Raw genomic sequence first — 72089 nt, 5'->3', positions numbered from 1 at the left:
TTGTGCTCATGAAGATGATTAATGTCAATGCAAGAGAGTAGAACATGCTTCCACTTTAGCACCCAATGTTGGCATCACAGGGACAGGAGTAGGCCATTCAGCCCCTCAAGCCTGTTCCGCCATTCAGTTAGATCATGACGGATCGATATCTTATCTCCATTTACTCACCATGTTTCCATATTCCTTGATACCCTTATCTAACAAAAATCTATCAATCTCAGTCTTGAAATTTTCAATTGATCCAGCACCCACAGCCTTTTGGGGGGGGGGTGGGTGGGGGGGAAGAGAGTTCCAGATTTCCACTACCCCTTTTGTGTGGAAAAAGTGCTGCTTTATTTCACTCTTAAATTGCCTGGCTCTAATAAGAATGTACTTCCTTGTTCTGGATTCCCACACCAGAGGAAATAATTTATCTGTATCTATCCTATCGAAACTCTATCATTTCAAACACCTCAATTCGATTCATCAGCCTTCTAAATTAAAGGGAATACGAGCTATGTTTATGCAACCTGCCCTCATAATTTAACCCTTTTAAATCCTGGTGTCATTCTGGTGAATCTGTGCTGTATCCAAGCCAAGACCAATATATCCTTCCTGAGGTATGGTGCCCAAAACTGAACTTAGTACACCAGATGGGATCTGACCAAAACTGCACAAGTTGCACCTGTTCACCGTTCTATTAGATCATGGCTGATCTGTACCTCAACTCCATTTACCTGCCTTTTCTCCACAACCCTTAATATCCTTACCTAACAAAAATCACCTAATAGACCAGACCTCTGAGTGCATCATACTGAAATGCAGCGCAGTTTCCTCCACTGATTTCACAAATGCTGGTCATGCTTCATTATCTCTCCCAAATGGCCAATTTTCACCTGGATTTCTAAACATTGAGCATAACTAGCTATTCGTCAATCAAGGAAACCACAGCTGGGTCCCTTCAATTGATTTCTACACATGCACATTTTCAAGTAAGAGTCGCTGGATAGTGACCAAGAATGAGAATTCTGCCTAATTTCACCTCTTGCCCAGCCTAACCCAACCCAGAGTGCTGAGAAATTACAGTTCCATCCCGGATGAGACCAGCTAACAATGTAAACTGGGGGTGGCACCTAGGGCCTTCCTGGTTTGTTTCGCTCCGTTCCACACCAGGAAGTGCATTTATTGACTCTGGCACGGGGGAGGGGGTGGCTACCTGATGTCCAGTTTAATGCAATTACCTGAAAATGGGCTAAAGTGCCCAAAAAAGATTGATGTGAGAAAAGCAGGAACGAGTGAAGAATATCTTGACATTGTCTCTAAGTCTTTGTTGAAAATTCATTACAGACTCCATTGTGGTCCAATTTCTTGAAATGTGCTTTGCAGAGTACCCACTCTCAGTGAGCTTGTTTAAAGCAGGATACAGTCATTCAAATTTCTTGGAGCACTGTAGTTTTTTATTTCAGCGAACAACTGGATATTTGGAGACAACAAATATCTTTTAAAAATTGATATTTCCTACTCCTGTTAGGTGGTGAACGACAAGCTGTTAAATTAACAACAAGTTGCAATTATACATAATCATAGAATGGTTGCAGGACAGAAGGAGGCCATTCGGCCCATCAAGCCCATGCCAGCTCTTTGTAAGAGCAATACAGTTAGTCCCATTCCCCCGCTCTTTCTCCGAAGCCCTTCAAATTTTTTCCCTTCAAGTATTTATCCAATTCTTTTTTGAAAGCTACAATTGAATCTGCTTCCACCAGCCTTTCAGGCAGCACATTCCAGATCATAACTACTCGCTCTGTAAAAAAACGTTTTTCCTCATGTCACCTTTGATTCTTTTGCCAATCACCTTTAAATCTGTGTCCTCTGGTTCTTGACCCTTCCGCCAATGGGAGCAATTTCTCTTTGTTTACTTGTTCAAAATCATGACCGATTTAGATAACTTCTATCAAATCTCCTCTCAACCTCCTCTGCTCTAAGGAGAACAACCCCAGCTTCTCCCGTCTTCCACTTAACTGAAATCCATCTTCCCTGGGACCATTCTAATAAATCTTATCTGCACCCTCTCTAAGGCCTTCACATCCTTCCCAAAGTGCTGTGCCCAGAATTGGACACACTACTCCAGTTGTGGCTGAACCAGTGTTTTATAAAGGGTCAACATAACTTCCCTGCTTTTATACTATTTATAAAGTCCAGGATCTCGTATGCCTTTTTAACCACTTTCTCAACCTGTCCTACCACCTTCAAACATTTGTGCACATTTACCCCCAGGTGTCTCTCTGATCCTGCACCCCCTTTAGAATTGTATCCTTTAGTTTATATTGCCTCTTCTCATTCTTCCTACCAAAATGTATCACTTTGCACTTCTGTGTTAAATTTCATCTGCCACATGTCTGCGTGTTCCACCAGCCTGTCTATATCCTCTTGAAGTCTAATGCTATCCTCCTCACTGTTTACTGCACTTCCAAGTTTTGTGGCATCTGCAAATTTTGAAATTGTGTTCTGTACACCCAAATCCAAGTCATTAATATATTATCAAAAAAAGCAGTGGTCCTAGTACTGACCACTGGGGAATACCTTCCTCCAGACAGAAAAACAACCATTCACCACTACTCTCTGTTTCCTGTCACTTAGCCAATTTCATATCCATGCTGCCACTGCCCCTTTTTATTCCATGGACTTCAATTTTGCTGACAAGCCCAATATGTGGCACTTTATCAAACGCCTTTTGAAAGTCCATATACACTAGATCAACCGCATTGCCCTCATCAAAAACCTCAATCAAATTAGTCAAACATGATTTGCCTTTAACATCCTTGCTGGCTTTCCTTTATTAATCCACAATTGTCCAAGTGACTATTAATTTTGTCCTGGATTATCATTTCTGAAAGCTTCCCTACCACTGAGGTTAAACTGACTGGCCTGTAGTTACCAGGTTTATCCTTGCACCCTTTTTTGAACAAGGGTGTAATATTTTCAATTCTGCAGTCCTCTGGTGCCACCCCCATATCAAAAGAGGATTGGAAGATTATGGCCAGCACCAGCAATCTAGGATGCATCCCATCTGGACCGGGTGACTTTTATCTACTTTAAGTAAGTCAGCCTTTCGAGTACTTCCTCTATCAAGTTTTAGCCCATCCAATATCTCAACTACCTCCTCTTTTGCTGTGACTTTGGCAGCATCTTCTTCCTTGGTAAAGACAGATGCAAAATACTCATTTACTACCTCAGCCATGCCCTCTGCCTCCATTGCGTAGATCTCCTTTTTGTAGTAAACTGCCCCAAGGCGCTTCACAGGACTGTGCAGGTAGGGCATTGTGGTTAGAGACTTTGAAACCATGTAATTTTAAGTGACTGGCAAGGTATGGTGTACATGGAAGAAATAAACTTAGAGGGAGATAGCTGGCTGACTTGAGAGAGAAAGGGCTAGGAGGTGTGTTTGGTAGGCAGAGTGAGTGAAGGTACAAACAAGAAGCCAATTCAATGGGAACAGAGTTGAACTTTTAGTTCTACAAGTGTTTTTCTTGCCCGATTACCTCTCCCAGGAAATAAAATTTGGCTATTGCAGCCATTCCGCAGGAATGTGGAAAAAGGAGTATGTACTTATGGGGCAGCCATAGAACCATGTTCTATCAGTTGGATATTCAAGACCACCGAGGCAGGCTGTTGATATTTTGCTTCTTTAGTGCACTTAAGTTTTGCTTTGAATTGTTGCGGTTCTCAACCTTGCCAGGCTACTAGCTTTTGTGCTATTGCTTAGGGTTGACACGTTTTGCAAAGTCCAGGACCACCTGGGGCAGGACATGGCATGTTGGTTCTAATGTTGACACAAATCTATTGAAAACCTTAAATAAATACCTTAAATAAATAACCTTTCTGTTTCACAAGGCATAGAAACTAAGTGAGGAAAATGTAGACTTGTATTTCATAAAATAGATTTTTCCAGTTGATGACGTTTAATTTCTGAACAGCCCACTCAGAACCAGAAGGTTACAACTGCAATCTGGTATTCATTGTACAACATTTACGGAAGTAATTCATAAGTCCCATGTGCCATTATGGGACAATTCTGTAACATTACTCTGCTTGCCAAATCCCCCCTGTATATCCAAAATCCAGATCCAAAATTGTAAAGTGAACATCAAATTTTTTTTTAAAAGGACATGCATTTATATACGTCTTGTTCCTCATGTATGCTGACTGCACCCAGCTCTACCTCACCGCCACTCTTTTGACCCTCCACTGCCTCTGATTTGTCACACTGCTTGTCCAACATCCAGTATTGGATGAACAGAAATTTCCTCCAATTAAATATCAGCCCCCACCACAAACTCCATTCCCTGGCCACTGTCTGAGGCTGAACCACACCATTAGCAACCCTGGTATCCTATTTGACCCTGAGCTGAGCTGAGCTTCTGACCCCCATAATCCTCCATCACCAACACCACCTATTTCCTCCGTAGCATCGCCCATCTTTGCCCCTGCCTCAGCTCATCTACTGTTGAAACCCTCAACCATGCCTTTGTTACTTCTAGACTTGACTACTCCAATGCTCTCCTGGCCGGCCCCCCATCTTGCTCTCTCCCTAAATTGAGCGCATCCAAAAATCTGCCATAAATGCAAGTTGTTGTTGTTGTTTGTTGTTGTTATTATTGCTATATCTTAACTCGCACCAAGTCCCATTCACCCATCACCCTGTGTGCTCGCTGACCTACATTGGCACCCGGTCTGGCAAAGCCTCGTTTTTAAAAAAAATTTCATCGTTGTTTTCAAGTCCCTCCATGGCCTCGCCCTCCCTATCTCTGTAACCTCCTCCAGCCCTACAACCCTCCAAGATCATTGCGCTTCTCCAATTCTGGCCTCTTGCGCATCCCCGATTTTCATCGCTCCACCATTGGTGGCCGTGCCTTCAGCTGCCTGGGTCCTAAACTCTAGAATCCCCTCCCCGTGCCTTTCTGCTACTCTCTCCTCCTTTTTAATACACTCTTTAATACCTACCTCTTTGGCCAAGCTTTTGGTCACCTGTCCTAATGTCTCCTTATGTGGCTCTCCTAATGTTCCTGTGAAGTTATATAAATGTAAGTTGTTGGTTTAGCACTTTTCACGACCTAAGGATATCCCAAAGAGCTTTACAGCTAATTAAATATTTTTGAAGTGTAGTCACTGTTGTAATGTAGAAAACGCGTCAGACAATTTACAAGGCCCCATGGACCGCAATGAGATAAATGACCAGATATTCTATTTTTAGTGATGTTGGTTGAGGGATAAAGTCAAAATAGAAGTTTATTTTCTTTCACCTTGCTTCTATATCCTATGAATTTAAGTAAGTAGCTTCTCGCTTCCTTTTTGGCCACTCTGCTTTTTGAAGGCTTGTCCTTTTCCTCCATCGATACTTTATTGTGTCCCCGAGTCACTTTCCCCTCTCGTTCTCGCCCCTATGTTTACCTTTCCTGCTGCTCCTTCCCTGCTAGCTGTTCTGTGACCTTATGTTTTAAATGTTTCATTGCCCATCACTAGTTGCCCTTGAGAAGATGGTGGTGGGCAGCCTTCTTGAACGACTGCATTTCATGTGGTGAAGTGTTGTTAGGTAGGGAGTCCCAGGATTTTGTCCCAGCAACGATGAAGGATATATATCCAAGTCAGGATTGGTGTGTGACTTGGAGAGGATCTTGGAGGTGATGTTCCCATGCACCCGCTGCCCTTGTCCTAGGTGATAGAGGTCACTGCTCCTTGATCCACCGATACAGTCACAGCATTTGTTCCAACCGGGGTTCTCATTCGTCAGAGCACAGACTGATACCATCGTGCTGTACACGGGCCTACCAACATTTGGGTTTGTCAGGAATGTCGTGCCCCCGTCTGAGGATCACAATCCCGCGTGCACAGACAGTACCGATAATTCACAGCATTTTTATTGCATCATCTCACTGGTCGGTAAACGCTCTGTTGGTGGGTCTACTCTAGCATCCTCCGAGATAGCAGAAACTTCCTATTAAAGCTGTGGCCTATAGCTTCAGCTTTCATTACCACTGGATGCTGGGACAGGCCATGCCTCTTGCTTGCGCTCTCTTTCCAGAGAGAGACAAATCTCACAACCAGGTGTGCTGTGAAAAGCAGGCAAAATACAGAAAAATAAAGAATAAGTGAAAGAGGAGAAGCGAACAAGAGATCAGAGGAATACCCCCTGTGATGCATGCAACACTCCATATTTAGCACCTTTTGATTCTGGTGCATCAGTATCTGAAGTATGCAGGTTGCAACTGAGTATCTCACAGCCAGGATTTGTCCACTGTTGACAGCCCTCACTGTAAATAGCTTTTTCCCAACTTCAGCCTTTTCCCACTCCATCCCTAACTTCCTAAACAAGGAACCAGCTTGAGTCCTTGCACCAGTGAGAGAGAGAAAGTGTGTATGTGCGTGCTTTGTTTATTTTATATAAAAAAGATGGATGCTAAATTATGGGCAGAGGAGATTAAGGCTGAATAGACAGAAGCTTGCTCGCTGCAGTCTGCTGAATAGGCAAACTATTTCTTTTCCTACAGAAATCTCACATGCTGGACATGCCTTTATTTATTTTTAATCAGCTCAGACTAGCTAATTTACGCTCTCCTATTGAGTTCTTTCCCTGGATCCTGCCCAAATTCCCAAAACATACCACCCACTTCATAATCATTTAGCACCATTACTGACAGTCTAGCTAGCTTAGACAGAGACTTTTGGGGTGGGACTGGATTTGTACTAATATTTGAATTCAGTTGAAATGAGCCATGCTGCAGACCAATGCTGCTCTTTTATTAATGATCACTTTGCTTGTGGAGTGTTTATTTCAGTTGGGTAGCTGTCAGTGGTTCTTTTAGCATCCATTGCTATCTTGAACGCTCAACAGCATTTTGGTTGGGTTCCCCCAATGACTGAGCTGGTTAAGGTAGTGAGTTGCTGAGCCCTATAGACTAGGAAGAGCCCAGGTTCGATTCCTGTTCGGTGCTGAATTAGCTGCTCCCAGCCAAGGCAATAAGAGGTGAGCTTCAATTGGCCTCCGTGTTAGGGAGCAGCAAATCGACCAGAAGTCCTGCTCCTTTTTCAATGATATCTGCAGGAGCTTCACGTGTGGCTGTTGGGCGAGGAGAGGGTCAGGCATGGCTGTAATGCCCCAGGATGGTTGAATTGCACATACTGTCTAAGCTCAAATATGAAGAATGGGCACTTGGGCATAGTTCACGAGAGTACTCGGTGCCCATGGAGTGATAACCCTGTGAGGAGTCAACAACTTCAGGTAAAGGGAAGGTGGAGGCATTTGTTGGATAAACGAAACAAGTATTTTGGTGATTTTTTTTATAAAGGCAGGGTAAAGCGTCCGTTAGCTTTCTACCCTGACAATGTGCCTCAAAACCAACAAGCACATTGTGCCACTTAGGTTTCCGACGCCTGTTTTGCTTGCAGCTGCTCTAATTGAATCTGCCAATTAATGCTGAGTTCTGGGCAGTGTTGCGATGTGGACATGTGCCCACTAAGACTGGCCCAAATGTTTTTATAAGTTTTGATGCAGCCCTCTTAATTTGCTTGCTGATACTTGAATAGAGCTGCACCAGGAATTAATAGTTCAGTTATGGAGGATTGAGATGAGCATTTTTATTACATAGCATCAATCAGGCTGTCAATGTGGGGCACTTAAGAGGTAGGCTCGTGTGTTTTAAGCTTGTTGTCTTGTGCTGTGGACTGTGGGCCTCTGTATCAGGAGGCTGAGTTAGGTCAGGAAGCTGTGGGCAGATTTCAGGTCAGCAAATGTTTGTTTTTGAGTTCAGATTAAATTTAGCGCACTCAACGTTGGCAAAATTTTCGGAATGAGATTTATGCTCCTAAAAGAGTGAGACATAACAAACCTATTTAAAGAAATTCAGGCCATCCATTCGCTGATGGTCAGTAGGCATTCAGGGTATAGCTCCTGGTTTTGGTTCCTAGTCAGGCACATTACAATTGCTCTTTTTAAAAAAAAAAACCACGCATAAATTAACAGCCCAGTTCCCAGTGAACACTGGGCTGAGACACATGGATTGAGCGGTGGGAGCTTTACTTTCTATCTAACCTTGCAATGCCTGACCTGGGAGTGCTTGATGCTGGCATCATTACATTCCCCAGTGCCAATATCCCTCGCTTCAAAGAGCACAAAATTTACAGAAGGAAAAATTACCATTGACTTTAAAAGCTCTTGTTATTTTGTTTCCATCTTTCTATTGAGATGGATTTTTGAATAAAGTGTGTGCTGACAACATCATAGCGAAATTGATTCAGTGGACCTACTGTGTCTGCCACTGTGAAGGAGCTGTATTATTATGCATGGTTGAAGCAGAAGAACTGCTAGGTTAACAACTGCATGTCTGCTGATATTAACTTAGCTCTTGTCACTCTGTTGGACTCTAACTCCTTCAAGGTGGTACATCCTCTCTCTATTGGTGCTGAATGTTTTAAATCACAAAATCACCTGAAATAAATATTTGAAGAAAGATGTTACAGCTGATGGTCACTGTAGGTGTTATTTTTTTTGAACATATTAACAATAATACTTTTTATCTCCATTCATAAAATACAGAAGTGGGCACAGAAGAGATGTAGAAATCACCTTGTTGTGGAAGTCCTTTCTCTTTTCATTCTGAGCATTAACCCTCACGCATCAGCTGCAAATTCATTTTGATTCCGTGTACACTTTGGAAAAACTGTCACTGAAATCATTTAAAAAAATTTTTTAAAGTTGTTTCAAATGATTAATTTGCTTGAAGAACTGGACCTGTGAAAGCCAAAACAGATCTAATTTCCTATTTGCTAATACCAGAGAGATAGAAACAATATTTCCTCATTTATAACTCGATGTTTTTTTTAAAAAACACGCCCAAATTAAATTGAATTAAAGCCTTTTTGAAGGAAATAACTGGGAAGGGAGGATAAGCGGGGAAAATAGGTTGAGGGTCAGGAGGGCTCTGACCTCTAGTCACTGGGGTAGGGGGGATGTAGTAAGTGGGAGGAATGGATGGATGGTTAAGGGTAAGGTGAGTAAAGCAGCGTGAGTGAGACGGAAAGAGAGATTTAGCAAGTCGTTCATAGAGAAAGATGTAGGGCTGGGTGTGTGTTGCATGGTGGTAGGAAGAGGAATGGATAGCGGGAAGGTCAAGGGGTAGGGACACGATGGGAGTGAGGGGTGGAAGGGAAGCATGAGTAAGTGATGGGAAGGGAATTGCTATGGGCCACATTTTTCCTAAAACAGCCACCTCAAATGTAGTCTGCAGTCAATGATGACTACACTATGCCACCCACCACCTCTCAGCCAAAAGGAAAAAGAAAAGAAAGAGAGTAAGAAAAGTTGGGGTGAGAAGCAGGAGAGAAGAAAAAGACAGAGAAAGAAATAGCAACACTAAGACAACAGAGACTGGTAGAAAGAGATCGTATTATCTAATGTATGCAATGCCACAGGCCATTGACTAATAATATATGAAAAATCTTGCATTTCTGCTTATTTTCTGCCTTCAAACCTTAGATGTGTGTAAATCAATGGCACGGTAAATATGCACATGCATTGTGATCTTCAGAGTGGAAGATGTGAGATTACGATCCTTAGCTTATGCAGGTGAGTTGTTGGGCAAGTTTGTTGCTTCACAACTTTCAAATACTTTGCACGTGAATGGTATTGTGAAGACTTGTTGTTTATAAGTCCTTCCTGGCCTCTGCTTCTGTGCATCAATAGACAAACCCACCCACCGGGATACTATCTTTACTTTGAAATGCTGCCTTGTTATTTTTATTTAATTGTATTCCAAATGGTTATATTAGCTGTATATCTCTTAATTCGGAGAGCTCAAAACAATCAGAAAAAAGAGTAATCCTGGTGAGGCTTAACATTATTAAATGTGGTGGGATAAAATTCTGAATTAAATGTGCATTTAAGCAGAACCTTCTAGTAACACCAACTGCTATTACAAGGATATGTGGGAAAGTAAGATGCAAATTAGTTTATTTTCTTCAGTTTTATATTTTTCATTTTCGCTATAAAAATTTGTACTTTAAACATGTACAAGAGTGTGTCTATGTAAGGTAAGCAGCTGATTTCCCCCTCCTCTAATATGTGAACAGATTTATTTATTTACATATTTGTGGTATACAAGGGGAATAATTTTGTTTAGTTATCTACCCGCAGTAGGTTAGGAAAACCTTGTTTCTGGAAAATAATCAAAAATCACCTATCTCTGAGCAGATCTTGTCCAGACTTCTTTCCAAATCCTTTCAGTAGACGTGTACACTCCTTCCCTTTTGAAACTGTTGAACCTCTAACGTACCTTCAACAATGCCACAGGAGATTTTTATTATTTGTTCTTATGATGTGGGCACACTGGCAAGGCAGCATTCATTCCTCATCCATAATTGCCCTGAGGGCATTGAGTCAACCAAATAGTGTGGGATTGGAGTCATGTGTCAGCCAGACCAGACCAGATAGGAGTGGGAGGCTCCATTCCCTGAAGGGCATTAGTGAACCAGTTGGGTTTTTATGATCTGGAAGCTTTCATGGTTACCAAAGCCCACAAATTACCAGCTTTATTCAATTCAACTTCACAACTTAGCATGATGAGATTTGAATTCTAGTACCTTAATCACTGGGCTAACACATGCAAAATCTACTTGTAAAAATGTTTTAAACCAATCCTTTTGTCAGTGATCCAACAGAGGAAGTATGGAAACTTTGAGTTGAGAGAGCTTTGTGATAGGTAGACAGGATACAGAAGGCCATACATGAAAAAATATAATTTTAAGATCTAGTTTATAACTTCTGCAGGAAAAACAGCAAGTACAAGTAGAACATTGAGAAAAGGTAAGATGCCCCATAGAAGTTCATCCTTTTATAACATGAGTTCTCCCATTGTGGCATCGAATTGTATTTTGAATAATCCCAGTGTTTTTGTTTCTCTTGACTTGCTTGGTAGATAATTCTAATCATTTGAAACTCTAAGTAAAGAGGTTTTTCCTGATGTCTGTTCTAAATGTACTTTCTACTAAATATCTATTTATGACCCTGGCACTTCTTCCTTGATGTACTTTGAATTAATAACCTGGATTTATCTAACCTATACTATGAAATGTAAAAAAATATTAAAATCAGGTCTCTAGACTAAAGCTCAAACTTCTCCAATCTTTCCTGATACCTCAATCGCCTTTACACTAGTTGCTAATTTGTGATTTAAAAACATCTCACACCTGAGATAATTATGCTAATAATCAGAGGGCACACTGGCCCATTGGCTTCAGCACCTATGCTTTAAGCAGCACACACAGGAGGCTACCACAATCTTCCACCATAGTGTTTTGAATATTTTAAAGTGATTTTTTTTCTTTATCTCCCTTTAAAGTATTGGGCTGGAAATTGCTTGTAAAATAACAGTGAGACTAACAGCGCTCACCGTTATTCATGGGCAAATGGAAGAGCAAGTTCCAGTGACTGCACAAGCGCAGTCAAATGTGGAAATCTGGAACTTGCTCTTCCTGATTCACCAGTGATCTGAAAGCTTTGTGTTAAAGGGTCCTCGCTGGCTGCAATCAATGGACCAGTGCGAACTTGCTCTCCTGCCCATCTGGAAACTAACTAATCTCGTCACAAAAAAGGTACACTTTTTTTAGGTCTAAATTAACTTTTAATGGTGTGGTAAGTATTAATGACCGCCAAACAACCCCTCTGGCACTGAAAATTAACTTTTAAAAATGTGGGCTCTTATTACTCACGATTTTAATAGTTTTGGTCATTTTAAAATTTTTAAACTTTTTTTTACTGTTTCTTTCTATCTCTTCTATTTTAGTCTTTTATTCTTAGCCTTTTTGCTTTTTCTTTCTGTCTCTCTTTTATCTCAGTCTTTTAATCTTACCCTCTCTTTTTATTTCACTTTCTCTTTCTGATTTAATCGTACATTTACTAATCTTATCTGCCACTTCCTGGTTTTTAGTCTGTGCAGTTTGTCAATGAGTTTCACTTCCTGGTTCGTGCAGTGTGGCTTGCTTCAAGCTGATTGGTTGAGGGGACATCGAGCTCCTTTCACCACTCACACAGCCCGGGAAAGAGTGCTAAAGTTTTTTGAAGTCACATTTCAAGGAAGTTGCCGCCAAAAAGAACGCCATAAACTTAGCAGTTGAATTTAAATCTCATGAGCAGCGAGCACTGTTGTTTCACCGCTCAGAGCAATTTACAGACCAATGTTTCTTTAGGTTTCACTGCATGAAACGCCACCTCGCAACGAAGAGAGTAGCCAGTCCACCCGCTGCTCTATTTGGTTTTCAATTAAGTTTTGAGATACAGCTCCAGAGCCTCCAATAATAAATCAAAGCACATGTTTTAACCTTTGTATAACAACAACTGGTATTATGTAGTACCTTTAACATAACAAAAATGTCCCAAGGTGCTTCACAGGAGTAAGGAGATATTAGGACAGGTGACCAAAGGCTTAGTCAAAGAGATAGATTTTTTAAGGAGTGTCTTAAACCCCTCTCTCTTCCTTTTAAGAAGGGAATTTCAGAGCTTAAGGGCCTAGGCAGTTGAAGGCACAGCCGCAAATGGTAGAGCGATTAAAATCTGGGATGCTCAAGAGGCCAGAATTGGAGGAGCGCAGTTATTTCTGAGGTTTGGAAGAGTTTATAGAGATAGGGAGGGGTAAGGCCATAGAGGGATTTGAAAACAAGGATGAGAATTTTAAAATCGCGGCATAGCCAGACCGGGAGCCAATGTTGGTCAGTGAGCACGGGTGATGGATGAATGGGACTCATTAGAGAACTGTGTGCAATTTTGGGTACCTCAACTTTAAAAAAAATATTAGGCAGAGGAGAACAGAGGGCAACAACTAGGATTATTCCAAAACTTCCTATTGGGGGAGATAAGACACTGGGCTTTTATCTAGTTTGAATCCAGGCCAGACTGATAAGATATCTATTGCTGTAAGTAACTTGTATAAACTGAGTTTTGGAAGTCTCAATCATCATCTTGATTGGCATTTTGTTTATTTGGCACTAAATTGGCCATCTCACTCAGAGCACAGGGTGGCTGCTTGGGAAATGTGGAGAAATGTGACTCTTGAGGCTGGGACAGAGATACATTGTGAAGGTACATTGTTGGGGCAATGTTTCAGGAGTCCTGTAATCTTGCTCCTAACTGGTCAGGGAATCCAGACTTTTTCTTCCAATTGTTCCTGAGCTACAAGTCAGTCATACATTGTTAATGTAGTGTACTGTGTATGTGGTTCAGTGTACATAAAATTCATACAAAATGATAGGGAATAAATCTTACATAGCGGTTCCAGAGATTGATCTTGGTGAGTGGTATTCTGCCATGGCTCTGTTACAGCAATGCCCATCAGATCTCTTTGATTGTGTCACCCTAGCTTTGCAAATTTGGTTAGGTAGGTTGGCACTCGTCCCTCTCATGATGTCTGGCCTGCTTGGGGTGGGGGGTGGGGGGTGGGGGGAGGAGTAACAGGTGTGCCAGTAGACCAAGAATGGGAACTGGAGAATTTCTCAGATTCAGCCTCTGTTTACTATTTTGTCAGAATATTAATAATGCAGTGCGGATAAAAAGAGAATGGAATCTCAAAGGTCTTTGATCATTCTGGTCTAAACTATCACCTCACTTGTAATTAGAAATGAAAAAGTTAGCCATTTCAAAATTTCTGTTATTTAAACATTTCACGATTAAATGAATACAAGTCTCTGATGTGATTCTTGGCTTCGTTTTAATTTGCCGTTTCTTGTATAAAAATGATGTGGCCCGTGACAGGTTATGATTACAACAGTAACCTAACAATTGTCACAGTATCTCACTGCAAAGTAGTGGTTTGACTTAATTGAGTTCCACTGTCAAACTGAACAAATAGTGAAGAATTATAGCTCTCGTGCGTTTTGAGACCCAAAGACGTGTGTACATGGACAGAGAGGAGCATGCAACTTTTTATACTGACTGTTGATAATCTCTGCAATTTTCAACAGGGACTATGAGGCCTTGCCTTTACGTGTTCATGGTGAGGGCTGTTAGTGTTGGGGAATGAAACACTTTTCCGTTTGAGGCACTAGTCAGTGTCCAGTACTTTTGGGTCAAGTACAGTGTGGTTAGCTGCAAGATAAAGATAAATTAGGAGCAGTTTTGAGCTGTATAATCATACAACAACTTGCATTTATATGGCGTGTTTAATTGGAGAAGGTTACAGAGAAAGGGAAGGACGAGGTCATGGAGGGATTTGAACATGAGGATGGGAATTTTAAATTTGAGGCGTTGGTGGACCTGGAGCCAATATTATCTTACTAAACTCAGTTCACATAAGACCCTTGCAGCCAGAAGATAGAAGAGACCTCCAGCCATCTGCCTAGGCTTGATTTGAACCCAGGTCGATGTCTTTCAGTCCAAGGGCACAAGGCATTCTTTAGAAAAAAAGTCTCCACACTAGATGTTTACTGTTGTTGGCAGTTGATTTGTGCAAAAGCAGTTGAGGTTGAAATAATTAATCCCTTTGTAAAAGGAGCCAGATTAGTATCTGGTGGTGAATGAGAATTGGTGGTTATTGTATCTCAAAGTATAACTGAAGTGATTGCAGTTGTTCTCGTGCTACCAGGGCAAGGAGACGTGTTCTCTGGAGAACAGGCCAGGGTTGCATATTGGAGATTTGAGAATAGATGAGTGTTCTCCAGTTTTGCTTGATTGCCTTTTGAGGATGACCGAGCATTTATGCAGAAATTTTCTCTCTGGATGTTATGAGTGGAGTAAATTGTATATTTGTGGAAGCAGGGGCAGAGCTGCATGGATAGTTCTCATTCAGTGCTTTGATAGGCTTTATATCAAGTTTAAGGCATATAATTTGTTATTATATCTCACAACAAAATCCTGTAAATTTCTGTGCAAATAATGATTTGCTGCCCAAATACTTCAATAAGTCCCAGACCCAAACAAAATGCTGGTTCCTGGTCTGTGTTTCCAACTTATAACAATCGTTGTGAACAGGGTCAACAGATGTGTACATCTGGGAGCATTGCGTGTCATCATGCTTCATGCACAGCATTAGGGGAGAGGTGCCCATGTAGAAAAGCAGTGAAAGACCCACAGATGTTCATGTGATTTTCAATACTTTTTGCTGCAGCAAATCACTACCCCAGCACTGAATGAGATACCTGTGCTTTTGCTGGGGAATAGAAGGAGGGGGAAATGCAAAGACGACTAAGATTCAGAAGAGTAAAGGACTTGTTCTGGCAGGTAGAGCTGCAGACGGTCACTGGGGTAGACTGAAGTGATGAACAAGGACCAGGGCTTTAAATTCAATCCATTGGGAGACAGTGTTACTGGAGGTTGGCAAGGATATAAGTGACGCTGGGTACTAGATAGGACTCAAGTGGCTGAGTTTTGGACTCAGTCCTGTACCCGAGTGTTATACGGTGATGGACCTGTACCCACCAGTATTATACTCCCATGTTATACAGTGATAGACCTGTACCCATCAGTGGTGTAGCGTAGTATTACACAATGAAAGATCACTGGTACTGTACCTCATCAAGGACTGCATTGGAGAAGTCAAGCCTGGAGTGAGGAAGGCATGGATGAGGGTTTCAGTGGGGATGAGGTAGGGTTTAGTGACCGTCTTGGTGATGGATAGAATATTAGCTTCAAAGCTCAGCTCAGAGTTAAACAGGACAACAATGTTGCGCAGTGTTAGGGGATACAGTCGGAGCAGAGATTTTCACTTCAGTCTTGTTGGTAAGTTGGAAAAAGTTCTGATGCATCCTAGACTTGATGTTGGTCAAGCAGTCAGATACCACAATAGTGGTGGCGGTTACAGCAGCAACAGAGAGGCAGAGCAGCGTATTAATGGAAGCTGATCTCCATGATTTAAGAATGATGTTGCTGAGGGGTAGCATTTAGATGAGGAATAGGAGGAGGCTCAGGATGGAACCTTGGCAGTCCTGGAGTGAACATGTAGAAAAAGAGGAACTAATATAGCACATGTGTAACACTGGGGTACAGTACTGGTGGGTACAGGTCTGTCACTGTATAACACTGGGGTACAGTACTGGTGGGGACAGGTCTGTCACTGTATAACACTGGGGTACAGTACTGGTGGGGACAGGTCTGTCACTGTATAACACGGGTACAGTACTGGTGGGTACAGGTCTATCACTGTATAACGGGTACAGTACTGGTGGGTACAGGTCTGTCACTGTAACACTGGGGTACAGTACTGGTGGGTACAGGTCTGTCACTGTATAACACTGGGGTACAGTACTGGAGGGTACAGGTCTATCACTGTATAACACGGGTACAGTACTGGAGGGTACAGGTCTGTCACTGTATAACACTGGGGTACAGTACTGGTGGGTACAGGTCTGTCACTGTATAACACTGGGGTACAGTACTGGTGGGTACAGGTCTGTCACTGTATAACACGGGTACAGTACTGGTGGGTACAGGTCTATCACTGTATAACACTGGGGTACAGTACTGGTGGGTACAGGTGTGTCACTGTATAACACTGGGGTACAGTACTGGTGGGTACAGGTCTATCACTGTATAACACTGGGGTACAGTACTGGTGGGTACAGGTGTGTCACTGTATAACACTGGGTACAGTACTGGTGGGTACAGGTGTGTCACTGTATAACACTGGGTACAGGTGTGTCACTGTATAACACGGGTACAGTACTGGTGGGGACAGGTCTATCACTGTATAACACTGGGGTACAGTACTGGTGGGTACAGGTGTGTCACTGTATAACACTGGGGTACTGTACTGGTGGGTACAGGTCTGTCACTGTATAACACTGGGGTACAGTACTGGTGGGTACAGGTCTATCACTGTATAACACTGGGGTACAGTACTGGTGGGGACAGGTCTATCACTGTATAACACTGGGGTACAGTACTGGTGGGGACAGGTCTATCACTGTATAACTAGTCCAGTACCTGTGGTATGATTCCCCCTGCAAAAGTCAATTCCTTCAGGGGAAGAGGAAGAAAAGCAACCCATCACTCAGCAATGTAAAATATCAATATGTTGATGTAAGTTATTATTTGAAGGCATAATTTTAATAATATAAATAGGAAAATTAGTGTTCCATATATACTATGAAATACCTATCTTCTAAGTTGAAAGGAATTCTTCAGGAGAATAAGTACACTGCTAATAATTCACTGCCAATTAGGAAGTGAATGGAGGGTGTTCTAACACACCGAACAAACCACTGTCTGTCAGAGGGGATATCATTCTTTCCCCTTTGAACAACACTTGAACTTGAATAATACAGATGTAAATATCATTATGAATAATATTCACAACCAACTTTCCCTGACTCCTGGATGAAGAACGTAAAATGCACTCAATGACCCGATATTACTACAACAACTGGAATCATTTTGGAATTAAATCATAGTCAAGAGATTAGTGGTGTTCAATGAACCCCTGCATCACCAATGAGATTAATTGCACAATTCAAATGAGGACATTTCATCCAAACAAGCACTGAACAAACATTATCTGTGACATTTAGCATTTTAATGGGAAGGTGACAGTAAAACCAGGAATAGCACTCAGATTAATAAGGCCAGAAAGATAAATTAATGCCATCAGAGTTCAGTGATCTTCCCATTGACTATTAAGCAGACATTTCAGCATGTTCTCTTGATAAAATCTCTTTAAGAAGATTGAAGCAAAAGGCTCATCATCCATCCAACCTGCCAGTGTGTTGATAGTCCAGGCAATTCAAAGCATGGATTCTGATGAACCCATCTTAAGGTTTTACTTTCAACACTAACTTGCCCGAGAATGCCATCATTGTGACTATGACTTAGGACAGGGTAACTGGTATGGTGTGATGGAGCACACAGTCACATCATGGTGCCAATGTAGGAAGAAATACACAGTTTGGTGTGTATCTGTCACACATGGAGAGTAGCATTGTTCCATTTAAAGGGTGAACTGTCTGGGGTAACCAAAATATTAGCGTCAGAGTCCCATTAGTTCTGCCTTTCATTTGGAGTACTTGATTAACTCCGATTCAAGTATCTGTTTCATGGATATCCCTTCAATATTATTTCATTCAACTATTTAATCATTTTTGAATTTTCCCCTTCTCCCCATTTTCTCGAAGGCACTGATTCCTTCTGGGCCTGGCAGCCCTCTGGAACCTCACCAAAGTGGCCAACTGATGATGCCTTCTACCAGCTGAGCCAAGACAGTTGCTGGACTATGCTTTCATGGAGGGTGTCACGGCTGAGCTTGATTCAGTCCACATGTTCTCTGTCTTCTCCAACAGGAGAACAATTAGGAGCAGGAAACATGTCTGATTGCTTTTCTCCCCTCTCTTTGGCATAGGACCACTGGGACCAACTGTATTCTTCCACCTGTCATCCCAGCCAAGGTCAGCTAACTCCACGTAGATCGGGGATCAAACCTGGAGCCTTCGGGTCTGTAAGGATCAGTCACACACTTGAGGTGAAGAGAGAGGCCATTCAGTAGGCCACCGGGGAGCTCTTAAGATGTTTTTAATGTATGTCAAAGTGAGTTGTTGTGGATTTGTCAAGGGAATAGACAATTACATTGGTGTTGAAAAAAGGTAGAATAAGAGTACAAGAGGAACTTTGCAGTTGATGCTTTGACTCACCAACTCTTCTTGTGGTGGGATACTCAAGGTCCTAAATACATGTTAGAATTAGAAATTCTTAGAGACAGTATTGTATATCATAACCTGTTCACATTATGATGTTTATTTTCAGTATACTATCATACTGTATCAAAACATGCTTATTATATCATTAGAACAAAATCTACTCATTACCATATTATTGCACATAGAGCTTGTCCATTTTTTCATATAATTATATCAAAACCTCTATGATATCATTACAATTATAACATCATATCAAAATAACCTGTTCATTATCATATAATTGTCAAATCCTGTTCATTATCATATTACACACATAACTATTTTATTATAACCTGCTCATTGTAATGTTGTTGTTACCTGCTCAGGCTGCGATTAGGCATCAAAACCTCATTATGAATTACAACCTGCTCATTTTCATATAACAGTGTGTGTCATATTCTGCTTAGTTTCTTACTGTGTACAAAATCTCCGCCTCTCAATATCATTACCATGCATTTATATCCTGTGCTCATTTCTATATCATTACATACCAAATTCTTTTTCTTCTCGTATTGCGATTTGCTATAATCTGCTATGCTTATCTTTGTAGATCATGAGCTATTTATTTCTGTAGCACCACAGATCAGAACTTGTTCTTATCTTCTGACAAGTGTACAGCTGCAGCAAGGAAGATTAGAGTTTAGAATCTGAGGATTTGAAAACGTAATGATATTTCAAAAATAAGAGTTGTCATGTCAGCGTTAGCTCTGATTGATTATTCTTGTTTTACGTGCTAGTTAATGATGCCTTAGACAAGCTGATTAATTTTTGTGGTCTTGCAAACCGATCCCAGGTTTTATGTGGCTTACAGGATGATGGGGAACGTATTACACCCTGGCAAAATAGGACCACTTGAGTTGGTGGCTTTCTAATTTTGGAATTATATCTTCATGTATTGTAATTAGCTTACTCGTGAACTGATTTTAAGAAAAGAAACTCTTGCATTTATGCAACACCTTTCACCACCTCAGGACGTCCCAAAGCACTTTATAGCCAATGAAGTACCTTTGAAGTTTAGTCACTGTTATAATGTAGGAAATGTGGCAGCCAATTTGCGCAAAGCAAGGTTCCACAAACAGCAATGTGATAATGACCAGATAATATTTTTTTAGGTGATGTTAGTTGAGGGATGTATATTGGCCAGGACATCAGGGAGAAGTACCCTGCTGTTCTTCGAATAGGGTTGTGGCATCAATTATGTGCACCTGAGAAGGCATATGGGCACTCTGTTTAATGTCTCATCTGAAAGGCATTATCTCCAACAGTGCAGTGCTCCCTCGATTATTGTAGCTGAATCAAAACCATTTATAGAGTTCTCGTGGGCATTCTGACCAACAATTAGGAATGGAAACCCGGCCAGCTCTTCCTCCTGAATCCCAGTGATCTAGGCTAGTTGTAGCAACCCTCTAACCATGCTGGCTGAGATGAACTAACTCAGCACACACCAGCGATCAAATCTGGGATTTTCCTGGCCTGTGTAAGTCTGCACCGCACCAAGTCAGGACTTTAAAAACTGAGCCATAGTGGGCAGGAGTCCTCTCTTTTATTTGATTTACTTTTATTTTTACTTAAACACTCTCTTATTCTCATTGATTAGGAAAATGAAAAGTTGTGACCGCTTAATGACTTTGTCTGCTTATTGAATAAATTTGGCTGTTTTGGTTTGATGTGATTTAACAAAAATTTAAAATTTCACCGGTTGGGATAAACATTTCATGAAAGCATAGGATCGTTTCCAATGACTCCACTGGTTAAGCTAGTTGAATAGCTTAGGCATCAAGATCAGGATGGTCTCAATCTCAATGCCTGTCTGTGGTGAGTCAGCTGACCCAGCCAAGGGCAACCATGGAGCACTGCAATTGGCCTCAGCATACCTAGGTTCGGAGAGGAGAATCAACGGGTGTCCCTGCACCGAATCATTAGCCAGTGGCTCCTGCTGTAAAGTGCGCAAGTGCCTGTCAATCAATGATAGAATGGGGCTTGGCTGTGGTCAAATAGGTTGTTGAAACTAGTTGTCTGGGCTCACACATGGTGGGTAGGCAACTGGCATTGGTGGAACCTAACCCTAGCAAGGAGTTAACATGAGGAAAGGGAGAGAAGAGGAGGGGAGTGGAGAAAACAGACAGAAGAAGGGGGATTAAAAAGAGACCATGGAGATCTCGAGCACTAGCAGGATATATTAATGGAACTAATTACGTTACAAGTGCAAACATTACTAATAATTTAATTAAATTCTTCCTTGACGCTGTGTCTATAGAGCAAACATTTGTGTAATCAGAATCCTTGAAGTATATCTCAGCTTCTGCAGTTCATGTCAAGAAGGTTCCAATGATCCATCCAGTTTCTTAAAAAATAAATAAGATTTTAGAAAATAAACAATGTTTAGGAAAGGAAAAATGGAAGATTATTTTTGCCAAATTGACAGTAAGCTGGTGAATGCATCCATGTACATACTCATTAAACATCCACAGTATTACCAGTTGCCCCGATGTCCTAATAGACAATTGTATCACCTAAAGTAGTACCGAGTCAAGTCTTGGGTTCTATCCCTGATATGTGGTGAGTCAGCTAATTGTAGCCAGGGCAGCAGTTGAGCCATTACAATTGGACTCTAGTTCCTGAGCTACTTAGGGGGAAAAAAAGTCAGATATTGTTGCTCCTATGGATGGCTGTTCAATGACCCCTACTGGGAAATGTGGACATTGGGTGAGGACAGAATAGCCTCGCTTCATAAGTGAATAGGCACCTGACACTCGTTCAGGCTTACACTTGATGCAAGGCCCCTTGGGTGAAATACTGGAGAGCTGCCAGGATCTGTGAAACACTACCCCAGCAATAGTGGGGGGCCCGCACAGGTTGTATGTAGATATCTGACCTGCCCTCTATTTCTATGTGCACTTACATTTCTTATTCAGCCTGTTTTTCCCATTTAAATTTCATGGCCTGGAGGTTTGGAAAGTTGTGTCCTCATTGCTGCTGCTTCATTGGTGGATAAATCCAAAATCTGAACTGCTAATTATTGCTGCTTGAGATATATGCATATTACTAGAAATATTCATTTAAACTTTTTGTGGCCCCCAGGACTCCATGGTGTGTACTTAAACGGCTTCTGATACACAGTCGTCTGTATAGATAAGCAATACTGTCCGTAGAACTGAGCTTCCACGTACTGGAGCTGACTGAAGAAGAAATTGTAACATTGCAATAATTTACATGCAACATCATACTGTGAGTGAGACATGCATCAAATCCTCCTGTTACTGTTCACATCATTATATTAATACTAATTTCTCCTCCCCTCCCCACACTGAAGTTTTCTGCTCGAATCCTAGTTCTCTGTGTACATGGTTGATTGAACCCTTTGTAGTGATAATTTCCCCTCCTTGCGATGAATGTGCTGTATTGGTAATCCCAGTTGATAATGAAAATCTCCTGTCGCTGAGCTCGTGCAGAAAACCCCTCGATTTTATACGACTATGGATAAGGATGGAGAGCCTCTGTGAAATTCTCAATAACTCTCTTTTCATTAGGCCTCCGAACTTTTCTTTGTTCTTCAACAGCATTGGTCGCTCTCTGGCCCTTGTTATATGACGTGGACGTGCTTGATGCTGGCACAAGGTGTAAAAATAGAAGTTGCGGCAGCCTAGATATGCATTTCAACCTATTTGATCACATTCTAGCAGATATCAATCTTAACCATCTTCCTATTACATAATCTAACTGTTTCTTAATTTAATCCAGTGTCCTGGCCTCAATCATCCTTCCTATTCTAGCTGATCATCAGCTCAGCCTAAAATGATGAGCACAAACAAATCACCCTACTCTTTCCTGCCACCACCTCCGCCCCCCCCACCAATCAAAAATCAAAGCACAGTGATAGTGTTTCAAATGCAACTTGATATCATTTTCACACTATTACTGCTGGATTTGAGTTCCCCAGTTCCAGTCAAATCTAATTAATTTTGTCGTCCTCAGCATTCTCCAAGGAGAAGTGTGCTTTAACTTGGTGCTGTAGCAGAATTAATACCGCAAATATTATCATCCGTCTCCAGCTGCCCTGCAGATGGCGGGGGATTTGGGGGTGGGGGGGCAGAATTTACCCTCCAGTTGATCATTTTGAATGTCAGTGAGCTGAAGGAACTGGGGCTGTGAGATTCTACCCACTTGTTCAATCTGATCCTGTATGCTGTGCGCAGAGACTAATAAGATACACTCACCACTGTGTTAGAATCATCGAATCATAGAAATTTAAGGCACAGAAGGAGGCCATTCGGCCCATCGTGTTTGTGCCAGCCGAAAAAGAGCTATCCAGCCTAATCCCACTTTCTAGCTCTTGGTCCATAGCCCTGTAAGTTATGGCACTTCAGGTGCACATCCAAGCAATTTTTAAATGTGATTAGGGTTTCTGCCTCTACCGTCATTTCAGGCAGTGAGTTCCAGACCCCCGCCACCCTCTGCATGTTTGTCAAGCTGACCAGGTAATGGGTCTGATTTGGTTGAGGCTGCACTCGCACAACTAGTTTAAAATTATATTTAAAGCCTTCCTATAAATCAGAAGCAAGTAAGATATTTAATCTCTTGAATATTGACTCTGTACCCAGAAAATTTTCACTGCAACTATTTGGCATAAAGGAAAGCATTTTCTTGATCTATTTTGTGCATTGGCAGGATTCCATTGAAGGTGGCTGCTTTGATAACTGCTTTTGATCCCTGCTGCATTGTATCTTAATAGTTTACTTCATGTCCAAAAAGCAAACAGAACTAATTAGCTTTAAATGAAAATGAAATGATTCATTACATTTGATTTTAAAAAAGAGAGACTGTAATCTTTCTCCACTGTGCTGTCTGGTCAGAAGGTGACCCTGATGAGAGTGGAGCGCATTGCTCTTAAAACTTCTGGCTGTGACTATTTCAATAAGATTTCTGATTGTTTTCATTGTGCTTGTTCTCCTTGAGGTTTCACCCAATTGTTCGGCTGGTTAGTGAGCAGCTGAGACATATGAACCAGAAGGCCCCAGGTTGTGTCTGCACTGAGTTAGCTAATCTCACCTGAGGTGCTGTTGGGCACATTGAATGGCCTCCCAGCATTTCTGGGTTAGGGAGGGGGAATTGGTCAGGGTTCCTGCTTCTGATCGTTGCAAAATGCATATGTGGAAATTGGGCGGGGTTATGATTGGTTTCGACCATTATGTTGCCCTATGGTCAAATAGACTCCCAACTGTTCTGGGCATGCAAGATCCCTAGTCTTAGCTCTAGGGAGTCCCAGCACTCAAACCAGCTGTGCCGCCTGGGAGGAGACTGGTCTAAACATTGTGACACTGGTGGATGTCGGAGGATGATAGACAAGTTTATACTTTTAACATTGCACGTGGTGGCCCTAAAAACTAGTATGTAAACATTTGATCTTCATTCTGTGGTCCTCACCTCCGCTGTTGGGTATGTGTCAGGCCTATCAGCTCTCCTGCATTCAATGATCTCTGCATATAGGCACAGTGCGGTTAATTTCCTGGCATTTCTCACTACGGAAATGGGCTATCCTGCCATTCGCAACAATGGTGAAAACCCGTGCATTATAAACTGTATAAGACCATAGTTTCAATAGAAGGCTTTCACAGTAGCTTTCATTGATGGGATAGCCATGGATCTTATTTTCTCTCACTGGAGAGCAAGAGAAAACACTTGGAAGTCCCAAAGCCAGGCAGGGTATGAAGAGATAAAGGGAATTAAGAAACGGAGACAATATCCGAGAAATAAAGCAAAACGGCAAGAGCAAGAAGTGACAGAGAAGATGATCAAAAATAGAATAGTGTATTAATACTACTTGGCTGTTCCCTTTGCTCCACATGATACTTTTTTCTCTCTCCACACTTCTCAATCCGAAAGATTAACGTATATTTTAAACAGTGCATAGTATAAGGCTTAAATTACAGCCCATCAAAAGGAAGCCTTTCATGTCACGGGTGTTAATGTTGAGACAATAACTATTTTCCCCTCAAACATATCTCGATGGCCCCTCAAAATACAAGATGTTCAATGCTCTGACTGAGAAGTGTGAGAGAAGGACATTAAGCACATTCCTTTAGACTCCCTTTATCCTGTAAAAGGCGTCTTGAAGGTTGTAATTATTCTCAAAATACTAAAAATAAATGAATGCCTCCAAAAATCGAGGCAGCAGGAGAGAACAGTCTTTGTTGTTAGTGCTGCTGCCTGTGCTCAGAAATTGATTAGGTCAAGTTTGCTTGATGGTTGGACAATCTTTGAAATTCTAATGTATGTGAGTCCACACACCGAAACAGATGAAGATCCATCAAGGGGATATGTTTGTGAAGAAAATCATTATTGTCTCAACAGGTGAAAATCGTTATTGTCTCAACAGGTGATACCCTGTGACATAAAAGGCTTCTTTTGGCATAAAGACACTTCAGTTCATTTTTGTTCACTCTAATTGACAGCTGTGCTCTGTGGTGGTTAGGATTTATTTTTTACCACCCAAAGCCAAACATTGCACTGGCAAGCCTTGTGATCCAGTGTTTGATCCAGAAGCCTTTTAAATTATTGGACTGTGCAAAAATATCTCCTAAAGAAGATATTTTAATCCCTTGTGGACTGGTTCAGTCTATATTGTTTTCTATTTAGTTGCACCATAAGTAACTTGTTTTTTTGCTTTTGTATAATTTAATCTTTTAAGTAAACCATACACGGCCTGACCATGTAGCTACTGCCTTTCGGAGTAGTAAAGGGAATGTGGCAGGCTCCCTACCCGCTCCCTGGTACAGTGCGCTGTAATTAATGGATAATTGTCAGTCCCGCAGCACACTGCTCCACTCTAGTGTCTTTCAGTTCACATGGTCTGCTTTTGGAAATGGTCTCTCTGCCGTGAGCACTGGGAGAAATGCTAAGCTGTGACAGTTCACACACGTGATTGTGTCCCTCGTATATTCTATTATCAGACTGTGAAAGAGAGGAAGACTGGTCTTGTCAGTGTTGTCAGCCTGGCTTGACACCTCGTTCTTTCATTTGTCATTGGTCTTTCCTTCACTGTCACAGTTGGCTGGTTCACACATCAGCTAACATTGGTGAGAAGTTGCAATTAATTAGGAAGGGGTTTGAAAATGGCAGTGGCGAATTGTACTATTTAAGCTCGGTTTTGATTTGTTTTTAAAATCAATATTTGTCATTGTGTTAGAACATACTTATTTAGGAACAGTAAAAAAAAAATTTAGACCCAAATAAGCTTGTTCCTTTTTCATTGAGCAACTCCCAGACCGCCACCATCTCATTGTTCTTCAACCCCTTCTCTTTCCAGAAATGTATCTAATTGGTATTTGAGTCTCTTTTTATACTGTCTGCTTCAATGTCCTTCCCTGCTAACTTATTCCATATTCAGTTAGTCTTTGGATGAGAAAGTTCAACCTGACGTCCCTTCTTATTCACAACTATTTAATTTTTAGCTTTTTTTCCCCATTATTTGAACCCACTCACCTCAGCGAACCAATGGTTCCTACCCATGAGAAGCAGTGCACCGACTGATGTATATTGTCTTACGGGCTTTAAAAAATTAAGAATTAACAGATTCTGTGGAGTTTATAAACTACAAACAAGTTTGGGGACCTGGCCGCCTTTATATAGAGGGGCTATGACTGACTGTTCAACAAGGAGTCACTTTGCACTGGCCAGGTGTGAGGTTAAAGCCCCTTGAACAAAAAACATTTGAAGGAAAGAGTTAACTGTGCCTCTTTTAAACAAAACTGCAAACACAATAGTGTAGACAGAATTGGTTTAAACTGTTTTTCCCTCAATGAAGCTGATGGCATTGGAAAATATCAGTTTCAGGACCGAAGACATTGTACTAGATAGATAGATAGATAGATAGATGTTAGGCTTTTGGAAACATAAGCTTTTATCACACTAGGGGGTAGTGTAAGGAAAGGAGATTGCTGGAATTTACAAGGCAACATGTTTCTGAGCAGTATACATCAAAGGTCGTTTACAACAAAGTTATGATTCGGGAAAGCAACTACAAGAAGTTTGAAACAAGCCTGCAAACAAAGAAACATTGAAAAAGCTTTCAGAAGATTCTAATAGGTTTTTGGCTTGTAAACATGACTGATGATAAAGGGACAAGTACCACATGAAACATGTTCTAAAAAGGATTTAAAGAGGGACCCATGCAGAATTGTTGACACAACGGTCACAAAAAAGGGTGTACACAAGAAGGGCTGCCACATTCCAGTCACGTGATCATTGCACCTAGTTCTAATTGACTTAACTGTCAATCATTGGGGTATACTAATGATCGAAGCCTAGCAACAGGGAGATAATTGGACAAACAGATGACATTCTCCCAATCCTACGTCCTATTGGTGAAAAACAATATAAAAAGACCTCGATGGAAGCTCGCTCTCCACCACGCTGCAGTCGAACATCGCGAAAGAAGAGGACCTTGAGACACAAGCTGATTGCTTCTGAGCTGCCTTGATGGTGCAAAATCTTTGCTTTAAAGGTTGTATATATTACGTGATTTGCCTGATGTGTGTATGAATTGTTAAGTCATTAATAACATTGTGAATTATTAAATGTGCAATGGGTAAAGGTTATATGTATGGTTTGATTTTGTTTTATGAATGCTTGTATGAATTATAACATCTAAACAATTACTATTGATTAACTACAGTAAGTTGGACTTTCTTTGCTTGACTATTCGGTCAGGTTCAAGAATCACAGGAAATCAGGTTTCTTTGCACAAGTAAACAGCTCAATGGAGAAGCGCCAGTTTGCATTGACCAGATAAGTAATTGACCATGTATATTTACAGCACAGATCCATTTGGCACAAATGATCTCTGCCGGTATTTATGTTCCATAGGAGCCTCCTCCCACCCTGTTTCATCTAACCCTATTGGCATTGCCCTCTATTCCTTTCTCTCTCGTGTTTATCTAGCTTCCCCTTAAATAGGAACAGGAGTAGGCCATTCAGCCCCTCGTGCCTGCTCCGCCATTTGATAAGATCATGGCTGATCTGTGATCTAACTCTATATACCTGCCTTTGGCCCATATCCCTTAATACCTCTGGTTGCCAAAAAGCTATCTATCTCACATTTAAATTTAGCAATTGAGCTAGTATCAATTGCCGTTTGCAGAAGAGAGTTCCAAACTTCTACACCCTTTGTGTGTAGAAATGTTTTCTAATCTCGCTCCTGAAAGGTCTGGCTCCAATTTTTAGACTGTGCCCCCTACTCCTAAAATCCCCAACCAGCGGAAATAGTTTCTCTCTATCCACCCTATCCGTTCCCCTTAATATCTTATAAACTTCAATCAGATCACCCCTTAACCTTCGAAACTCTAGAGAATACAACCCCAATTTGTGTAATCTCTCCTGGTAACTTAACCCTTGAAGTCCGGGTATCATTCGAGTAAACCTTCGCTGCACTCCCTCCAAGGCCAATATGTCCTTCCGAAGGTGCGGTGCCCAGAACTGCTCACAGTACTCCAGGTGCGGTCTAACCAGGGTTTTGTATAGCTGCAGCATAACTTCTGCGCCCTTGTACTCTAGTCCTCTGGATATAAAGGCCAGCATTCCATTTGCCTTATTGATTATTTTCTGCACCTGTTCATGACACTTCAATGATCTATGTACCTGAACCCCTAAGTCCCTTTGGACATCCACTGTTTTTAACTTTTTACCATTTAGAAAGTACCCTCTTCTATCCTTTTTTGATCCAAAGTGGATGACCTCACATTTGTCTACATTGGGCAAAACTGTGGCAAATGGAATTCATTCACCTATTCTATCAATGTCGCTTTGTAATTTTATGTTTTCATCTACATTGCTTTGTGTCATCGGCAAACTTAGATATGAGACTTTCTATGCCTTCATCTAAGTCGTTAATAAATATTGTGAATAATTGAGGCCCCAAGACACATCCCTGCGGGACTCCACTAGTCACATCCTGCCAATGTGAGTACCTACCCATTATCCCTACTCTCTGTCACCTTGCGCTCAGCCAACTTCCTAACCAAGTCCGTACTTTTTCCTTGATTCCATGGGCTTCTATCTTAGCTAACAGTCTCTTATGTGGGACCTTATCAAATGCCTTCTGGAAGGCAATATAAGTAACATCCATTGACATTCCCCTGCCAACTACTTTAGTCACCTCTTCAAAAAATTCAATCAGGTTTGTCAGGCACGACCTACCTTTCACAAATCCATGCTGGCTCTCTCTGATTAACTGAAAATTCTCGGTGTTCAGTCACCCTATCCTTAATTATAGACTCCAGCATTTTCCCCACAACAGATGTTAGGCTAACTGGTCTATAATTCTCTGGTTTCCCCCTCTCTCCTTTCTTAAAAAGTGGAGTGACATGTGCAATTTTCCAATCTAGAGGGACAGTTCCTGAATCTAGAGAACTTTGAAAGATTATAGTTAATGCATCTATGCCATTCGTCTCAACTACTTCATGTGGTAGCAAGTTCCACATCCTAATCACTCTGAATAAAGAAGTTTCTCCTTAATTCCTTATTGGATTTATTGGTGACTATTTTATATTTATGGCCCCTAGTTTTGGACACCCCCAATAAGTGGAATATACAATCTAAGGTTTAATTTCACTCACCGATACTGGCAAAGCACATTGCTAGCTGGGCATTTGGTTGGAGGAGGGCAAAATAATGTTTGTCGCCATGATTGCTCCTTGAATGACTGATTGTAAATGCGTTTCAAGGCGTGAGGATTGGACAATGTCTCTGCCTACTTACACTACTGGCCGCACTCTGGTACCCTTTCTAGACAGGCTGTTTTAATTTCTCCAATAAGGTCCTGAGCAGATTCAGTATAGTAATCATTTTCTTCCAGTTTTACCCACTTGTACCTTTTTTGCGATAACTGCTGGAAAACACGAAAACTGTATGTTGCTGGTGTATAAGGTGTGAAATTCCTTCTGGTGTCTGGTCGTCATAGTTGAGCTTAAGTTTCTGGAATTTGACCTCTTTATTGTTCTTGTGCAATCTAATCGAAATGGGCTGTTCTTAAAAAATAAAAAAAATAATGAATTGATATAACTCTTTATTGAAAACTGTAATTGGAAAAATAAAGTACTCTAGAAATTGAAGTTATGAGCAGCCATGATTCTAGTGTCCCTTTGGCACAGGAAACAGTTCCGTAATTCTGCTGACTCACCTTCCTACCAAATTGTCTGCTTAAATTCAACAGGAGTTGCATGTTGACATCTCTAACAGTCTGGCCAGGACCTTCCTTGATGTTAGGATGAAACGACACCGGCCGCCAATGGTGAAAGTGGCTGAAAGGGCTCCCAACCTGCAGCCAGACCCTGTGCAGGCCCACTAGAGGGAGCCATTTAGCTTCGTCCCCAATGGTACCTTTTCTCCAAGGCATCAAGTGAAATCCCTGCTCGCCGAGGGTTTCACTGACTCTGGGAGCAAAAGCTCCAGCTCATTAACAGTACAAGGTTGCCTCTGATAGAAGGGGCATTAACTTCCACATTGTGAGGAATATACTGTATTGAAATGTAGTTTGGGTGTAAGGGAAATACAGAATGTAAATTAAGTTATAGGGTGTTATACACTTATACGTCTGTACAATCTCAGGTGTATATGTCCTGTCAATGGTGGAAATGCTAATTACCCCAATTTTATTTCATGGGCAAACAGAGAAAATCAGAGACCTGAAACTCTGTCAGTGGTTCACGGTTAAAATGAAGAACATGAGCATCCTGACTGGTCTTGTCATACAGTATTGGATTTCCAACCCAATGTGCTTCAACTTCTGAGTCTGAATTTCAGCTTTGGACATTCAAACTTGCTGTCATTAACCTTCAGATGAAGGAGGAGGAGCAGATGCAGTAAAAACTGGCCCAGTAAACCCTGCTGATATCAATGGGGCAGCCTCTCGGACTGTCCGTCTCTCCTGGTTGAAGGTAATGGGGAGAGGAACGAGTGGAGTTTGAGATAAGGGAAACTGTTCCAATTGACATTCTGTGAGATCCATTGCTGTGCTAAAATCATAATGCCCCTCCATTGTTTTCATACTTTTCACTTTTTTTTCCCTCCTTTCACCTGGAGGCATCAGCTCTTTGGATACAACTGCACAGGTGCTGATCTCCCTCTGGTATCTCACCCAAGTTGTCATTGAGACAGTGTTTCTGTAGGCAATTCTACTGTGGAAGGCATCACAATCATGGCTGCTGATGCCTTGCCTAATATCAGAAATGTACTTTCTGGCAGGGCCACTGGTTGATGTTTCCCCTCGTCTCATCCCTAATCCAGGAGCACTCAGGCTAATTGGAGCTTCTCAACTGCATAGATGAGATTAGCTAACTCCACACAAGCTGGGAATTCACCTTGGACGTTTGGTGTGGTCTGTGTTTTTTAAACTATATCAATCTGTGCCTTTATCCATAAGCCATCGGGGAAGCAAGAAAGGACTTTTTATAAATGCTGTTTGTCTTTTGAACCTGTTGTCCATGAATCCAGTGCAAGTGCTAAAACAATTTTCATTTTGGTCTGGAATTCAACCATAACCTTTTGGTTTCCATTAATCTAACAGTTTACCCCCTTGTCACCTGTATAGTTAGATGTTCCATCTGTTCCAAGTCCACGTGACCGGTGCAAACAGAGAGAGAGAGAGATGGTTGCATGTCGGTCCGAGTGGTTACAAGCAGGACCCAAAGGTATTGCCTAAATATTTCAGTCGAACTGTAGCTGGTAATGTGAAGCAATATTTTTAATCACACAATGCAGAGTGATTAAAATTAGAATCTGGAATGTATCAGTCAGCAAGGAAATAGAACAAAATATTCAAATACATTCTTTTGTAATGGATGAATAGGAATTAGGGTGATTGACTTTGCATTGCTAATTCTTGGAGGCTAATGAGCTAATTTATAATTAAAAAAGGTAATGATGTTTTGAGTTTGTTTTAATAATGCCTTCTGATTTTGTTCAAACTATAAGCCTCTTGGAAGTGGGTGAACTGGCGGCTTTATTTTGTAATCAATTTAATAACTTTGGTGGTTTGTAATTCCTCGTGATATAATGAGAATAATCCTGCTGCAAAAGGACGGCTATGGTGATTCTATACAAGATGTGAAACATTGTCCCTCGAATAATAGCATGAAATATTCCACAAATATTGAACACCCATAAGTCACTACAACCCCACAGGGACAAGAAACTAACTAGAGCTATTTTCTCCTTTAATGCTTATGACATTTTTGCGTGAATGTTGTGCTCATCAAGAAGGTTGTTAGCACTAGTCTGTGTTAGCAGCAAGTGCTCCCAGTTCAAGATAGCACAGTTAGATACAGAGTAAAGCTTGCTTAGCTCCGGCCTCAAGAACTTTCCCTGTTGCACTTCAAATCCATTTCATTGACGTCTTTTACAACCAGCAGAGAGAGGAGACTTGCATCCCATCAGTCTGGATTTGTTTGTCTGTCTGAGAAAGACTACCAGTTTAGCCTCAGTTTGTCCTGGATTGTGGACAGTTTTGTATTCTGGACCCACAAGGAAGTGGATTGAGACTGCCCAAACCCGTTTTACACAGGGCAGGGCCTTGGTTTAATATCTCATCCAAAAGATGTGGAGATGCCGGTGATGGACCGGGGTTGACAAATGTAAGGTTGACAACGGGTCTGTCTCTCTGTCTCTCTGTCTGTCTGTCTCTGTCTCTTGTTCTGGCCGTTTGTATATTCGGTGGTCCTGTATGTAATGTCTCTCTGTCTGAACAATTTGATTGCCTTGACAACGGGCAGTTGGAAAGATTATCTGTAATCACCAGGCATTGTTCTCTGACTATAAATGCGGTAACCTTCAAGGAATCCTACACTTCACCTGACGAAGGAGGAAGCCTCCGAAAGCTTGTGATTTTCAAATAAAACTGTTGGACTATAACCTGGTGTTGTAAGATTCCTTACAATCATCCAAAAGACAGCACCTCTGACAGTGCAGCACCCCCAATGAATTGTCAGCCTAGATTATGTGCTCAAGTCTCTGGAGTGCGACTTGAACCCATGACCTTTTGACTCCGAGGCGAGTGTGCTACCCACTGAGCCACAGCTGACGTAGAGAAGTTAATTGTAGTTTCATCAGCTTTGGCATGATTCAGATACAGATCTCTAAAGAGAAAGGGAACACAATGCCACATGGATTCTTATTAACACCATCTACAATGAAGAAAAGGATTGAGAAGGGACCTTTGTAGAGGTACATGAGATATTAAGTAGAATGGAAAAGATTAACCCTGAGCACTTGTTCAATTAAGTCATGGCTGCAGGCCCGGAGGGCATAAGTACAAACTGGTAAAAGGCAATTTCAGGAAGCACGTCTTCACGCTAACAGTGTTCATTACCTAGAACAGCCTCGGGGAGATAATGGAGGTAAAAACTCTGGAATCATTCAATAGGCAGTTAGATGTGGTGATGGGAGGGGGGGGGGGGGTGGTGGGGGAGTTTAAGTTTCTATGGAAGGAAGAGATAGATATGCTGAATGGGCTGTTTCATCTGTGTATATTGTTCTGTTGTTTTGAGGCCCAATAGTACGCATGCATTTGATTCCATATAGTCCATTGGGAGAGAAGGAAGGGCACTGCATTTGTGTTCACTGGAGGTCTCCAGATGGCCACTCAATTGTTTGATATTTTGAATAGTTGGGATTGGTTTTGAAAAGACATTAACATTTAGATTACTAATGTTAAACCTTTATCTTTAAATATTAGTATAAATTAGAAAATTGTTTCATTCTTAGCACTGTTATCTTTCATCTTGGTAAGCAATATGGTATTCAAGATCTATAATTAAAAATGTCAAATATCTGGCACTTCCTGCTTACAAACCCTACTTCCTGTTGTCACATTTTTAATCTCACGTTTGTCAATTTTTTTTTCCCCAATATGAATTCGTATATCCACATTTATAATAGAAGCTGCCTGTGTAAACTGGTCAGGCTGACATTTCACACTGCTGCTAATGCTGACACGAGCACCTCCGTTTTGCGTCTTTCAGCTCCTCCACCTGCACTGCAGAGAAACTCCAAGGCTCCAACCAACTTTACCTCTCTGCCTCACAAATTGTTGTAATTTTTGCTTTTCAGCTTTAAATAGCATAAGATCAAAGTATTATGTTAAAATAAAGACAGAATGTAGGACTTTAAAACAGCGACTGAATTATGTTTGGACATGCTAGTTCAGTTATCCTCCGCTCTCTAAACACGACTTCACTTGAAAGCAATGGTGGTCTTTACTCCCTGTGTGCAACATCACAGAGGATCACTACTATATAAGATAAATAGACAAGTGATAACTTAAACCATTTTAGATTTAGAGATCCTAGACAGATTTTCGTCCATGATTCCCCACCAGAATTGACTTTGGGCACAATATTGGTGTGGCTGCGCAGTAATGAGTCTCAAATGACAGAAGTACGTCATATGCTGTATTTCTAAGCATTTGCACCATAGCAACACTGGGCACTAGAATCAGTGGTGTGTCCCTGGCATCCCAGGTTGAGGTGGTGGCAATTGCCTCGTGCAAATGATCAATCGCAGTAGGCAAGATAGGAGATTGAAATTGTTTTTCAAATTAAAATTTCCGTCTTCTTCTGTCAGGGTTGCCAGCCGTGCTATGTGTGGCAGGTGCTGTTGCCATTCCCATCCCTGTCCCCCATCTTCAGGCAGGTGACCTGAGCCTGGGAAATCATCCAGAATCGGGTGAGCAGGCATGGCAGGCGCTGAAACTGTGTCACCGTAGAGGCAATGAAGAAAATCTGTTCCGCTGTACGTAACTTGACTTTTGCTGTACTTGTGACTTGCATTTACTGCTATGAAAGATCTCCCTGGTGACCAAAAGCCAATGTTGAGAAGGCTGTTGCAGATGTTTCCAACATGTGCTGCATTCCCAAAGACAAATTTAACTCGCCAAGGGCGGTGTGTCTTGAGCTGTGGCAGCTGGAATGGACAGCTGCAGAAAGTCACTTCACTAATGGTAAGCTACCAGATTGGTCTCTGGTTGACCTCGGGCTTCAGATTTGATCTGTCTTTCTGATGAGACGTTAAACCGAGGTCCTGTCTGCCCCCTCAGGTGGTTGTAAAAGATACCATGGCACTATTTCGAAGAAGAGGAGGGGCGTTCTCTCTGTCCAATATTGATCCCTTAACCAAGATCACTAAAACAGATGATCTGGTCATTATCACATTGCTGTTTGTGGGATCTTGCTGTGCGCAAATTGGCTGCTGCATTTCCTACATTGCAACAGTAACTACACTTCAAAAACAAAAGTACTTCATCTCAGATGTTGGGTTGCTTTATTCCCCTACTTTTTCTCCCCTTTCATGAAAGTTTTGAGTCCTGCTGGGATATGGTTCCACAAGATGTTGGTGGCCCTCCAGTGGTTCACCCAAGCACCTGTTCTTATGTTAGCCCAGACAATAAGTGCCAGCAGGCTATTTGACTGTGGAGGATACCACAGTTGCCTCCAGTCCTATTCTCACACTTTCAAGCAGTAGTCACTGCACAGCAATCAGGGCATAGAAAATAGGAGCAAGAGTAGGCCATTCAGCCCTTCGGGCCTGCACCGCCATTCAAAATGATCATGGCTGATCGTCTAACTCAGTACCCTGTTCCTGCTTTTTTCCCCATATCCCTTGATCCCTTTAGCATTAAGAAATATATCTAATGACTTGAATACATCTAATGACTTAGCCTCCACTGCCTTCTGTGGTAGAGAATTCCACAGGTTCACCACCCTCTGAGTGAAGAAATTTCTCCTCATCTCGGTTCTAAATGCATACCCCGTATGCTGAGACTGTGACCCCTGGTTCTGGACTCCCCAGCCTTCGCGAACGTCCTCCCTGCATCTAGTCTGTCTAGTCCTGTTAGAATTTTGTACGTTTCGATGAGATCACCTCTCATTCTTCTAAACTCTAGTGAATATAGGCCTAGTCGACGCAATCTCTCCTCATACGACCAGGAGCACTGGCTGATTTTTATTTTTCCCCCTTTCACTACCCCAAGAGTGCTGAGGCCAAATGTAGTGCAGCACCAGCTGAGATCAGTTAACTTCATGTAGATAAAGAATTGAATCTTGGACCTTCTAGTCTGCATGGTTTAGCCAACCAGTGCTTTTGTTCACAGGGCAGATGGGCGATTGACTGGCACGATGTGTTGAAGCACTGTCCTTCTACTCCAGGCCCTTGGTTCAAATCCTACATATGCAGTAAGCTACAAACATTGTGTGTTAGAACATCACCCTTTCATCTCCAGAATCAAAACTTAAATCCAACTCTGACAGAAGGAGAAAAGCTCTCTATTAAACTGGTATTTCTTGGAGAATTGCTGGGGTTGTCAAAGAATTATACAGGAAATGGAAGGCTGTCATCTTGTTTTGTATCCAGTGTTTGCAGCAAGCGGTTCCAGGTCAGGAAGAGCACAAACCAAATGCAGAGTAACATTCTCTTCTCTTGGACTCCACAATAAGCCGTAACTTGTTCTTAAAATGAGTGTGATGGCTACAAGTGAGGCTGTAAATTCTTTTGAGTGAGGTGAGCAATTGATGCCAAATTCTGGGCAGTTCTGTGCTATGGGCACCTGCTTACTAAGAATTGGATTAAAATTTCAAAGTCATTTAGGTTCTGGGACTTTTTTTTTTATCAAGGACAGGGGACATTTGTCCAATCTACCGTTCATAGATCTAAACCTGATTTGTTGCACTTATAGATTATGCTATTGTATAGTTAAATATAGAGCAGTAGGGGCACATCCCTAAACGTTAGATGCTCAGACTGCTTACAGGAGTGACCAGCAGGATTGTACCCAAGAAAATATCTAAGGCAAGAGCTAAAATTGTAACGACAGACATGTTGAATTAACCCTTCACGTTAGTCATCATAAATTAAGACAAGTTAACTGGTCTATAGTTCCTTAACGTCGATGGTAGGAAAGATAATGGAATCGTTACTCAAAGATGTAATAGAAAAACATCTAAAAACTGAAAATATAATAAAGGATAGTCAGCACGTGTTTCAAAGCAGAAAGTCATACTTGACCAACCTTATTGAATTCTTTGAAGAAGTAACAAAGAGTAGACAAGAGTAATGTAGTAGATGTAACATATTGAAGGCCTTTTCAAAATCTAAATAAGGTATCGCATAGTAGACTCATGGCTAAGGTCAGAGCATGTAGAGTCAGGGGACAGGTAGCAGAATGGATAGCAAGTTGGCTACAAAACAGAGAGTAGGGGTTAAGGGTAGCTACTCAGATTGGCAAAAGATGGGAAGTGGTGTTCCACAGGGATCGGTGCTGGGATCACTGTTGTTCACTATTTACATAGACAATTTGGACTCTGGAATCTGAAGTACATTTTCAAAATTTACGGACGACACCAAATTGGGGGGTATAGTTAATACCGAAGAGGACTGCAACAAAGTATAGGAAGACACTAATGAACTTGCAAAAATGGGCATGTAATTGGCAAATTAATTTCAATAAAGATAAGTGTATGGGGATGGAGGAAGAAGGAGACCACCTACTCCTTGGAAAATGAGAGTCTAAATTGGGTAGAGGGGCAAAGGGATCTGGGGGGTACAGATACACAAATCATTAAAAGTAGCAATGCAGGTTAATAAGGACAAAGAAAATGCAAACCAAGCACTGGGGTTTATTTCTAGAGGAATAGAATTGAAAAGCAATGAAGTTATGTTAAATTTATATAACTTGGTTAGACCACACTTGGAGTACTGTGTACAGTTCTGGTCTCCATATTACAAAAAGGATATAGAGGCGTTGGAGAAGGTACAAAAAGGATATAAAGGTATTGGAGAAGGTACAAAAAAGATTGACAAGGATGATACCAGAACTGAGAGGTTAAAAATATCAGGAAAGACCGAACAGGCTGGAGCTCTTTTCTCTAGAAAAGAGAAGGCTGAGGGGTGACCTGGTGGAAGTCTTCAAAATGATGAAGGGGTTTGATAGAGTAGACATAGAGAAGATGTCCCCACTTGTGGGGGAGCCCAGAACTGGAGGTCATAATCATAAAATAATCACTAATAAAATCAATAAGGAATTCAGTGGAAACTTCTTTACCCAGAGAGTGGTTAGAATGTGGGACATGGTATCACATGGAATAGTTGAGGCGAATAGCATGGATGCATTTAATGGGAAGCTAGATAAGTACATGATGGAGAAAGGAATAGAAGGATATGCTGATAGGATTAGCATATTTGAAGGTAACAGGACAAGTTGAGAAGGTTGTTTTAAAAAAAAGTATATGGGATCCTTGGCTTTATAAACAGACATAGAGTACAAAAGCAAGGAAGTTATGCTAAATGTTTATAAATCACTGGTTAGACCCCAGCTGGAGTATTGTGTTCAATTTTGGGTACCACACTTTAGGAAGGATGTCAAGGCCTTAGAGAGGGTGCAGAGGTTACCAGAATGGTACCAGGGATGTGGGACTTCAGTTACGTGGAGAGACTAGAGAAGCTGGATTTGTTCTCCTTTTAGAACAGAGAAGGTTAAGGGGCGATTTAATAGAGGTGTTAAAAATCATGAAAGGTTTAGATAAAGTAAATGAGGAGAAACTGTTTCCAGTGGCAGAAAGGTAAACAGATTGAAGGTAATTGGCAAAAGAACCAGAGGCGAGATGAGGAGAATTTTTTTCATGCAGCGAGTGGTTATGATCTGGAATGCGCTGCCTGAAAGGGTGGTGGAAGCAGATTCAGTAATAATTTTCAAAAGGGAATTGGATAAATACTTGAAGAGGAAAAAATTGTAGGGCTATGGGAAAAGGGCAGGGGAATGCAACTAAAAGGCATGATGGGCTAAATGGCCTCCTTCTGAGCTATATTATTCTATGATTCTATGAAGTAGAGAGGGAGCTGGCTTGTGTGGAGCATGAACACAAGCATAGATCAATTGGGCCGAGTGACCTGTTTCTGTGCTGTAAATTCTATGTAATGTAAGGGGCACTACAGTTAAGCTCAGTACTCCTGTGCTAAGGAGGGTTTTAAAAAAAAACAGCCAGGATTCCAACCTATGAACACTATAAAGCAACTCCAGTTGGAAAATTCATGTATAGCCGAGAGGTGAGAAGACGCCTCATCCCACAGTCAACACACACTGGACTCTAAATTGGGCCGTGCAATGCCTGTTGTTTCGGTGCTACATGGCCTCTCAAACGTCCGGACGCCATCTTGGTATAGGAGTTAGCGCATGTGCAAATACCGAACACAAGGAAGCATGTAAAGTAAGGAGAAAATGCGTGCAATCAGTGTGCAACACCATTTTGGACCTTAACGCTCAACTCAACGCATTGTCTTAACCCTGACCATCTGAACGTGTCTTGGTGTCTGGAGAATCCCCCACTAGTGCTTTTTAAAGGCACCATGCAGGATTTGCAGGCTAGTTGCTGGATTATTGCTGGTGGAGTAGGAAGTGTTTTTTGAAGCTCCCTATTCTTACTGAGTTCCTAGAGTACAGTTGAGAGTGGTTTGGTAGGTACCGCCTTACGGTTCAGAAAGTTACAACCCTGGTTGAACAACATTACTGGCAACCATGGTCTGCTAGGGCTCCTGCTGGGCATTGAGCATGACTGGAAGCATGCAGGGAGGCCACACAAGCTGCGAGGAGAGGGATGACGAAGAGGCGCAGGGCACTGAGCAGGAGGCCCTATCCAATGAGGCCTTCCGGGACCAATTCTCTGACCTCAACATGACCAAGGAGGATTGCATCCTACGCCTGAGGTTCACCAAGGAAGCAGTGACCGAGATCTGTCAACTGGTGTGGCCACAACTGCAGCCTTAGAGCAGGGTGAGGACAGCGTTGCCTGTGCCTGTGAAGGTCACAGTGGTGCTGAATTTCTACGGCTCAAGATCAGTTCAGACCTCTGTTGACGACATGTGTAACATCTCGCAGTATGCAGTGCACTGGTGCATAAGGAGGTCACAGAAGCACTGTACCAGATGAGGAACAGGTTCATCACCTTCCCTCTTGAATGAGACAAGCAGAACGAGCAAGCATGGGGGTTCGCTCGCATTGCTGGCTTCCCCATGGTGCAGGGTGCCAGGAATGCACGCATATTGCCCTGCGTGCCCCGCATGTCAACTCTGCCATCTTCATCAACCAAAAGGGTGTCGACTCCCTGAACATGCAGCTGGTGTGCAACCACGTGCATCGTTTCATGGAGGTCGATGCCCGCTACCCTGAGAGTAGTCACGATGCCTTCGTCATGCGGCAGTCCAACGTGCCAGCTATCTTTCACCCAGCTTAGCAAGTCAAAGGTTGGCTACTGAGCGACCAGGGCTATCCCCTCACACCGTGGCTCATGACTCCGGTCGGGAACCCACGCACACGTGCACAGCAGGCCTATAATAAGACCCATGCTGCTACACGCAACATCGTGGAGCACACCATAGGCCTCCTGAAATAACACTTCTGCTGCCTGGACTGGTCTGGTGGAGCCCTGCAGGACTCCCCTGAGTGGGTGGGCAGATTTGTGGTGGTCTGCTGCATGCTGCACAACCTCGCCATCATGAGGGACCAGCCTTTGCCACCAATGATCGGAGAAGACCCTGAGCCAGAGGAGGGAGGGGGAGGAGCCAGAAGAGGCTGCGGAGGAGGAAGACGTAAGGAAGGGTGCAACAGGGACCACACGCCTTGTCTGCAAGGGCTCTGCGTGTTCGCCTGATCCGTGCCCACTATCAATAAAATCAACTAGATCCCCCAACTCACCACCCGTCCTACACTCCCACTTTTCTGCTCCCTCAAGAAAATCAAATCGCCCTCCATCTGATTGCACATTTGTTTCCCCCTCAACTCATCGCACAAATAAAAACCACCACCAAATGCAAATTCAAAGTCACGTTTAGCAATGAATAAATGAAATTATGGAAGCAGAACAGAACTATTCACCCTTGTGCATTCCCTTAGTGCCTGTTGTTCATTTCCTTTACCTATCCTAGTGCTCCAAAGAGGTGTTTCCCCAGTGGCTGGAGCATGAGTGGTAGGAGGCTGCTGACCTTCAATGGAGGAGTGTGCAGATGGCCTTGGAGGACGACCTCGAGCAGCTCTAGGCCGGGAGGGCCCGGCTTCAAACTGCACCATCTCAGCATGGGCTGCAGCAGTCTGGCCTGGCTGGCTGATAGGCAACAACAGGGGCACTGGTGGAATGTCAGGGGTGGGAGCAGGAATACTGTCGTCCTGAGAGGGGTCAGCAGGTCCGACTGCCATGGCGCCACTGCCACTATCCCGGGGCAGCGCCTCAGCAATCCTGGTGATCAGCTGGAGAACGGATTGCTGGAGTGTTGTGATGCCCAGGAAGCCCCGTTCCACAGTGGTCCCCAGAGCCATGATAGCAGCAGTCTGAGCTTCCATTGCAGCAGTCTGAGCAGCAACTGTAGTTTGCAGACCTTTGATCACATTGGTTTGTGCTGCAATGGAAGCCGTGACATCGGCCATCAGAAGGTGCGTCATGGTGGGTTCTACAGGTGCTGATGGAGGTGACCACCCATTCCATTAGGGAAAGGATTGGCTCCAAGCTCTACGCAAAGCCCTGTGCCAAGTTGAAGCTGGACTCCTCCATGCCCCTTGACATTGTGCACAGGTTTTCCAGTGCCCCAAGCATTTGTTGGTGTACGCCCATCAGCCGTCTTCTGTAGCCTCGCCCATCAAAGTCCTCGTCTGACTCGTCTGCAGCAGAACTAGTGAGCGACCTCGCCCTCTGGGGAGCTGGCAGCTGTGGTATCCGTTACCCCCCCCCCCCCCCCCCACCTCCGTCCTGGCTCCGACGCACTTGTGCCTGGTGTCTCACCACATGCAGATCCCTCCTCTAAACTGGCCTCTAAAGGACGAGCAGTGTCAGTCTTTGAGCTGGTGGATGTGAGTGTCAGATCAAGTGACGGTGTGGCTTCAGTGTCCTCCTCCTTCTCCTCGGACAGTGCAGCCACGTGTTGTTGGGTATCTGCAACGACGAAGGGAAACAAGTTGAGTTGTGGAGCGGGGAGAGGAGCAAGTAAGACGTGCGTGCTGACAGCATCTGCAGCATGTGAGTCAAAAAAGATTATGGGAAGTGGAAGATGTGGGAAACGAGAAGAAGCATTAGATATGCAGAGACCCCCTGCATTGCTACCTCCAGCGCGGCATGTTGTCATGGCTGCAGCGACGGCCCGCCCAATGATACGAAGCACTATCTCCTCCAGGGGGGTGAGGACATGTAAGTGTCCCCGTCCACCCTCAGGTCTCTCCTGCTGCCGACTGTTATGCACCACCTTCTCCTGCAAGATAGAGGACAGTGTGTCAGTCAGTACCCTGCAAGGTGTGTGGGTGAAGTGCCTGTCATGGTAGAATAGCTGCCAATGTGTGTGACCTGTGAGTGGTGGTTGTGTGGCCTGCAATTGTGGTACTATGTGCGGGTGAGGTGCATCATGCCAAGTGCAGCATTGCGTATGGATGGGCAGTGTTTGTTGGTGGGTGGGTGACTGAGGGTGTGATACGTGGAGCAGTGGTGCAGTTGGTTGGACTTAACACTTGCATTCACTCACCTTGACCACTCGTGTCAAATCATTGAACTTATTTCGGCACTGCACCCACGTATGTGGTGCCAAGCTCCTGGCGTTCACTTCCTGGGCAACAGGCTGCCAATGCTTGCGGAACTGCAGTCTGGAGGGTCTCCTGCCACCCTGTGGTTTCATGTTGGCCCTCCTTTCGTCCTCCCCTTCCACCAGGGCCTCCGAGAATCATCGGAGAAGCGTGGAGCCCTCTCTCGCACCGGTCCTGCCATCCTCGCGGCCATCTCTCCCTACTCCCAGTGGGCTGTGCATGTCCCATTTTAAAATGTGCACCTGCACCTTTTAAGAAGTGCAGGCTGCCGATGATGTGCGCCGAGCACGCCCCATTTCCGGCTTCGTCATTCTCCGTGCAGCCTCTCAGCAGCACGAAATTCACGTGCTACCTGCGTAGGGGCCGTCAGGCGCGGGGTAATAGCGCATCACACTATCCGCGCCTGAAAATGGGACCTATCGAACTTTCCCCCCACTGTCTCAAATCACACGTGAAGAATGACCACTCATACAAAGTACTGAGGGTAACTGGGGTTAAAGGATCTGTACTTGGCCTGTGTCAGTGTCTTCGAGAGAGGAAGGAAATTGGAAGGGGAAGCGTGTGGTTGAAATTAATGAATTGAAAATTGGCTGAGCAACAGAATTGAGAAGATAATGATCAATGGATAAAGCTTTGTTGTGGGTAATGGAGTTCTGCAGAGGAACACATTAGCTCACGGTTGAGTGCTATTTAATTGACTTGTTTGCTCCATTGTTTGGTCATCAGGCAAGAATCTAAGTTTTCTCTTGGAAATTATACATGTAGTGATTCACACCTGCCAGGAGATAAAATAAATTGCAGGAGTCTACCATAATGATCATGTTTTTTTGCCGGAAGGAGTTGGCTCAATGAGGTAAATTATCTTTTTCTTTCTTGTGCTCGTACGAAAGTAGCTCTCTCAGCTATTACCCTGTAGGAGGAAGGAAGGACTGAAGGAGGCAGTGAGTCCATCGGGTTTCTGGGTTAGACTGCGAACAGTGCAATTTGCTGACTTCAGCATGGTAGCAATTCAGGGAAGAGGAATAACATGAAGGATACTTATTTGCAACTGAAGGAGAACAGTGAGGAAAGTTGAGTGGCACACTGGCCATAGTAGTGTTGATCAAAAGGAGTGAAAAAGATTGTGATGGAGTGAGAATTATACATTTTGCATGAGTTGGTCAAAGAATATTTTAGATGAATAATTGTCCTTGGACTCCTTTTATTTAGTTTTTCTGTTTTCACATTACTATACATTTCCCTCCACCTGGGAGAGTGTGATAGTCTGGATCATAGATTGTAATAAACAATACACAAGGAATATATAAATATTCCTTTGCATATAGTTTCAGTATTGCAGCAGAGAGAGAGATTTGATGATGTACGAGTCTAGTACATATACAAAAGATTGCTGTGTCAGCAATACCAGAAAATACACCACATATTATCACTGCAATCAATTCAAATCAGCTTTTATTAAATTGGGTCGATAGGAAATCTGTTCAAATTGGTTCCCATCCTGCACCGTGCAAACTCCAAAGGTCTCTTTATAGTTCAAGTTAATTCTTCTTGAAGATTTGAATTTCTACAAATTAACTACCAGTAATTAGTGAGCTCAGGATGTCAGTAAAATTAAGTGTCTTGAAAATTATGGTCATGTTTGAGTTACATCTTTACATGCAGTTTGGGGAAGATTCTGCCTTGGGTTGGGGGTGGTGGCATGGAGGGTGGGCTTCTACTGAACTGTACAGATATAGGGAACAGGGAATCATCTAGTAAACCCAACTGGCAACACCTACACCAGTTACACTGGAGCTCCAATACTGCTGATATTGAATGCGTGCTGAAGCATCATGTTTTTAGCTCTCTTCACTGAATTGTTGGCTATTACTTGAATCTGCCACCAATGTTTAGGATGACTTGTCATTAAGTGTCACTTGACTCCAGCAGTCACAATTAACATTAGTCTCATTTTTTTATGCGTTCACAGGATGTGGGCGTCGCTGGCGAGGCTGGCATTTATTGTCCATCCCTAATTGCCCTTGAGAAGGTGGTGGTGAGCCGCCTTCTTGAACCGCTGCAGTCCGTGTGGTGAAGGTTCTCCCACAGTGCTGTTAGGAAGGGAGCTCCAGGATTTTGACCCAGCGACGATGAAGGAACGGCGATATATTTCCAAGTCGGGATGGTGTGTGACTTGGAGGGGAACGTGCAGGTGGTGTTGTTCCCATGTACCTGCTGCTCTTGTCCTTCTAGGTAGCAGAGGTCGCGGGTTTGGGAGGTGCTGTCGAAGAAGCCTTAGCAAGTTGCTGCAGTGCATCCTGTGGATGGTACACACTGCAGCCACAGTGCGCCGATGGTGAAGGGAGTGAATGTTTAAGGTGGTGGATGGGGTGCCAATCAAGCGGGCTGCTTTATCTTGGATGGTGTCGAGCTTCTTGAGTGTTGTTGGAGCTGCACTCATCCAGGCAAGTGGAGAGTATTCAATCACACTCCTGACTTGTGCCTTGTAGATGGTGGAAAGGCTTTGGGGAGTCAGGAGGTGAGTCACTCACCGCAGAATACCCAGCCTCTGACCTGCTCTCATAGCCACAGTATTTATATGGCTGGTCCAGTTAAGTTTCTGGTCAATGGTGGCCCCCAGGATGTTGATAGTGGGGGATTCGGCGATGGTAATGCCGTTGAATGTCAAGTGGAGGTGGTTAGACTCTCTCTTGTTGGAGATGGTCATTGCCTGGCACTTATCTGGCGCGAATATTACTTGCCACTTATGAGCCCAAGCCTGAATGTTGTCCAGGTCTTGCTGCATGCGGGCTCGGACTGCTTCATTATTTGAGGGGTTGCGAATGGAACTGAACACTGTGCAGTGATCAGCGCACATCCCCATTTCTGACCTTATGATGGAGGGAAGGTCATTGATGAAGCAGCTGAAGATGGTTGGGCCTAGGACATTGCACTGAGGAACTCCTGCAGCAATGTCCTGGGGCTGAGATGATTGGCCTCCAACAACCACTACCATCTTCCTTTTGTGCTAGGTATGACTCCAGCCACTGGAGCGTTTTCCCCCTGATTCCCATTGACTTCAATTTTACTAGGGCTCCTTGGTGCCGCACTTGGTCAAATGCTGCCTTGATGTCAAGGGCAGTCACTCTCACCTCACCTCTGGAATTCAGCTCTTTTGTCCATGTTTGGACCAAGGCTGTAATGAGGTCTGGAGCCGAGTGGTCCTGGCGGAACTCAAACTGAGCATCGGTGAGCAGGTTATTGGTGAGTAAGTGCCGCTTGATAGCACTGTCGATGTCACCGTCCATCACTTTGCTGATGATTGAGAGTAGACTGATGGGGGCGGTAATTGGCTGGATTGGATTTGTCTTGCTTTTTGTGGACAGGACACACCTGGGCAATTTTCCACATTGTCTGGTAGATGCCAGTGTTGTAGCTGTACTGGAACAGCTTGGCTGGAGGCGCAGCTAGTTCTGGCGCACAAGTCTTCAGCACTACAGCTGGGATGTTGTCGAGGCCCATAGCCTTTGCTGTATCCAGTGCACTCAGCCGTTTCTTGATATCACGTGGAGTGAATCGAATTGGCTGAAGACTGGCTTCTGTGATGGTGGGGATATCGGGAGGAGGCCGAGATGGATCATCCACTCGGCACTTCTGGCTGAAGATGGTTGCAAACGCTTCAGCCTTGTCTTTTGCACTCACGTGCTGGATTCCGCCATCATTGAGGATGGGGATGTTTGCAGAGCCTCCTCCTCCCGTTAGTTGTTTAATTGTCCACCACCATTCACGACTGGATGTGGCAGGACTGCAGAGCTTTGATCTGATCCGTTGGTTGTGGAATCGCTTAGCTCTGTCTATAGCATGTTGCTTCTGCTGTTTAGCATGCATGTAGTCCTGAGTTGTAGCTTCACCAGGTTGGCACCTCACTTTTAGGTACGCCTGGTGCTGCTCCTGGCATGCTCTTCTACACTCCTCATTGAACCAGGGTTGATCCCCTGGCTTGTTGGTAATGGTAGAGTGAGGAATATGCCGGGCCATGAGGTTACAGATTGTGCTGGAATACAATTCTGCTGCTGCTGATGGCCCACAGCGCCTCATGGATGCCCAGTTTTGAGCTGCTAGATCTGTTCTGAACCTATCCCATTTAGCACGGTGGTAGTGCCACACAACACGTTGGATGGTGTCCTCAGTGCGAAGACGGGACTTCATCTCCACGAGGACTGTGCGGTGGTCACTCCTACCAATACTGTCATGGACAGATGCATTTGCGACAGGTAGATTGGTGAGGACGAGGTCAAGTAAGTTTTTCCCTCGTGTTGGTTCACTCACCACCTGCCGCAGGCCCAGTCTAGCAGCTATGTCCTTCAGGACTCGGCCAGCTCGGTCAGTAGTGGTGCTACCGAGCCACTCTTGGTGATGGACATTGATGTCCCCCACCCAGAGTACATTTTGTGCCCTTGCTACCCTCAATGCTTCCTCCAAGTGGTGCTCAACATGGAGGAGGACTGATTCATCAGCTGAGGGAGGACGGTAGGTGGTAATCAGCAGGAGGTTTCCTTGCCCATGTTTGACCTGATGCCATGTGATTTCATGGGGTCCAGAGTCAATGTTGAAGACTCCCAGGGCCACTCCCTCCTGACTGTATATCACTGTACCACCACCTCTGGTGGGTCTGTCCTGCTGGTGGGACAGGACATACCCAGGGATGGTGATGGAAGAGTCTGGGACGTTGGCTGAAAGGTATGATTCTGTGAGTATGGCTATGTCAGGCTGTTGCTTGACTAGTCTGTGGGACAGCTCTCCCAATTTTGGCACAAGTCCCCAGATGTTAGTAAGGAGGACCTTGCAGGATCGACTGAGCTTGGTTTGCTGTTGTCGTGTCCGGTGCCTCGTGGTCCGATGCCGGGTGATCCGTCCGGTTTTATTCTTATTATGACTTTGCGTAGCGAAATTTTACAACTGAGTGGCTTGCTCGGCCATTTCAGAGGGCAATTAAGAATCAGCCACATTGCTGTGGGTCTGGAGTCACATTTAGGCCAGACCGGGTAAGGACGGCCGGTTTCCTTCCCCAAAGGACATTAGGACATCATCATCTCATGTCATTGTCGCGCTGCCCCCTACCCCCAATAGTAAGCTACCAAGGGAAGGAGATCTGAGAACATCAAAGGCTACTGGCCCTGACAACAGACTGGCTACAGTGCTGAAGATCTGTGCACCAGAGCTAGCTGCTCCCTAGCCAAGCTGTTCCAGTACAGGTATGTCACTGCCATCTACCTGACAATTGCCCATGTATGTCCTATCAGGACAACCTAACCCAGCAATTACCGCCTTCTCAGCCTTCTCCCAGTCATCGATAAAGTGATGGAAGGAGCTATCAAATAACTCCTACTAACCTATAATCTGCTCACTGATACTCTGTTTGGAACCTGCCAGAATCACTTGGCTTCAGATGCCCTCATGGCCTTGATCTAGACGTAGATGCCAGACCCGAGGTGAGCACAGCTGACTGCGACAATAAGGCAGGGTTTGATCAATTATAGCACAAAGAGCCCTAACAAAACTGAAGTCAGTGGGGCCCAAAGGGAAAGCTCTCCAGTGTTGGACACAAAGGCAGATGGCTGTGGTTGTCAAAAACTAATCATTGCATCCCCAGGATATCAATGTAGGAGTTGCTCAGGAGAGCATCCTTGGCCCAACAATCTTCAGCTCTTCATCAATGACTTTCCCTCTCTCAGTAGGTCAGGAGTGTGATTATTCTCTGATGATTCCACAGTGTTCAGCTTTATTCACAACCCTTCTACTAATGAAGCAGTCTATGGCAGCCTACAGCAGGACCTGGCTTGGGCTGACAAGTTGCAGATATCATTTGTGCCACATGAGTGCCAGGTAATGACCATTTTGAAAGAGAAAGCACAACAATCTCCCCTAGGCCTTCAATGGTGCCACCATTGCTGAGTGCCCATATCATCAACATGTTGGGGGTCATCACTGATTAGAAGTTTAACTGGATTAGCCATTATCAACACCATGGCTACAACAACAATCAAAGACTGGGTAATCCGTGACTCTGCATCATCTACAAGGCTCAAGTCAGCCTGGATGGATGCAGCTGCAACAATATTGAAGAAACTCCATCCAGGACAGAGCAGTTTGCTTGACCACTATACTTAACATCCATCTCCTCCATAGCTGATGCACTGTGGCTGCTGTATATACAGTGGACAGGATGCACTACAGCAACTCATCAAGGTTACTTCGACATCAAGCCCATCTCCTGTGATCTGTACCACCAAGAAAGACAGAAGCTGCAATGTTGTGGGAACACCATCTCCAAGTTCCCCTCCAACTCATACACCATCCTGACTTGGACATGTATACCACCATTCCTTCATCGTCACTGGATCAATATTCTGAAATTCTCTACCTAATACAAATGTGAGCGCACCATCGCCATATGGGCTGCAGGTGTTCAAGTAGGCTCATGGCCACCTTTTCAAGGCAGCTAGGGATGGTCAATAAACGTGTCACAGCCAATAGCTCCCACATCCCAAGAACAAATTATTAAAAATCTTGTCTATTTCTAAACACAGGTTCTCAAAACTGAGACTAAAGCACGGTTACACGAGAAGCAAGACTGAATATTGGCACCTGAAGCCTGTAAATAGTTGGATTTGTGAGTTTGGATGGTGATGTTACATTTTTGGAATATAAGCAGTGAAAGGTTTTTCTGCGCAGTATTAGATAACTTTATCTTAACCCATTAACCTCCTGTGTCTCTCATCTCTGTCTCTCTATCTCGCCCTCTCTATCTTGCGCTCTCTCCCACTCTCTCTCTTACTCTCCTATCCCTCTCCCCTCCTCTCCATCACAATCCCTCTCTGATGGGAGTACACAGAGGCAGCCAGCTGTGCTATGGCAGGCACCTGAACCTGCTACTGTGATCATCTTACCCCAGTGCAAATCATGCTCCTTGACAGATGGGGATCCCATCAGGAGTCTGTCGTAAATCTATTAATGAGTCTGACCCTTGAAAAATCGGCCAGGGTCAGGAGCATAAGCATGAGAATAGGCGCACAGCCCATCCTACCAAAGTTGGGTCAATGTAGGGACCAGGAGGGCAATGAGCCCCTTATTTCTAGCACTCTATCCTCAGAGGATTGCCAATTTAAGATGGCAGCCGAAAACCTTTTCATAAAAATATATGGTGCAATTTTATAGGTTTGCCTAGATCTACTTGCTAGCTGTTCTTGGCAGTATTCTTACATGGGTGCTGCAGCTTCATTCTTAAGATTCCCACCTGTTGAGGAGTATTTCAGCCAATCAGCATTATTCCAAGAGTCCAGAAGGTTGTAGGTTCAAGTCCCATTCCAAAGACTTGAGCACATAATCCAGGGCGACACTCCCAGTGCAGTACTGACGGAGTGCTGACCTCTCCCCGGTGTCCTGGCCAATACTTATCCCTCAACCAATGTCACTATAAAACAGATTGTCTTTGTCTTTTTTATTCGTTCATGGGATGTGGGCATTGCTGGCAAGGCTGGCATTTATTGCCCATCCCTAATTGCCCTTGAGAAGGTGGTGGTGAGTCGCCTTCTTGAACCGCTGCAGTCCGTGTGATGAAGGTTCTTTCACAGTGCTGTTAGGTAGGGAGCTCCAAGATTTGGACCCAGCAACGATGAAGGAACGGCGATATATTTCCAAGTCGGGATGGTGTGTGACTTGGAGGGCAACATGCAGGTGGTGGTGTTCCCATGTGCCTGCTGCCCTTCTGGGTGGTAGAGGTCGCGGATTTGGTTGGTGCTGTTGAAGCCTTGGCGAGTTGCTGCAGTGCATCCTGTGGATGGTACACACTGCAGCCACGGTGCGCAGGTGGTGAAGGGAGTGAATGTTTAGGGTGGTGGATGAAGTGCCAATCAAGCGGGCTGCTTTGTCCTGGATGGTGTCAAGCTTCTTGAGTGTTTTTGGAGCTGCACTCATCCAGGTAAGTGGAGTGTATTCCATCACACTCCTGACTTGTGCCTTGTAGATGGTGGAAAGGCTTTGGGGAGTCAGGAGGTGAGTCACTCACCACAGAATACCCAGCCTCTGACCTGCTCTTGTAGCCACAGTATTTATATGGCTAGTCCAGTTAAGTTTCTGGTCAATGTTGACCCCTCGGATGTTGATGATGGGGAATTCGGCGATGGTAATTCTGTTGAATGTCAAGGGGAGGTGGTTAGACTCTCTTGTTGGAGATGGTCATTGCTTGGCACTTGTCCGGCGTGAATGTTACTTGCCACTTATCGGCCCAAGCTTGGATGTTGTCCAGGTCTTGCTGCATGCAGGCACAGGCAGCTTCATTATCTGAGGGGTTGCGAATGGAACTGAACAATGTGCAATCATCAGCGAACATCCCCATTTCTGACCTTATGATGGAGGGAAGGTCATTGATGAAGCAGCTGGAGATGGTTGGGCCAAGGACACTGCCCTGAGGAACTCCTGCAGCAATGTCCTGGGGCTGAGATGATTGGCCTCCAACAACCACTACCATCTTCCTTTGTGCTAGGTATGACTCCAGCCACTGGAGAGTTTTCCCCCTGATTCCCATTGACTTCAATTTTACTAGGGCTCCTTGGTGCCACACTCTGTCAAATGCTGCCTTGATGTTAAGGGCAGTCACTCTCGCCTTACCTCTGGAATTCAGCTCTTTTGTCCATGTTTGGACCAAGGCTGTAATGAGGTCTGGAGCCGAGTGGCCCTGGCGGAACCCAAACTGAGCTTCGATGAGCAGGTTATTGGTGAGTAAGTGCCGCTTGATAGCACTGTCGATGACACCTTCAATCACTTTGCAGATGATTGAGAGTAGACTGATGGGGCGGTAATTGGCCGGATTGGATTTGTCCTGCTTTTTGTGGACAGGACATACCTGGGCAATTTTCCACATTGTCGGGTAGATGCCAATGTTGTAGCTGTACTGGAACAGTTTGGCTGGAGGAGCACAAGTTTTCAGCACTACAACTGGGATGTTGTCAGGCCCCAAAACCTTCGCTGTATCCAGTGCACTCAGCCGTTTCTTGATATTTGGTTATTATCTCTATCTCTATGCTTTTTGCTTGCTGTGTGCAAATTGTCTGCTGCGTATCCTACATTACAACAGAGACTGCATTTCAAAAGTATTTCATTGGATGTAAAGTGATTTGATACATCCTGAGTCTGTGAAAGGCGCTATATTAATGCAAGTTCTTTCTTTGTTCCAATAAGAAATTTTTTTTTACACATGATATTTGAACTAATCAGATGCAAGTATGACATATACTTTGTAGGTGTGATACTTTTAAGTGTGACATATGAACATTTCCCATAAGCTACAGACACGGCTAGATACAAAACTTTTAATTACATCAGTAGGGCAGAATGTAGTATTTGTGTCAATCGCAATGCATCCAAATGGCGGTAAATGCAACCTTAATTTTAATAAGTGCTTTTAAATACTTGCATGTTCATGTTGAAATTTGGTGAATTTCAACATGAGTTTTGAAAACGCCTTCACACTTCCATGGCCTTGAATCCAGCCCATACTGATTAGATAAATGTGTCTCCTTCCCTCTGCAATCTGTGATGGATTCAAATGAAATTAATTTGGACAGCCTTAATCCTGCTCTCATTGAATGTTGGTTCACAATACAGAAGTACCCATTATTAATCAATAATTAGCATTACCTGGTCAACCAGGAGGCTCTAAAACAAATAGGTGTTTATGATCTTACTGTGTCACCTATGCAGAGGCCCCTCGTGTAACTGTCCTTAGGCATGAACCAATTAGGAGCTACTTATCTTTGACCCACCAGAATTTTTGCACCATCACACTCTGTACCTCTTGGTATATTAATGTGTGTATATAATTTTATTCCTAAGTTTTACACTTCAGGGAAAATTCCAAGTAAGATCTTTGAAGTTCTGGAGTCTGACTTCTGAAGGTGACTGCATCAGTTTGAAATGATGTGATATTATCCTTCCTTTACCAGCCAGTGAATCAATGACATTTTGACACACCAGCGAAGCCTCTATTTTTCAGAAATGTATCAGCGCTCCTGGCTGACATCAGGCTGACAGGAATAGCACATTAAAATCAATCTTCCCTCACTGCTGTTATCTCTCTGCTGTGTTCATTGTGACAGTGCAGATAATACTAATCTTAATGGACCACGTAGTCTTCCAAATGTAACACTGTCCAGCCTGGTTATTAAACATTCAGGGCTAATGCTGAGAGTATTAGCAAAAGTTTGATAGTTTGGGGCAGAGATTTTCTTCAATGTTACTTTTTTGTTGTCCTGTTCTTTGTTTTCACCCATGCAGACTGTGACCCGCCAAACACCCATTCCCATCTGGGATCCTATGGGGTGATTTTTCCCTTCTGTACGATTGTTGTGAAGGGCATTGTTTACTTTGAAGCTACCAGAGATAATGCTTTAATCTTTTCATGTGATGAGATGAAATGCTTCACTTTGCTGAGGCTGCATGCACTGAGGTCATTCTGCAGGGCAAGCAGAGAGCCACTGAACATCACCAGGCGAGATGGGACTAAAAGCCACCCCAGTTGAGAGTTGGTTATTGATTTACTGTACACTGTAATGTGGTTTGAAATTAGCTTTGTGTATTTTGGGAAGAGAAAACTGCATTATAAAGTCACTAGGTCAGGAAAGATTAATATGAGGGATTTTGTTAGTTTATAATGGACTTGATGTTCGCACTGAGGTGTGACTTGTCCTAAGCTGCTTGTACATTATGGGAACCAGAGCAATATTGGAAAATTGTTGAGAGGGTTTAGCCACTCTCCAGCACTACTCTGGAAGACTGGCTTTGAAGCTATCTTGCGCAAGATGCGTAAGTCACCTCATTAAGCACAACTGCAGATAAACAAGCACACAGATCCACTTGAACCTGACAAAACAACTGCACAGAATGCCAGACAAACACATCTTTAACACATTGGGTGAAATGATCAGCTAAATCATAGAAGCACGGGAACAGGAGATGGCCATTCAGCCCCTCTAGCCTGTTCCGGCAATCATTTAGATCTTTGGTCCGTATCCCTTGATACCCTTACCCAATAAAAAAAAACTATCGATTTCGGACTTGAAAATTTCAATTTACACAGAATCTATAGCCTTTTGGAGAGAGCATAGCGGGAGAGACCCAGACCTGATATAAAATCTTCAGTCGAGGAACACAGGAAGATCGGAATTTGCCTTCTACCATCCTGGTAGTCGCATGATACAACAATTATGGAGTTGTTGATTAATCATAGCAATCGATCTCTAACAATTAGTCTACAACAGACCCAGACATGATGTGAAGAAAATTCCAGTGATGGAGAGCTTTGGGAACTAGAGGTCTAAAGTCGCCTGTACCTCCCAAGTGCACTACGCTTACCATATGTCACGTCTCAAATTACTCCTATATTGTATTCCAAAATGGCATTTTCTGAAAGAAATCCATCTAATGAGCGGGTGAACTGTCAAAGCACACACAGCCTTCTGAGAATTGTTGCTTTTAGTGTTCATTACACCCAGTCACTGGAATGCAGATTAATAAATTGTGACAGAGTGTAGAGGAATGCTCCCACATTCCTTTTGGCCTGTAACAACTGGAGAGAGGTCTTAACCAAATTTTAAAAATTCATTCTTGGAATGTGGGCATTGCTGGGAAGGCTGGCATTTATTGCCCATCCCCAGTTGCCCTGAGAAGGGGCCTTCCACTTGAACCACTGCAGTCTGAGTGGTGAAGGTGAACAGTTTGATGCAACCGAGTGGTTTGGTGAGGGATTGGAGGCCAGACCGGATAAGGACGGCAGGTTTCCTTCCCTAAAGGACATTAGTGAACCAGTTGGATTTCCATGACTGCTTCATGGTTGCTTTTACTGATATCAGCTTTTTATTTTCTGATTCAAAGAAAAATTGAATTTAAATTCCCAATCTGCCATGGCCATACTATTAATTTTTTTATTCGTTCATGGGTTGCTGGCAAGGCCGGCATTTATTGCCCATCCCGAATTGCCCTTGAGAAGGTGGTGATGAGCCACCTTCTTGAACCGCTGCAGTCCGTGTGATGAAGGTTCTCCTACAGTGCTGTTAGGTAGGCAGTTCCAGGATTTTGACCCAACAACGATGAAGGAACGGCGATATAATTCCAAGTCGGGATGGTGTGCGGCTTGAAGGGGAATGTGTTGGTAGTGGTGTTTCCATGTGCCTGCTGCTCTTTTCCTTCCAGGTGGTGGAGTTCGCGGGTTTAGGAGGTGCTGTTGAAGAAGCCTTGGCGAGTTGCTGCAGTGCATCCTGTGGATGGTGCACACTGCAGCCATGGTGCGCCGATGGTGTTGGGAGTGAATGTTTAGGGTGGTGGATGGGGTACCAATCAAGTGGGCTGCTTTGTCCTAGATGGTGTCGAGCTTCTTGAGTGTTGTTGGAGCTGCACTCATCCAAGCAAGTGGAGAGTATTCCATCACGCTCCTGACCTGTGCCTTGTAGATGGTGGAAAGGCTTTCGGGAGTCAGGAGGTGAGTCACTCACCACGGAATACCCAGCCTCTGACCTGCTTTTGTAGCCTCAGTATTTATGTAGCTGGTCCAGTTAAGTTTCTGGTCAATGGTGACCCCCAGGATGTTGATTGTGGGGGATCTAGCGACGGTAATGCTGTTGAATGTCAAGTGGAGGTGGTCACACTCTCGTTTGTTGGAGATGGTCATTGTCTGGCACGAATGTTACTTGCCACTAATCAGCCCAAGCCTGGATGTTGTCCAGGTCTTGCTGCATGCGGGCTCGGACTGCTTCGTTATCTGAGGGGTTGCAAATGGAACTGAACTCTCTGCAATCATCAGCAAACATCCCCATTTCTGACCTTATGATGGAGGGAAGATCATTGATGAAGCAGCTGAAGATGGTTGGGCCAAGGACATTGCCCCGAGGAACTCCTGCAGCAATGTCCTGGGGCTGAGATAATTGGCCTCCATCAACCACTACCATCTTCTTTTGTGCTAGCTATGGCTCCAGCCACTGGAGAGTTTTCCCCCTGATTCCCATTGACTTCAATTTACTAGGGCTCCTTGGTGCCACACTTGGTCAAATGATGCCTTGATGTCAAGGGCAGCCACTCTCATCTCACCTCTGGAATTCAGCTCCTTTGTCCATGTTTGGACCAAGGGTCTGAAGGTCTGGAGCCCAAACTCTGCATCGGTGAGCAGGTTATTGGTGAGTAAGTGCTGCTTGAAAGAACGGTCAATGACATCTTCCATCACTTTGCTGATGATTGAGAGTGGACTGATGGGGCGGTAATTGGCTGGATTGGATTTGTTCTGCTTTTTGTGGAGAGCACATACCTAGGCAACTTTCCACATTGTCGGGTAGATGCCAGTGTTGTAGCTGTACTGAAACAGTTTGGCTAGGGGCGAGGCTAGTTCTGGAGCACAAGCCTTTCCGCACTACAGCCGAGATGTTGTCGGGGCCCATAGCCTTTGCTGTATCTAGTGCACTTAGCCGTTTCTTGATATTACGTGGAGTGAATTGGGTGAAGACTGGCTTCTGTGATGGAAGGGGTATTGGGAGGGGGCCGAGATGGATCATCCACTTGGCACTTCTGGCTGAAGATTGTTGCAAACGTTTCAGCCTTTGTCTTTTGTACTTAGGTGTTTGAGGATGGGGATGTTTATAGCGCTGCCACCTCCTCCCATTAGTTGTTTAATTTTCCATCACCATTCATGACTGGATGTGGCAGGACTGATCTGTTGGTTGTGGAATAGCTAATCTCTGTCTATAGCATGTTGCTTCTGCCGTTTAGCATGCATGTAGTCCTGTGTTGAGCAGCACCAGATATACCTAAAAATGAGGTGCCAACCTGGTGAAGCTACCTGGCATGCTCTTCTACACTCCTCATTGAACCAGGGTTGATCCCCTGGCTTGTTGGTAATGGTAGAGTGAGGAATATGCCAGGCCATGAGGTCACAGATTGTGCTGGAATACAATTCTGCTGCTGATGGCCCACAGCGCCTCATGGATGGCCAGTTTTGGGCTGCTAGATCTGTTCTGAATCTATCTCATTTAGCTCGGTGGTAGTGCCACACAACACATTGGATGGTGTCCTCAGTGTGAAGACGGGACTTCGTCTCCACAAGGACTGTGCGGTGGTCACTCCTGCCAATACTGTCATGGACAGATGCATCTGCGACAGGTAGATTGGTGAGGACGAGGTCAAGTAAGTTTTTCCCTCGTGTTGGTTCACTCACCACCTGCCGCAGGCCCAGTCTGGCAGCTATGTCCTTCAGGACTCGGCCAGCTCGGTCAGTAGTAGTGCTACCGAGCCACTCTTGGTGATGGGCATTGAAGTCCCCCATCCAGATTACATTCTGTTCCTTTGCTACCCTCAGTGCTTCCTCCAAGTGGTGTTCAACATGGTGGAGGACTGAGGGAGGGCGGTAGGTGGTAATCAGCAGGAGGTTTCCTTGCCCATGTTTGACCTGATGCCATGAGATTTCATGGGGTCCGGAGTCAATGTCGAGGACTCCCAGGGCCACTCCCTCCTGACAGTATATCACTGTACCACCACCTCTGTTACAGGGATGGTGATGGAAGAGTCTGGGACGTTGGCTGAAAGGTATGATTCTGTGAGTATGGGCTTGACTAGTCTGTGGGGCAGCTCTCCCAATTTTGGCACAAGTCCCCAGATTTTAGTGAGGAGGAATTTGCAGGGTCGACTGGGCTTGGTTTGCCTTTGTCGTGTCCGGTGCCTAATGGTCCGATGCCGGGTGGTCCGTCCAGTTTTATTCTTTTATGAGCGAGATTGTACAACTGAGTGGCTTGCTAGGCCATTTCAGAGGGCGATTAAGAATCAACCACATTGCTGCGGATCTGGAGTCACATTTCGGCCAGACCAGGTAAGGACGGCAGGTTTCCTTCCCTAAAGGGCATTAGTTAACCAGAAGGGTTTTTACAACAATCCTTTAGTTTCATGGCCACCATTACTGATATTAGTTTTTTTTAATTCCAGATTTTATTTAATTAATTGAATTTAAATTCTCTAGCTGCCGTGGTGGGATTTGAACTCCCGGGTACATCCGGGTTATTAGTCCAGGCCTCTGGATTACTAGTCCAGTAACATAACCACTATGCTACTGTACCCGTTTATATAGCTATGCACTTAATGTTTAACTTATGCAGGTATATTCATTTCCATTCTGTCTCTATTCCTCTGTCACCCTTTTGACATGGAGTCTCTTGTAATCCTCCCACTGGGTCCCCTCTCCTCCTCATCCTCTTTGATCTTACGATGCTCATTATCCTTTCATTGCTGATTGACTTTTGCGACATTTAGGCTCGTGCCTTTTGAGCCTACATTTGCTAATTTTCAGGCTGTATTTGCCTTGCATTTTTCAGTATGCCTTAGTAGGTATTCTGCTTGTTCTCAACTGACATGATAAATAATTTCCTCCAGTCAACCTGTTTTAGCTGTCGGGAGAGGAGGGGAAAAAAGAATCTATTTTGAAAAATTTATCTTTAATTGACATTTCACTTATGTTTTATTCATGAACATGAAGTATTGAAGCTGTACGAGTCTTAGATTCTTGGAGACAGGCAGAGACCATGGTCATGAGACTTAGGGCCCCTCATTAAGATAAGAGGGCACATTAGCTGATTGGTTCTGTATACTTTCATTCACAAGGAGACTTGCAGTGATGGTGACTGAATTTGAATGAAGTCTTGAGTAATTTTCTGCTGCTGTTATGTCATTACTTCAATAAAAACCCTGCATTCCCATTTAGAACCACAAGCCTTTTTTTTGGAAACCAGTTTAAAAATAAGTCTTTGAATGTTAAAGCCTGCTTACACCACCAGATTTAAATTTAAGCAGCTGCACACATCTGGAAATGCATGTAATAATATGCACCATGTGTAAGAATATGGTATTGGTAATGTTAGCCCAGAGTTACTAATGACATGCTTCTATTGCTGAACTGTATTAGGTGTCAGCTGTGGCTCAGTGGTAGCTCTCTCGCCTCGGAGTCATGAAGGTTATGAGTTTGAGTCCCACTCCAGGTACTTGAGCACAAAATCTAGGCTCACAGCGAGGGAGTGCTGCATTGTTGGAATTGCAATCTTTCAGATGAGATGTTAAACCGAGGATCTGTCTACCGTGGACATAAAAGATCCCATGACAAAATTTGAAGAAGAGCAGAAGAATTCTCCCCGGTGTCCTGGCCAATATTTATCCCTCAACCAACTAAAACAGATTATCTGCTCATTATCACGTTGCTGTTTGTGGGACCTTGTTGTGCGCAAGGTTACATTGAAACTATAGCATTCGGCCCAACTGGTCTATGCCGGTGTTTATGCTCCACGCGAGCCTCCTTCCTCCCTACTTCATCTAACCCTATCAACATTTCCTTCTATTCCTTTCTCCCTCATGTGTTTATCTAGCTTCCCCTTAAATGGATCTATGCTATTCACCTCAACTACTCCTTGTGGTAGCGCGTTCCACATTCTTAACACTTTTTTGGGTAAAGAAGTTTCCCCTGAATTCCCTTTTGAATTTATTGGTGACTATTTTAAATTGATAACCTCTAGTTTTGGACTCCCCCACAAGTGGAAACATTTCTCTGTCTACCCTATCTCTATCTTAAAGACCTCTATCAGGTCACCCCTCAGCCTTCTCTTTTCGAGAGAAAAGAGCCCTAGCCTGTTCAGCTTATCCTGATATGGATATCCTCTCAGATCTAGTATCATCCTTGTGAATCTTTTTTCCACGATCTCCAATGCCTCTACATTCTTTCTATAATATGATTGAAAATTGGTTAACAGACAGGAAACAGAGAGTAGAAATAAATGGGTCTTTTTCGGGTTGGCAGGCGGTGACTAGTGGGGTACCGCAGGGATCAGTGCTTGGGTCCCAGCTATTCACAATATATATCAATGATTTGGATGAGGGAACCAAATGTAATATTTCCAAGTTTGCTGACAACTCAAAACTAGGTGGGATTGTGAGATGTGAGGAGGATGCAAAGAGGCTTCAAGGCGATTTTGACAAGTTGATGAGTGGGCAAATACATGGCAGATGCAGTCTAATGTGGATAAATGTGAAATTATCCACTTTGAAAGGAAAAACAGAAAGGCAGAGTATTATTTAAATGGTGATAGATTGGAGAACGTTGATGTGCAAAGGGACCTGGGTGTCCTTGTACACCAGTCACTGAAAGCAAACATGCAGGTGCAGCAAGCAGTTAGAAAGGCAAATGGTATATTGGCCTTCATTGCAAGAGGATTTGAGTATAGGCGCCAGGATGTCTTACTGCAGTTATACAGGGCCTTGGTGAGACCACACCTGGAGTATTGTGTGCAGTTTTGGTCTCCTTACCTAAGAAAGGATATACTTGCCATCGAGGGAGTGCAGCAAAGGTTCACCAGACTGATTCCTGGGATGACAGTACTGTCGTATGAGGAGAGATTGGTTTGACTCGGCCTGTAGTCACTCGAGTTTAGAAGAATGAGAGGGGATCTCATTGAAACATATAAAATTCTGACAGGGCTAGACAGACTGGATGCAGGGAGGATGTTTCCCCTGGCTGGGGGGAGGGGTCCAGAACGAGGGGTCACAGTCTCAGGATACGGGGTAGGACATTTCGGACTGAGATGAGGAGAAATTTTTTCACTCAGAGAGTGGTGAACTTATGGAATTCTCTACCACAGAAGGCTGTGGAGGCCAAGTCACTGAATATATTTAAGAAGGAGCTAGATAGATTTCTAGACACAGAAGGCATCAAGGGGTATGGGGAGAGAGCGGGAATATGGTATTGAGATAAAGGATCAGCCATGATCATATTGAATGGCGGAGCAGGCTTGAAGGGCCAAATGGCCTACTCCTGCTCCTATTTTCTATGTTTCTGTGGAGACCAGAAATGTGCACAGTACTCCAAGTGTGGTTTAACCAAGGTTCTGTACAAGTTTAACATAACTTCTTTGATTTTCAATTCTATCCCTCTAGAAATGAACCCCAGTGCTTGGTTTGCTTAATTTATGGCCTTATTAACCTGCGTCGCTACTTTGTGATTTGTGCATCTGTACCCCCAGATCCCATTGCTCCTCTTTCCTGTTTATCCAGTCAGTATGTGGCCTCCTTATTCTTCTTACCAAAATGCACCACGTCACACTTATCTATATTGAAATTCATTTGCCAATTACACGCCCATTCTGCAAGTTTATTAACGTCCTCTTGTATTTTGACACATTCTTCCTCTGTATTAACTACACCCTCCAATTTGGTGTCGTCTGCAAATTTTGAAATTGTACTTCCAATTCCCGAATCCAAATTGTTAATGTAAATTGTGAACAACAGTGGTCCCAGCACCGATCCCTGTGGAACACCACTTCCCACCTTTTGCCGGCCTGAGTGGCTACCCTTAATCCCTACTCTCTTTCATATACTGCATTACCCTTGTCTACTCTTTCTGTTACTTCAAAGAATTCAATAAGTTTCGTCAAGCATGACCTTCGCTTCTGAAATCCGTGCCGACTATTCTTTATATTTTTGTTGTCTAGATATTTTTTTATTATATCTTTGAGTGAAGATTCTATTATCTTTCCTACCACCGACGTTAAGCAAACTGGTCTATAGTTCCCTCGACTTGTTCTATCTCCCTTTTTAAATGTCGGAATCACATTATCTGTCCGCCAGTCCTTTGCCACTATTCCCTTTTCTAGTGACTTTTATATATAATATAATATAATAAAATAGCGCCTCTGCTATCTCCTCCCCAACTTCTTTTTAATATTCGCGGATGCAATCCATCCAGACCAAAGGTCTTATCCTCCCCTAATTTGATTAATTTATCAATATTCTCCCTCCTTTCTATCTTAAATGTTTTAATATATTTTCCGACTATTTCTGCTAATGTCCTGCCCACCTGATTAGTCTCCCTGTTAAATACATAGGCAAAGTAACTATTCAATATTTCTGCCATTTTGCAGAAATGTTTCCTACAGTACAACTGTGACTACACTTCAAAAGTACTGAATTGGCTGTAAAGCACTTTGGGATGTCCTGAATTCATGAAAGGTGCAGTAGAAGTGCAAGTTGTGTTTTTATTAAGGCTGCTGGTGTTCTGAACATGTTTCATTTACAGTGTGGGACAGGGTTCAGAGTTCCAGCAGCAGTATTTAAACCGTTGTGGCGATGTGAAATTCCACGTGCAAATTTATACGTAAGTTGAACAGTGTTGCGCCTGGCACTGCTTGGTGCTGGTGAGCTCCTGGAAACTGGCCAAAGAGAGGAGAATCTTGTTACCTGTGGAGGCACTAGCTTCCTCGTTTATACAAACACAACAGAAGTATGCAGCAACATGGCCAGGGGCTTCCCAGCTTTTGACCACTAAACAAATTAATATTCTTAAACTGTAACGGAAGTTGCAGTCCCACCAGAATATGCTTATACCTAGGGAGATTTTAAATGACCAGCCCTTTTGGGAGCTGCATGACGTAGTGGGTAAGCACACACTCCCTTCACTAGTGAGAACCAGGTTCGAATCCAGCCAAACTGATGGGATGAATGTCTGTCCTCTCTACTTACCAAGGGTCTGTAGTGAATGAACTGCCTACAATTCTCAACAAACCAATGCTAAATTGCTCAGATGTCAGAAGAATGGATGGTGTCAGAGGTGGGCAAACCTTGGGCACAGAGTTTCCCCTTTGGCGGTGACACAGCCATGTGGTGGGACTGGTCTTCCACCAGCCCGATTGTTGCACCGCTCACCCTGGCAAATTCCCTGGGGTCTATCTAATTTGCATTTTTCAGGCGCGATCCTGACAGTATTCTCTTGTGCAAGGAAGCCCACCTCGGGGTGAAAAAGGCTGCTTGCAGTCTTGGTCATTAGGGAGGGGGCAGTATAAGGAGAGAGATCTTTTGTGCCTAAAATTTAAACATTTGGTATTGCCCACATGGTGAGCTCCAAAACTCTGCCACCTTTTGGAGGGGGAGTCGTGCTGAGCGGAGACATGTTGCCTCTCATAGGGAAGGTAAGACAGTTGGGCATACAGGTGGCCCTAGGCTGCTCTCGTCTACCTTACAGGGACCAGTTGGAGCAGTATTGGTCGAACCTGAAAGCAGTTGACCTGCCCATCATCCTAGCCAGGCAATGCTAAGGTGCAGGGTGAAAAATAACCTATTGGGTTTACTCTTATGGCTTAGTTGCTTAAGGCAGCAGTGGCTGACCAATGTAGATCAGAAAGGCCTGGGGTTTGATTCCAAGTTTCCAGAGTTAGGGCAACAGTTGTGACCATTAGAATTAGCCTCAGCACCTCTGGGTTCCTGTTTTTGATTTCTGTCAAATGATGCCTGTTCAGAAAATGTGTGGACAACAGGTGAGAAGAGGAGGCGATATGCCTTGGCTCTGACACCCACTTCTACAGTTGAGCAGCCTCCCAAAGCTCAGCGTCTGGATTAACACGTGAAGAATGAGTTAATGGAAGATGGTTAGTCACTGGGCAATCGCATAGTCTAACGAGAATTGATGTTTCCAGGGCAGGAGGGAGACAGAGCGAGCATATATTGGGTCAGAAATTGCTCGTTAAATAACGGCGAGACTAAAAGGGCGCACTGTTGTTAATGGGCAAATGGAAGAGCAAGTTCCAGCGACCGCATGTGCAGACAAACGTGGAAATCCGGAAATTGCTCTACCTGATTCCCTGCTGTTCCGAAAGTTCTTTGGATTGCCAGCTCGCCGCCTGGCTCTCCATTGAAATCAACGGAGGAGCGTGAACTTGTTGCTGGGATGCGGTAAGTGCCCACTAAAATACACTGAAAAGGTTAGGGCTGCTCTAAACTGGCGCCAGGAGCCTGTCCTGCCACCATTTAAATTTCGCACATAATTAATGAAGCCAGGATTCAGCCAGAAGGAGCTTTTTAGCTGTTAGAGTTGCTTAAAAAGTCTGAAAGAGCCAGATGGCAGAAATTTTCACTTTTTTTCAAACTTATGTGACTTCAAGAGTCCTGGAAGTGTCCAAAGAGGCCTGTGTGGAGGAAAAAAAAGCCTTTTCCACTCGGGATCCCACTGTTCATTTATGTACTGTACAGAATGGAAGGCTGAAGCAGGGAACAACAAAGAAGAGTCAGGCGCCATGCCCATAGGCTCATCAGGAGGAACAATTACCCACCACAGAGTGTGTACAGGGAGAGGCGGTCTTTCGAGATGATATCAGAAGAGCTGTGTGTGAGGAGACAATCGGCCGCCTCTGAAATGTTACCAGAGGACCTTCAGCCACGTTGTAACTCTCGCAGGGCGTTGTCAGTGGCCCTGAAGGTAACCACAGCCCTCAAATTTAATGCATGCTAGTCATTTCAGGCAGGCACCGGTGACATGTGCAACATCACCGAGAGCCCTGCGAGACTCTGTATTCAGCAGCTCACGGATACCGTATTCTGCAGGTCTTCTGACTTTATCACCTGGGACATGTCCCCAGCGTGGCAAAGGGAGAGTCTATTGCATTCCACAGGATCGCGGGCTTCCCCAGAGAGCAGGGGCTGTGGACGGAACTCACGTGGCCTTGAAGGCACCCAATGATGCTCCTGTCACGTACATCAACAGGAAGGGGTTTCATTCGTTAAATGTGATGATCCTTTGCGATGCCAAACTGCGGATCATGAGTGTAAATGCAGATCGTCGGGCAAGTGCTCCTGATGCCTTCGTCCTTCGACACTCAGCCTTATTCCTTCACCGGAATGTGGCAAGGATCTGGATGGATCTTAGGTGACATGGCCTACCTGCTAAAGCCTTGGCTGATGACATCCTACCACAGGATAAATAGTACAGCCCAGGAAAGGTACAAGCGTGCCTCCGTGTGCATGTGCCAAGTAGTGGAGAGGATAATAGGGGTGCTGAAATCGCACTCCCGGTGCCTGGACGGGTCAGGGGGAACTTTGTCGCACTCAGCTGTCAGTGTGACGAGAAGTGTGGTGGTCTGCTGCGCATTGCACAACTTTACCCTGAGGGAAGGGCTGATCCTTAACCAGGCAGATGAGATGCTGGTGGAAATGGACGAGATGGAGGATCCCAACCCGGATGTTGCTGGAGTCATGGGTCATGGTGACCCATGGCTTCCGAGGGCAGGGCAGCGAGAGAGCTCGCGCATTTGGACAATGATAAAAGTGGTGAAATGTCTCTCTTTTCCCCCCCCTCCCCAAGAAAGCAGACAAAAGGACAGGCAAAATTGAAAGTCAAACAGTGAACTTATATTGCAGTAGCAAAATATTAGTGCGAAATTTTAAATAACATTTTTCAAAACAGTTTCAGACTAAGATTTAAAGACAGCAAGAAGAAAAATTATTATACAATCATAAGAGAATCATTAAATAACAAAACATCAACAATAATAAACAGCAAAAAAATGAACAGACTTGCCACCCCTCAGACGTGCCTGAGGGTCGCTGTGACTAAGTCTGAGTAAGAGGAGGTGCACTCTGCACGAGAGGGACACCCTATTTCCTCCTGGTCCTTGTCCCTCCCCGTGAGCCGACCCCTCTTGTGCCAAGGTTTATAATTCTTGTCACTTGCCCAAAGGCATGCATACAATCTGCAGGGCATATTAAAATGAAATGTATCTGGCCTGGGCCCTGTTGGGAAAGGTAGCTGTCAGTGCTGGGAAATACTGCAATTAAAATATATTGGTTGAATCAGGTGGTGACTATTACATTTGGGCCACGGTCACCACTCGCTACATACAAACTTACCCACATTGTATCAGCAGCCTTTACTGCAGGAACATCCTCTAAGGAGAAGCTGAAAAAAATCCAGCGTCCTCTCGTGGGCTTCAAATCATCTATTAACTATTGAAAGTTAGTTTAATGTAACTATATGTAATTGTAAGTAACATTTTGGTCAAACGTCTCCCCCACATCAGCACATGAAGGTGCCACGGGGGACAGAAGTGACGATGCCACTCCCCACCCCACCACACCAGGTGCACACCATCCTCTTCCTCTAGGTGCTCACCCATCTGTCCTTCCTCCTCCCACTCATTTATCGTGTCACCTTCCTCCATAGCCCCAACTGACCGTGGGCATCTGAGCAGCGTTTGTTACTATGGAAGAAAAAGTCAGAGAGAGAAAACATACCCACCAACTCGGCCTGGATCCTTAAAGAGGTAAGCACACTTCAAATCATCTAAACCCTAGCCAGCTAGTGCTTGTCGCTGACACGCTGCTACCAGTTACCTGATACTGGGGCTATCAAGGCCTTGGATTTGACTAGTGTATTACATTTGAGTCCAATTTCTTGTTATGAATTTTTTGTGCTCAAGATGAAGGTTGTTGGTGTTGGGGCTTTGAATGCATTCTATTTCAGGCACCCAGTGCCATCATCAAGCACTCTTGGGTCAGTGAGATATGGAGTAAAGCTCCTTTATGCTCTGCCCCAACCTCTGAAGAGCACCCCCACTGCACCAGGGGGACATTTTTCCATTTCTCACACTGGCCATCCTTTGTTCTCTCTGTAATTCATTCCAACTAGTGGCAGTTTTGTGCTGTATGCAAAGCCCATAGCAACTGGATTGAGACTTCCCAAACTCGTAGGACCCTTACAGCCAGCAGACAGATGAGATTTCCATCCTATTAGTCTGTACAAATATCATTCAAATCAGGTGCAATTAAAGGACATCTGCACACCAATGAACAGATTCTCCTTCATTGCATCCACTGCAATATCCAAATGTAGATCTGTCAAAATTTAATTCTTATCCCGTGGTTTGTATATTTTTGTGGGTTAGCTGTACACCATCAATATGTTTTTTTGTGTACCATTGATTGATACCCCATAGACTTTCGGACAAGCATGTCATGGGGTTGCCATGGTTACAGTTGTTTTCCAAGGTTGAGAGGACTGCACAACTTAGTTTAAACCAAATCAGTCACTAGCTTATAGAAAAGTAGAACTAGTTAAGTTATCAACTGTAGCTAAGTAACATTCTTATTTTCCATGTACTGTATATGAAATAACAAACCCGTATTGCTTGATTTAAAGCCCTCGTTGAAGTCACAATCTCTGATTGTTTCATAAACTTTATCTGTCAATGCTCCATACTCCTACTGAATGTGAGAAAAGTAGCTCCCTTTCTGCCCATCTCCTCTCATTCTCCAGCTCCCGGTTTCAGTTTCTCCCAGCCTGATGTTAAACCCACCTTCAACTGCCCATGTTGCAGCATCTCTCCAATCAGCCTCTTCCCAATTAGCCTCTTCCCATCCTCTCCTCCAATTCAATATATATTGCCTCCCATCTCCTGCACCCCAATCTGAAAAAAGGTAAGAGGTGGATATTGAGTGCATCAGTAAAGGAACTTATGTGACAGCCACATGCAGATTGAGGAGACAGAGGGAAGGCGAGACTTCTGAAAAGAGTAAGACAGAAACAATGACAGGAAATAAAAATAGTCAGTGACCTGGCCACCACAGTGAGGCACGTGTGACATCCATAGACCAAGAAAGAGGGTGGACAGCTGAATTAGAGTGTAGGGGGAGGGGTAGGGGGCGGAAAGAGACAGACAGTTACGGGAAGAAAGGTTTTCCTGTGTGAGCAATGACAGGAGAGATCAAGTTCCTTTTAATACATTGTGTAATGTGTGGTCTAATTCTCCTGTTTGTAAAAAAAAAATTACAAAGCAATGGCTTAGGATATCCACTAGTAAAAATGATTTATATTCTAATTCACTGGTTTTCTCCATTTATGAAAAAAATCTCTACCAACCTTGCCCATTAACAACTGAACAGTTAATTTTTTTTTCTGAACTGCATTAATGCAGCAGGACCAATGCTTGGTGTCCAGTGCAGAATCTGTGCACTAGCAGATAATTAATTGTTATTTCCAGGTGTATCCTCCAGAGATTGCAGGACTCCAGGCTTCTGACAGCTTTCCTAACCTGCCATACACCTCTGCTAAGGCAGAGCGTGTTCGGGGAAACTCTGGTATATAATAGGAAAACTCTCAGTCTCATTCTACATTTCAGTCATGCAGTGCTTGAGCTGATAAGTGTTTGATAGCAAGTACATTGCTGACTTCATTTTAACTCTTAATTGAGCTTGGGATGACTTGAACCAATTTCTAAGTGGCGTTGGCTCACAGCACAAAACTGCCCCGGGTTTGGCAATCTTGCTTTGTGGGAAATGGAACAATGTCACACTGATGCAGTGGGGGTGGGGGGTACACTTCTGGATCCGACATGACCTGGAATTGCTTGATACTTGATAGTGGATGCATTAGTTGTCATCTTCCAAAATTCTATAGATTCTGGAACAGTTCCTGCAGATTGGAGGGTGGCAAATGTAACCCCACTATTTAAAAAAGGAGGGAGAGAGAAAACAGGGAACTACAGACCGGTTAGCCTGACATCAGTAGTAGGGAAAATGCTAGAATCTATTATAAAGGATGTGATAACAGGACACTTAGAAAATAATAATAGGATTTGGCAGAGTCAGCATGGATTTATGAAAGGGAAATCATGTTCGACAAACCTATTGGAGTTCTTTGAGGATGTAACTGGTAGAATAGATAAGGGGGAACCGGTGGATGTGGTGTATTTGGATTTTCAGAAGGCTTTTGATAAGGTCCCACACAGGAGGTTGGTGAACAAAGTTAGAGCACATGGAATTGGGGGTAATATACTGGCATGGATTGAGAATTGGTTAACAGACAGGAAACAGAGAGTAGGAATAAACTGGTCTTTTTCAGGTTGGCAGACTGTGACTAGTGGGGTACCGCAGGGATCAGTGCTTGGGCCTCAGCTATTCACAATATAGATCAATGATTTGGATGAGGGGACCCAATGTAATATTTCCAAGTTTGCTGATGACACAAAACTAGGGGGGAATGTGAGTTGTGAGGAGGATGCAAAGAGGCTTCAAGGGTATATAGACAGGCTAAGTGAGTGGGCAAGAACATGGCAGATGGAATATAATGTGGAAAAATGTGAAGTTATCTACTTTGGTAGGAAAAACAGAAATGCAGAGTTTTTTAAATTGTGAGAGATTGGGAAATGCTGATGTTCAAAGAGACCCGTAGGTGCAACAAGCAATTAGGAAGGCAAATGGTATGTTGGCCTTTATTACGAGAGGATTTGAGTACTGGAGTAAAGATGTCTTACTGCAGTTATACAGGGCCTTGGTGAGACCGCACCTGGAGTATTGTGTACAATTTTGGTCTCCTTATCTAAGAAAGGATATACTTGCCATAGAGGGGGTGCAGCGGAAGGTTCACCAGACTGATTCCTGGGATAGCGGGATTGTTGTATGAGGAGAGATTGAGTAGACTAGGCCTGTATTCTCTGGAGTTTCGAAGAATGAGAGGTGATCTCATTGAAACATACAAAATTCTTAAAGGGGTTGACAGGGTAGATGCAGGGAGGAGTTTCCCCTGGCTGGGGAGTCTAGAACCAGGGGTCACAGTCTCAGAATAAGCGGGTAGGACATTTAGGACTGAGATGAGGAGAAATTTCTTCACTCAGAGGGTGGTGAATCTTTGGAATTCTCTACCCCAGAGGGCTGTGGAGGCTCAGTCATTGAATACATTCAAAACAGAGATCAATAGATTTCTAGATATTAAAGGCATCAAGGGATATGGGGATGGTGCAGGAAAATGGTGTTGAGGTAGAAGATCAGCCATGATCTTGTTGAATGGCGGAGCAGGTTTGAGGGGCCGGATGGCCTACTCCTGCTCCTATTTCTTATGTTCACCGAGGGACAAATGGCCTCATCCTGTACTGTCATTTCTATAATTCTCCTTTTTATTGAGTTTGAGCCCAGGGAGTGGTTTTAGAAATATTGATGCTGAGCTGAATTTCGGACAATGTGCCTGTGAGAAGTGCCCCAAACACTGAGCCCGCTGCCCTTTGAGTGATCTCTTGGTTTGGTTCAGGTCAGTCTGTGCCGCCTGGTTTTGACGTGTGAAGTCCAAGTGCAGATCAGCTCTGACCGAGGTTCCCAGTTCAGAGCTGTCACCTTCACATGGAACTGGAGTCCAAACCAGAATCCAAGGAAATAGGGAGAGAGATCAGGTCAGTTAAAAGTGGCATCAACTGGGGAGTCTGACCACACCTTGTGCAGGGGGGGTTCGGACTGTAGTTTTAGAGTGAATATCAGCGGGTTATAGGATTACTACTAGTTACAGGTAGGATATCAGGGCGTTACACCTATTACTACCAGTTACATATAGACTATCAGTAAGTTATTGCATTACTGTTGGTTATGAGGAGAATCTGAGTGTTACAGCATTACAATTAGTTATCAGTGTAATTTCAGTGAGTTATCATTAGTTACTGGTGGGATCAAAGTTCCTCTGATTTCCCCTCTGTAAATCGCTCCCCCACCTTCGATGTCCCCTCTTGCCCGGCCCTCGGCTGGCCCCCCTGCTCGTGGGTGGGCTCCTGGTTCTTGGAACTTCTCACACAACAGCTGCTGGCGCAAAACCTCAAGCAAAAGTACCCATCTAGAGGGGACCCGACCTTTATAAGATAAATGCAATAATGTTTGTAGAAGTCACATGGTCAAATGTCAAGTGGTCAGAACAACATGTGATCAAATCTCCAGGAATGCCTCCCGCTAGAGTTGGCAACCTTAATCGGAGTGCAATCTGCATATTTAAAGCAGGACCCCACTGTCTTCCAGTGGGTGCCCCGTTCCCCTGCATAAAAGAGCAGCTTAAAATTGCAACCCTCGGGAAGGCAGCAGGATCGGACGGGGGGGGGGGGTGGTAAGTTGCTGCGGCCATTTTAACTATCCACCCGCCTGACTTCCAAGAAGCGGACGGGGTTAAAATGAGCCCTAAGGTCTGCAGTCCGCTAGATGCAGATTGGTGTGCACATTGTATGTGAAGGCAGGAGATGCCACTAATATTGATGCTACAACTATGTGAGATGCTGGACAAATGTAAACCACAATGCAATGAAGGGTCTGCAGAATTTTCATGCATGAACTGAATCACCCAGCGAGACAAGTATAGATTGTTCTCCCAAACTTGGGTTGTGCCCGCATTTTAGATTATACAACGCTAGGGTGAAGTATTGCTAGTTACAGGTCTGTCACTAGTACGAGCAATTTGAGGTGGTGAAATAAGAAAGAGTAAGGGCGCAACATGAAAATATATTGGCTTAAGGTCTGATTTTTCCCTATGGTGTATAGGTATCAATACAAAGTATACCTAGTGACAACATTGCAAGACTTAACACTGGGACATGCAGGAGCCACACAGAACCATCTGTTAACTAATTGTCCATTTTGGTTCTGACTCTACTGGAATACTACATTTGGTGTCTCATAATTTCGAAACCAGTCTGTCAATACAACTTCTTTAAGCAGATATTTTGATTTTAAAGAAAGCCCTACATGTAGCATTCCTGAATTTAGAGAACAGATTTGAATTTCTATCTCCCAACAGTATAATTTCAGGGTTTTTTTGTGACTGCAATTACTACTGTAATTATTTTGTATCAATTTTAAAATTCTCATCCTTGTTTTTAAATCCCTCCATGGCCTCGCCCCTCCCTATCTCTGTAACCTCCTCCAGCCCATCAACCCCCCGAGATCTCTGCGCTGCTCCAATTCTGCCCTCTTGCACAGCCTGGATTTTAATCGCTCCACCATTGGCGGCCGTGCCTTCAGCTGTCTAGGCCCTAAGCTCTGGAATTACCTCCCTAAACCTCTCCGTCTCTCTACCTCTCTCTCCTCTTTTAAAATGCTCCTTTAAAACTCATCTCTTTGACCAAGCTTTTGGTCACCTGTCCTAATATGTGGTTCAGTGTCAAAGTTTGTTTGATAATTGCTCTGTTAAAGGCACTATATAAATGTGAGTTGTTGTTGTATGTCCAACCAAGCACAGTGAAGTGAGTTTGAAAATGTCTAAATTGGGCAAATGTAGATTCAGATGTCTTTGTAGTTCACTACTGATACTTTCCGAATTGGTTACATCTAAGGCAACCTCATGAGTCATTTCTGTTCAGTTGTGACTATTATTTTGTTGCTGGAATAACAGTACTTTTCTGGTGATCAGTTAAAAGAAAAAATGATTGTCATTTTCATTGGTTAAAAATGGTTGCCAACAGCTTAATTATGCCAGAATGCTGGCATGGAAGCAATAGTTTCTTCATGTTCTTAATTTTCCCAGTGTCTTGATGAGTAAATGAGCCATCCAGTAATGCTAAGTCGATGCATCCAGGCGAGGGATGGGAAAAATCAGCCAGGGTTCCCGATTCAGATTGCTATCCAGTAACCCTGTACAAAGGATATGTGTGTGGAGATCCTGAGTGGGCGTAATTTATAAACACCCACAGTCTAGGCTCATTTTAAGAACTGGCACCGATATCACCACAGCAATGTATGATTTGGCACCTCTAGTGGAGGAGGAGAGAAAAAAGCATCAGTTGGGTGAAAAAAAAAATGTCCTTTTCTAATTTTCTTCTGAGGGGATCTTTCACTTGGTGGGAATGAAGTTGTTTGGTGTCTAAAACCCATTTAGCATCTTCCTCATGGTTTGCTGTGGAAATGGAAATCAGTAAAGTGAAATGAGGCAGTAGATATCCTTATGGGCACAAGAAGTACCTCATAAAATTCATCAGCAGAGGGGAAGAAACACTGCTACATTCTGCAATGTACCCCAGGCATGATTGTTGTTTTTAAAGTTTCTAACGGATTTATGGGTTAAAAATACATTCTAATCACAGAGGACTAATGCTCGTGCTTTATTGGCAGATTAAAGAGAACAAACGAGAAATTGGAAAGAATGAACACACAGGAAATGATGGGAAATTAAACATATTACACTGAAGGTCAAATAAAA

Source organism: Heptranchias perlo, chromosome 18 (assembly GCF_035084215.1).
Source record: "Heptranchias perlo isolate sHepPer1 chromosome 18, sHepPer1.hap1, whole genome shotgun sequence".
In the NCBI taxonomy this organism is placed as follows: Eukaryota; Metazoa; Chordata; class Chondrichthyes; order Hexanchiformes; family Hexanchidae; genus Heptranchias; species Heptranchias perlo.
This window is presented reverse-complemented; position numbering follows the sequence as displayed.